General features: G+C 41.6%; 1 protein-coding gene and 1 long non-coding RNA gene across 6 annotated transcripts; one reads left to right on the top strand and one right to left on the bottom strand.

The window, feature by feature from the left end:
• Positions 1-26,406: 26,406 nt before the first annotated feature.
• On the bottom strand, positions 26,407-49,499 carry LOC147642446 (uncharacterized). 4 transcript variants are annotated; one of them, XR_015267139.1, is made up of 4 exons: positions 48,968-49,440; positions 41,708-41,922; positions 41,485-41,622; positions 26,407-26,523 (listed from the first exon to the last, which is right to left on the bottom strand). It is a non-coding gene; the product is annotated as an uncharacterized LOC147642446 (long non-coding RNA). The 4 variants fall into 4 exon arrangements; XR_015267138.1 differs by lacking the exon at positions 26,407-26,523 and adding an exon at positions 49,450-49,499 and having other exon boundaries at positions 39,560-41,622; positions 48,968-49,339; XR_015267140.1 differs by lacking the exon at positions 26,407-26,523 and having other exon boundaries at positions 39,560-41,622; positions 48,968-49,092; positions 49,163-49,440.
• Positions 26,417-48,373, top strand: LOC147642447 (serine/threonine-protein kinase Nek3-like). 2 transcript variants are annotated; one of them, XM_086806605.1, is made up of 14 exons: positions 26,417-26,547; positions 27,030-27,096; positions 27,263-27,328; positions 40,582-40,628; positions 40,733-40,778; positions 40,894-40,974; positions 41,243-41,285; positions 41,442-41,491; positions 41,724-41,805; positions 41,890-41,939; positions 45,770-45,843; positions 45,938-45,989; positions 46,143-46,787; positions 46,892-48,373. In XM_086806605.1, the coding sequence occupies exons 1-14, from the start codon at positions 26,447-26,449 to the stop codon at positions 48,122-48,124; spliced, it is 2,637 nt and encodes an 878-aa protein (XP_086662731.1). In that variant the 5' UTR covers positions 26,417-26,446; the 3' UTR covers positions 48,125-48,373. The 2 variants fall into 2 exon arrangements, with proteins under 2 accessions (XP_086662731.1, XP_086662724.1); XM_086806598.1 differs by having other exon boundaries at positions 41,724-41,939.
• Positions 49,500-72,089: the final 22,590 nt, after the last annotated feature.

A 72,089-nucleotide genomic window follows, 5' to 3' on the forward strand; every position in this document is an offset into this window, starting at 1 on the left:
GAGAAATAAGATGTTTTCCTCTACACCCCTTAAGATCACAAACTCCTCACTTTGCAGTTTTTTATGTGGCAAATGGAAAGGGTTGTTATTTCTATCACAGTGGGATGGTTGCTCAAGATTCACAGGCAACTCTTTCTTTAGCCTTGGAATTTGGTGGTCCCACAACTTCAACCCTCCTTTAGCTTTGTTAGATATCAATGTGGCCAAGAAATTGAAGAACAAAGGGCTAAGAAATCTTGCAGATTGTTGGGACTGGTCCCAAGCAGGCTAGAAAGAACTTGATCAGCTAGTAATAGAATCTGGATTACAGCCTAGAGAAAGACTTCTAGTCAATCAAATTCTGGGGTAATTTTAGAAAGGTTGGGTCTCCACAGCATTTGATGACTCTTGCTAGCTTAGAGACTGGATGTGGTTAATGGGGTTAAGCTGGATAAAGGTTCAGCCAAAGCCTTATACTTAGAATTGAGAAAAATAGTTTTGAATGTGGAATATTGCAACAAAGCTTGGAAAGTAAATTGGAAAGTTGGAACTTGGAGAAAGAGATGGAAGCTCATCTAAGAATCTAACTTGCCCTTGAAATTCCAAGTTTTTCTATGGAGAATGTGCTTGGTTGCTCTACCAGTTGGATCCAAACTTCTTCAAAGAGGAACTTTACTTCAGGTTGTGTGCCCAAGATATAGGTCAACCTTAGAATATGGGAAGTATACATTCTAGGGGTGCCCTGCCATCAAAGGATTTTGGGCTAGGATAGGGAAATGGTTAGTTAGATGTTTAGGAGTACAGGGACTTTGGGGAGACTGGGTCTTGGAAAGAGGGGTGGAATCTGAAGAAGTTACTAACTGGTTATGCAGTATTATAAGATATGGTTGCTTATGGGAGATTTGGATATCTAAGAATAACTTAGTGTTTCATACTGGTGTGGAAAATACCTTGGGTACTAGACCTATGGTGAAGGTTTATTCATGCAAATATGTATTGGAAAAGCTCCCACCCAAAAGTTTTCACCACTGAGAGCCTATGATAATAGCTTGTATGTAGCTACCATGTGTCCTGGATTCAATCTTCTTTTGTTTGCGAGGATGAAAGATGGGACATGTTGTGCAGATTATTGAATTGTAGTAAATATAACTTGGAGTAGGATGGGGAGTTAAGAGCTTTGTAAAAGGACTCTATGATGTAAGTATTTTCAGTGTTAATATTACATATATTTTTCAAAAAAAAAGTATCCATCTCCTTGCAGCACTATCAAACCTCAGCACGAATATTAAAGAAAAATCCCTCCTCCTTGTTGGGATATTTGATTCTGATTTGATAAAGGAGGATTAGATTATACAAATTATTGAATTCGGATAAGACTCTAGACTCTTATAATACCACTTCGTATGAAATTGAGGCGCCACACCTTAGGGGACCAAGTAATCTCACGCGATACTTTCATCGAAATTAAGTCTATTTCAGGTGACTGTTTCATTTCAAAGTCAATTGGAAAATTATTGGATTGACTTCTACTACTACATATTTCTGAACATGAGACTAACCAAAACAATTGATGGTCCTGACTCACTCTGTGTGCCACTAACATTAATTAATTAATGTTAAGGTTAGGCTATGTTATAATTTAGAGAATGAAATAGGCCATGCGCCTATTTCATCCTTTTCGCATCCTTACATCCACTTCCCACTATTGTGGGCATTAATTAATTCATGTTGAGGTTAGGCCATGTTATAATTTAGAGGATAGTAAAATTTTTAATAAGGTTATAGTTAAACTTAAAAATGCACTAAAAATTTGCGAGCTCCAACAAATCAATGTAAACATTGTGTTATTATTTTTTTCAGATACATTTTGGCATACCAAAACGAAATTTTTAGAGCACCTGTGCATAGCGTTGCACATAAGTAAAGAAGGGACGATGCAGTTTACAAATCTCCTATTTGGAGAAAAATGCACAAAAAATAGGTCATTGCCCAACATAAAAGGATTTGTAGAATTCCATATTATTATCAACATAAAAAACCTTTGTAAATGTTGATAGTCATATCCCATGATAATATAAAAACTTTCTATACATTGATAGTTATATTCCATGACACAGAAAGGGGCTGATTGCAGAAACACATTGTAAATGGCTTATTCTAGTAAAACAACAAAGGGTAGTATTGTCAACTCCAAAATGGACAAGAGGTTGATATATTATAAGAATTTAGTCACACAGGAAAGGAAAACAGTGGCCAAGTTTAACAAAGAAACATTCAAACGAGGCATTCATCCTTTGAAGACATACCACACAAGAGCTTCTCAAGTGGAAACAGAGAAACAAAGTCATGACCCTCAATTATAGCCTTCTTGAAATTAGTTGTCTTCTCCCAAATTGAGACATGTTGGAGTCATCTTCATCTTCTAGAATCTCATCATCGGAGAAGAATGTGGGGGAGAGGGTGAGGTTGAGCTCCTTGCAAGCAAACTTCTCCACACACATACACAAGAGTAGACAAGCACACAAGAGAGAGATGGATGGCTGAACTTTCTTCTTTCTTCTTACTTCTTTACAACATAAAGATAAGAATACATACTATAAGGGAAATTACTCTACTACTAAAACATACAAGTTTCATAGTGTGAACCCGACTATATGAGTTGGCGCTATAACTATGCCATAACTCTAGTAATAACTAAAGTGACTATTATATTGCCTATAAACCACTGAGGACATATAAACTATAATCTAACCCACCATACTAGTGGCATAAGTGTGAAGGTGTCATTCATATCCACACTAGTTGAGCTTGATATTTTAACACTACTCAGATGTTGCAGTAAGCAGCCATCAAGTTCTTGGATATACCATTCATATCTGTTTACAGGACTTCATCAAGGATAGAAGATGTCATCTTTGTTGGTCCCCAATTAATAGAATGCACCGCATCCAAAGGTCTTTAACTTAAATGCTTATTATGCATAAATGTATGCTTAGCCTATTAGCCTACTTGCTCAATTGGCACACTTCACATACTATGTGCATTCCATTCACTTTGAACTTTGGCAAACCTATAACAATACTTTGGGTCTGCCCCACCACTGAATATTGACATGTCCAATGTGTTTATGCAAAATATCATTGTCTGAAATCACACATTACCATGTGCAAACATTGCAGCATTCACTTCAGGCATCCAGTGTCAATATTATGCCAACTTTGTTTTTGCAACCAAGTGATACTAGTTATAAAAATCTTATGTAGCATCCATGAGGGTTAAACTCACTTGCATACCCTACTCAATCAATAGCCAACATAAACTAGGCTCTTTGTTACATTCGGCACATAAAGCACATCAGTGAGATACTTGATTTTGCCATCTTGCAAACCAAGAGACTTTACCAACAACAGGTGCAATAAGGTGTGATGTATCATCACATGTTTCTACATAGCCTAGTTTTTCCAAATCGCTTAATTCTTTGAACCACTCACACTACCATGTGGTTAGAAGCACTAGAATCAACATATAATACACCTCTTGAATTCGGTGTATTTGTAGCATGAAACTAAGCATATGTTGCATTATAAAAAGTTACTCACTTCTATCTTCGACCTACTTACTTGTTGATGATGCATATCATTCTGGTTTTTATAGCAGTCCTTTGTCGTATGCCCTAGTTTGCCACAGTAATACACTCTATGATATTCCACTCTGATTTCTTTGCCATGCACTTTGAATCCTCCTTCCTCTAGAGTGGCCTCTTCCACCTGTTTGCGAATTGGAATAATCTTGTTATTGTCGATGATTCCTATTCCCATATCAGTGTGCACCTAAATGAAGATCTATGTGTAGAGAACTTGTAGTCTCACAATAAGCATGTCAATACCAAGGATTACTAACCCATCTAGAGTCATGATAGCGTATTATTCACGGGAATGGAGACCTCAAGGGTTGTCAAGCACTCAAGCTCTACTAATCCAATGCTTTGGACCTCCGCAATAATCCAACCACACAAGAGGGAGAAGCTAGCAAGCTCTCTCTCTCTCTCTCTCTCTCTCTCTCTCTCTCATGGTATTCGTGTGGCGGTGGAGTGCAACATGGTAACTATGCATCATCTATCGCTAGCATGGTTATATATCGTGGAGAAAGATGGGAGAGCATTTTCAAAAAGTACCAAATCTTATCGTATGTTCACACTAATTTGGTAGCTCAACAAGTCCTTTCACGGGTTTGCTTAAAAAATCATATCTTGTGAATGGGAGTGATATTTTATCTCTAAAAGATACACATAAACAAGCCGAAGAGCTTCAACACCAAGAACTCGTATACCAACAGTCATGACATGAGGAGAGAGATGCAGCCTTAAAAGATATAGCTTTGATGCTCCCTGACCTCCTATGTGACAGTGAGAGACCACACAATCGAATGAAACTGATTAGATATAGCTTGGACCTTGCATTCATTTGCCAACAAGGGATGTTGCTCGATGACCTCCTCTCCCAATTAGATACAGCTTGGGCCTCGCATTCATTTGCTAAGGGATGTTGCTTAATGAGCCCCTCTCCTGATTTCATTTTGCTAGGCTATGCAAGTGGCTACCCCAGGCACTAGGGAAGCCCATGTAACCACGATGTTCTTTCAAGGGACCTTGGCTTTGCAGAACTTTGCCGATTTATATTGAGCTGAGACACTCCCATGATAACAAATTTCATTGCATGTGTATTTTTATTTGAAAAGGAACCGATGGATTTAGACAAAGAATGCATTGAGCTTATAGCTGAAGCTTATAGCTGAAGAATACACAGTTGGGGTGTCGATGTATATGGATATGGCTATATGCTAGGAAGATCTAAAATGAGGGCATTCCATCAAGGCCTATCAGAAGTTTATAGAGATGGCATGCCTGGTCTGTGAGCCCACAGACTTTTTGCTACTTTATATTAGAGTCCAAAAATAGCAAAAACTGCAAATAGAGGAAAATGCTTGCTTCTTCAGGACTAAGCACATTGCATACCCAAAAACCATCCCACATAAAGAACTTGGAAATCTTAAAGAACTCCCTGAGGATCTAGAGCATTTAGAAACGCACAAAGGGGACTAAGAACATTTAGATAGAAGGAAAGGGAAGATGAAGAGGACAAAGACAAAAAGGGGGAAGGATGTGGAGAAGAAAGATGACAAAGAGCCCAAAAAGGACAAAGAAAAGGATGGCCAAGGAGGGACCAAAATCTAGATTCAAAGACAGATAAAGACCCAAGGAAAAACAAAAGAAAGAGAAAGACTCTTAGGGCTAGCAAGAAAAGGAACAATGGCCCCAGAAGGGAGCCAAGGCAAGGATAAGCAGTTTGACAAGTTTACAGAGGAAATGCAAAAGCCTAAAGAACACATAGAGAAACCAAAGAAAAGGAAACAACAAGTGCAACTATAAATTATTTGATTATCTACTAACTCCAACAAGCCTGCAAAGCAAGCACCATAAGCCTTGCCCTTACCTAGACCACTGAAAATTCAGGATACCCAAAGTATTTTTTACTGTTGTTTCTAAAGAAGACCCATGGTGATGGAGAGGAGAGTTTGGACAAGAAGTGAGAACAGATTAGGAACTCAAATGTCAACCTTCTCCTCATGTTACAACAACTTTTATGCCATAGTCCGCCCCACAGACTGCAGTCTCCTGCAATTCTCAATATCTACAAAATGGAGCTGTCTCTCCTAAAGGAATACTTGGAGTAAAGATGGCGGCAATGGAACATGGACCACATAGAGCATGAGAGGGTTGGCTACCACAAACCCATCAAAGAAAACTTCTTCACCAAAAACACCATGGAAAACCAGCTAGCGTGGTGGCTCATTTGGTTTGTTAGAGACCCGCTGTACAGGGATACATATCACAAAGCACCGTCCCTACAAAAAATTGATCCGCAATACATGCCAATCAAGAGGATCTACGCATGATGGAAGTACTTCAGCATGCACCCCACGAACTACTCGATAAAATTTCCAAAGCTTCCCTCTCCATTTGTGAAGCCATAATAGAACAATGGATGCTTGAGGTAATGTTTATGTTCATGGGCAAGCACAAGGATTCTAAAGACTTGCATGTCTTAGCCGCCTGCTGCTGCAAGATCTTTCATACATTGACTACCTGCCTTGAAGGATTCAACGAGATGAAGAGCTCTCGGGGTGGGACAACATATTTACCATGAAAGCAAAGTGTGGCAATTGACTAACTTCATCATCGGCCCAACTCTGAGGCATATCTATGGCTACTGCGAAGCGTGTCCGATACTTACCATCATCAAAGGATGTTTGAGGAGTGCTTTATGATAGAATTTTTCTAATGCACATGTCAAAGATTTTCTAACCATACAAATCCTCTACTTTAACATGACACCTTCACTAATGCTTTCAAGGACACAAGCTAGACTAGGCAGGGGGTTGTTACTCCTTTTTTGTGCACACGTTCTAATCCCCACCCTAGCTTAGGTATTTCACATTGTATACAACAAAGGACCCACCTTTGTACTTGAAGCCGGCCATATAAGGCTTGTACATATGAAGAGAACATGTTTTGGGCACGACATAAGTGTGGGTGGGATTGGCAAAGCCCACATGTATATAAGTGACTTATGAGGGTGTGGAAGGTCACTTTTGGCAATATAATGTACAATTGAGCTCAAGCTTCAGAGCTCCTCTATTCTTTCTTGTCTTGTTACCTTCTTGTTTCTTTCATGCTTCCATGTCTATGTATGTTCTTGGCTATGGAGTCTTATAGAGCTTGCTTGCATGTGCGAATGTGCAACTCTTCCTCCAAAGCCTTTACACAGTAATCCTTGACCTTCAATTTGCTACACTATATCTTTTGTATTTTGCTCTAAGGTTCTTTACATTTTATCTACTTTAACCTGCATTGAGCATGCTTTTGCCACATCTGCGCTACATTTGTTAATGATTCGAGTTTTTTTTGTACAAGCTTGTTGGACTTTGATAGGTGTTCTTCTAGTAGGGTTATCTTTTACATGTGCTTAGAAGCCACTTTCTCTTTAATCTCAACCTCTGCTTTTAGCTATTGCATTTGATCTTTAAGGTTTCCATGTGGAGGGATTTAGCCTCTTTTGCATGTCTCTGCATTGCACTTTGTGCTTCTCTTTCATACATCTGCACTTTTGCTGCATGAGACTACAAAAGTTGCATGGTATTGTACACGATAGCTTTGGCACACCCCTCCTCTAACCTTGGGCTTGGCATGACTGCATAGTTAATAATATCTCCTATATCCAACAATTGTACTGTCTGCTTGGCATTTTCAAAAAGACTAGTAAACTACTCGGCTAACTGCATTGATGTGAATAATACTGAGGGGGTGGCTCGATATTGTGATGGTGGCTCGATATTGTGATGGTGGTTGTGCTGGGGGTTGTGGGGTTGGCTATTGTTGCTCAAGTAAAGGGATCCAAATTCACTCTCTCTGTGCAACCGTGCTATTTTCCCCAAAATAAAACTTGGTATGTTTTGATATAAAAGAAGAGCTCAAATGACACATAGACAAGCTAGCTAGACATTTAACTCTATGTAGGCTAAAATGATGGCCATGTCGGTGGACTTAGAGAGCTCTCTGTACAACCAGATGTTTGTGCCAGTAGGGACGCGCATGCATCCACTAAAGCTCTAAGTGAAGTAATCTAGGGTTGGGTCAGCACATGGTTTTGATGATGTGGCAAATCATGGATCAACAATCCTAAAAGCTAGATCGAGCGAGGACACTGGTAGGGTCAGTGATCCAAGAAAGCAATCCCAAACTTCAAGTGATCCAAGAAGTTGGATCATGGCGATTTGAGGGGCAGGATCGTCGATCCGTGATGACAATTCTAGATAGATGTTATATAAGACCTTGGATCATTAGGTGTGAGGGCAATCCCATACTTTGGGTGATTCTAGAAGTTAGCAATCCTAGAGTTGGATTGGGAGCATGAAGTCAGACCGTTTTGCGAGTTGGATCATCGCGATGTAAGAAATTATTTTTAGAATTTTGAAGTGCTAGTGCTTGGTTCTCAACAACTTTTTATGCCTAATGCCACACCATGTAATGTGAGTGCCCTAGTCATGCTTAACATAATTTTGTCATGCTGTGCAAGACGCACTCAGTGAGGGTCTATGGGCTTTCGATGATGTCAAGGTTTCTAGCCTAAGTGTTCAGTGCATGAGTGGATGTGACATCATATAAGTTCTTGGGAGATCAAAAGATAGAAGAATGCCTAATGTTTGTGTTGATTAGGTGTGACATCTAAATGCCTTGAAAAGAATGTTAAGAACAAGTATGTAGTGCGAGCAAAATTGTGAGCAAAGGGCCTTGGGCTTCTGATGGCAAGGTTCACTAAAAGTGTTCTTATGGCACCTCTTATTCATTTAAGGACTTAGCTCCTTCACTCCTCTAGACTACTTCATCTTTTGCATATTGTGGGATACTAAACACAACTGGATGTTGCTTTTGATGTGGAGATTATTGGTATGCCCTCCCACAATTTCTTCAAACTTAAATGGGGAAGATTTACTGGATCTTGCTTTACTTGTGGCAAATTTGGTCATATGCAATCAGAGTTTCCATCTGTGATATTGCAACCACCAATTGCTACAATGTAATCAAACAAGAACACTCCGGTGGGAACAATGCAACCCTAAAAAGGGAAAAAATGTACAACATGCCTCAAATGTTAATATGGACAAAGGCAAAATGAAAGTTGCATCCACTAATTCTCCTATGCCCTAAACCTAAGGAGAAAGGAAAGCAAGATATAAATGCTTGTTATACCCCCAAAAAAACAATAAGACCGAGACATGTTGTCCCGCACAATTAGACGAAGGGACACCTCGACTAGTGGACATCACACTAATGAAATAACTAATGATGTTACAAGGGTTGGTCGAATTTGGTCCAGCAGTTGTGAGAGCTGATCTATTATATGAGCATACCCAATCACTGCTCCTTGTAAATGTTGCAAATAGCCCTAGAAAAGTAAGTGTTTTAGATGCTATAGTTGATGTTGAGCATGGCTATGCCGGGAGCCATGATGCAACCATGTTGGTGGAAACTTAAGAGCTTTTGCTCCCACTACAAAACATGCAAATATGTATATACCACTTAGATATTTGACATATGATGTACAAGGCCTCTATCAATTAAATATATGGAGACTGATTTGGGCTTACATACATAGAACTCAGGCACACATAATTTGCTTACAAGAACACAACCAACATTTTTTTGATGGGAGGGAAGGTTGCTTTGCTGGCTTTTGTATCTCCTATCATGCTTTTTCTAGTGCTACCATTTTGGTTAGGCATGAGCTATGGCCTCATTTGACCTATAATGATCCTTAAGGTAGATGGATGATCATTCAATGTATGGTGAATGGTGAAATATTTGAGTTTGCTACTGTATATGCTTCACAAACATCTGAAATCAGAGGTCAATTGTGGTAGAAATTACAAGCTTATCCATGGGTCACGAATGCTTTCTTGTGTGGTGATTTCGATAATTCACCAGACTATGAAGACAATAGCTCTCACATATCACACATGATTGCTTTTGAGAAAAGGACACGGTAAAATGTACTTCAGAGCATAAGAGCATGTGATTTATGGGAGCACCTACTAATGCCTACCCAAAAAGGATATACCTTCCATCATAATGCACTAAATGACTACTGGGCTAAATTGGATTGATAGTATATGCTAATTAGTTTGATGCCTTTACTTGCACTGTGTCCATAGACTTCTCGATGCAAATTTTGGGTCATTTCCCTTTCTGCATGACTTTGTATTTTGGCATGACTGTGCATTATGTACCTTGCCTTGTAGGAAATTGCTTAGAGTTAATAATAGTTACCTAACACATCAACAATTCAAAGTTTTGGTGGAGGCTAAAATTTAGCCTATAAAGCTTCACATGCAAATATATGTAGATCTGGCATGGTACAGATTTGCGATTAGACTTCAGGATGTCATTCAAAAATATGGGAAATGCTATATAGGCATGGAAAGGCAAAATGTATTGATTACAAAATCTAAAATACAATTATCGATGGAGTATAGGATATAACACTAGATGCTCAGGAGCAGGATGATCTTCTAGAGGCTCAAAAATCTCTCAAGGATAAAGGTTTCTCTTTAAAGGCCTTCTTTAAAAATTTGCATGCTTCCAGGTGGTGTCAGTCCATTCATAGACTGAAAAAGAATAATGGGCAGCCTAGAGACTAAAGTATTGAACCATTTTAGTGCCCTTTTTGGTGCCCCTACATAGCCAGCACAGCAAACCCTGCATGCCTATCATGTTCTTTTGCAGCAGGTTAACCAAATTGTTACACCTCAGAAAGAATTGGAAATGTAAGTGTCTTTTACAGAGGAAGAATTGCATGTTGCCTTATGTGGTTTAGGGAAATGAAAATATCTTGGTTGGGATGGCTTGATAGTAGCTGAGTTCTTTCTTGAATATTAGGATTAACTTAAAAATGAAGTGCTTTATATGATTAATATTTGACAGAAGCTTTTGGGGATTGGATAGTTTCTCAAGATATCATATTTGGAAAATTTGAAGGTCAGATTGTGAGTTGCCCTTATTCCACTAAGCTTATACATGACTGGCAAATGCTTCTTTGTCATCTTTCTTGGTCAGCCAGACCTCTAGATAGAGGCAATTCCTTGTTGCAAAAATAAAGTATTCATTGGAGTAGGGCTTTTCAGTATTCTTTGGCTCCATTATTACAACCCATAAAAGCATACTTCCTCTCCAACTTTGGTGTACACTTAGTTGATCAAGGCAATGTATTCTCCTTTCCATAAGTTGTCAGAAGACATAATATGGGTATGCATCATAGGCATGTATGAAATGAAATAAGCTCTATATTGCTATATTTTTAGCCAGTGCCTCCACTTGAGGGACGAGGAAAGATCAAAAGACTGGAAATTTGACAGGCAACTTCCAGGTTACTCTCCTTTTTCTTTCCATCACCTCACGACAACTAGAGCCTATAAAAATTTTTCTCCCTCCACCTTGGATACAACCACATGCAAATTAGTTGTGGCATGTAAACAAACCTCTTCGATGGTGGAAGCCCTCTCTGACTGTGTTTGGAGAAGCAAATTGCCTCTCAAACATAGACTTTTCTTGTGGAGATGTATTGTGGGTGCATTCCTGGGGCGGTTGGCGCCTTCTTAGCCAAGACAAACATTGCACATGCCTCTTGTAAGATGTGTTCTCATCACCGAGAGAGGGTTATCCATTTATTATGGAGATGCCCCTCTTCTTGTCCTCTCTTTGACAGACTATCAAGGCACTTGAGATTGCGGTTTCCAAACAACTTTGGGAAATTCTTCTGGATGTTCAGCTGCCTTTCTTCACCTCTACCGGATTACACTCTTTTCCTTTATTGGACCATATACTGAGCTTTGTGGATGACCTACCATGCACAAAGTCAACTCATTTTTTGTCTCATGATGAGGAGATTATATGCTTTCCTTTTTTTAGGAGGTCTCTTTACCTTTCACTCTGTCCCAACTTGGGATAGCTATGAATGTACCACACAATCCTTAATGAAGCAGTGGTTTCACAAAAAAAAAAGTGTATGTGTGTATAAACCTCTTCCCTACCCCCTAAGTAGGGAGCTATATATATAAAACCTATTTCCCACATCCTAAGTAGCCAACTCTATACATATATACATATATATATACACACACACACACACACACACACACACACACACACACACATAAACCCCTTCCCCACCCCCTAAGAAGCAAACTCTAGAAGTGAAGTTATTGGTGGGACAAAATCAATGGAGAAGGGATGTTCAAAGAAGGAGACATTTTTTACCAGTGGAATCCAATATTGAGTACTACAAATAGGGACTTAGCATCCGTGTGGGCTACATAACCAAAAATGTAGAAATCATCCTTTGATAGGACCTTAGAAAAAAGATGGAAGTAAAAACAAGTAGAACCATAGTGTTGATTTTACTATTGTACTGTTGAAATTAAAGTAACACAAGCTGCTAGATATTTTTCAAATCATTGCAGATATGATGAGATTTGTGTGACTCCGTTTGTGCATTAATGAATGGGTTTCTTCACACATAGGTTTGCCACTTTGTGAATGGAGGTGTGTCTTTGTATGTGCAAACGAGAGAGAGAGAGAGAGAGAGAGAGGAAAATGAGAGAGGTAGATGGAGAAGAGAGAGAGATAAGAGGGGGATAGAGAGATAAAAACAAGGTGGATATATGTGTGTGTGTGTGGAGAGAGAGGGGGGAGGAGGACATAGAGACAGGATCAGGGGGGAGGGAGATGTTGGGAATAATCAGAGTCTTAGTGGTGTGAACGGTCTTTTAGTCTTGGTCTGAACACTTTACATGTGAACCACATCTTAGTGGTGTGAAAGGTCTTTTAGTCTTGGTGTGAACACTTTACATGTGAACCACCTCTTAGTAAGAGATTAAAGATAAGGGCACCTAGTGCCTATAAAAGCAAGGTCTTAGGTAGTATTTCATTCTTGCTAAAGTAATGAGTATCACTTTAGTTCTTGCAATCTTGCTTTCTCATTTCTATTGCATCTCTTTCTCTCTCTCTCCTTCATATCCATGTCTATGCTTCCACACACCATGGCTTAATCTCTCCACCTCTCCTTCCACTCTTACTTACTCCCTTCTATACCTTGCCATGTTTCCGACATGGTATTAGAGTTAGGCTCCATTTCATTGCCATGCTTCACCTTCTCCCCTTTTGCATTTATAGGCTTTTTTCATTTTTCCAATCATGATGCGCTCCCTTAGCCCACCTATGCAGCCTATACAACATTCATATATGCGTTTTCAACTCTAAATTAGCCGCCTCTTCTGTGCCATGTACCTGTGCTTTGTTGCTAATCCAGTTCTTCATAGCCATCATGGGCTATGTTTTCATGTCTGGAAACAAGCCCACATAGCTACCTCTATGCAGTATATAGCCGCCTTATAGCTATGTTCCTCTCTACTACTATGACCAGTCCATATCAGCCGCCCACATGTGCTGTGGTTCCAGCCATGTTATCAGCTATCTAATCAACATTTTATTCCATGAAATGTCCCATGCTGTAACCAGTATAGAGTCAACATTTTTCATCATGAGGTACCATTATCATGCTACACAAAGATGACATGCACCTACAGTGTAAAAGTCCATTCAAAGGGGTCTTCTATAATTATCCACATCATAAAGGCATACAAGAGAGGGATATCCATGAAGAGGAGGTGCAAATCAACATACGTCTTCATCAACATGAGCAGCAACTTTTAGATGGCTCTCTAGTGCGATGTTCAATGGATCAATCATTCTTTCAGTGTTTTGATACCTTTAAGGAGGAAGCAAGGGATGCACCAATAGGTGCTTCAATCTATGATGCTAAGACTAGCACAAGGTCTATATCCTATGCTTCTTCCATATAGTTATAGAATCTTTTAGCATTGATGCCTGTCTCAAGGCATATGTGTTCTACATCGACATTCACATCTTCATCAAACACATCAATATCTGGGTGCTTTGCCCTAGCCCATGAGCCTAAAAGGATGACCCAAGCATCCATTTCTTAGAAATGTCACTTAAAAAGGATGCCTACTTTTCACCAATATATGTTTGAGGGGGGATGTTAATTTGTCTATAATCATCTATTTTCTATTTATGTTTGAGTCAAGGGTTCTCTGCCTGAGTTGTCCCCCAAAATATAAATCTTTTGGATGTCTTTTTGGAATTGTTGTAAATCCTTGATGCTATAAAATATGTATTCTTATCCTAGTTAGGAGGAGCCGAGGGGGTGACTAAACAATAATCTCAGCATTGATTACAAGCTAATTGAGGGAATAGCATGTCTAGGTCGCCTCTCTATAGTGATGTGATGGCTGCTTCTTTTATGTATGGGTCTCACCACCTTTGCACTGAGGGGGGTGTTGGAATAATTGGAGTCTTAGTGGTGTGAAAGGTCTTTTAGTCTTGGTGTGAATACTTTACATGTGAACCACCTCTTGGTGAGAGATTAAATACAAGGGCACCCTAATGCCTATAAAAGCAAGTTCTTGGGTTAAATTTCATTCTTGCCAAAGTATTGAGTATCACTTGGGTTATTGCAATCTCGATTCCTTGTGTCTGTTCTCTCTCTCTCTCTCTCTCTCTCTCTCTCTCTCTCTCTCTCTCTCTCTCTCTCTCTCTCTCTCTCTCTCTCTCTCTCTCTCTCTCTCTCTCCCCTGTTGGAAACGTGGCTAGGCCCAGGAGAGGGAGGGAGTGAGAGTGCCTAGAGATACATGGCTAGGCCCAGGAGGGAGGGAGTGAGAGTGCCTCTCTAAGCACTCTCACTCCCTCCCTCTCCTGGGCCTAGCCACGTTTCCAACAGGGGGGAGAGAGAGAGAGAGAGAGAGAGAGAGAGAGAGAGAGGACTAGAGGGGGAAGAGAGAGGAGAGGAAAAGAGGTGTGATGGGGTGGGAAGGAGGAGGTGTGGTCAGGTAGAATGTTACATGTTGAGGTGTCTTTTTTACCTTATATGTTGTTGCAAAGATAGTGTTGCTTTCTCTTCTATGTGAAGAGAAGGATTGTGTGTTCTAAGCAGTGATGGCAGTGTAGAGCCATATACTAGTGTTGTGAAGGCTAGGATTGTGAGGAAGTTCACATGGTAAGTCCTAAGACACTGGACTTTGTACATGTGGCCTGAGGTGGTTTTATTTTATTTGATGGAGCGTCATAGTATCCAAATGGTGTGTAGCATGAGGGAGGGTGCATGTGGGTGGTCAAGCTAATTTGAGTGATGACAAGCTATGTATTATGGATGCTTTAACTAAGGGAGGGTGTGAAAATAGCGAGCTTGCATTTGTGTGAATTCGAGTTAATAAAATTGTGTTGGAACCTTAGGTGGTGATAGTTCAAAGGTAGAAAGGGTGTGTAAAACCCTAAAAGTGAAAGTAATTGGGCTAATTACTTGGTAGGAATAGCGTGTCTGGCTTATGTGAGTACAAGAAGAAAGTGGAGAATTTTACAGAATTGGAGAGATTTAAGAACTTTTTGATTATAGGTAGCAATTTGAGGATAAGATTTTGGATCTGGGTGCCCTCTCTAAGGCTATAAATATGTAACCATTTTATGAGGACAAGTAAGCAAGTAAGTACTTATTCACGTAATCTTTTCAGCTTGTTTCACCTGTATTGTTCTAAGTGCTTAGAATGGCTTTAATTTGATTCAAGAGCTCTCACACCTCCACCCACCATGAGATTTATTATTTTGCACCTTTCTTTGGCCACTCCATCACATAAAAGGCATGACAATTTAGTCCTTCCTTTGGGACGCCATTTGTTGTTAAAGGTCAAAAGTGCGTTTGTCATGTTTTCACATATCAAGTGTGTGTTTTCCATGTTTTCACCTATCCAACGTGTGTTTCCATGTTTTCACATATCAAGTCTAGGACTATTCATCAAAGGCGTGATAATTCAATCCTTCCCTCATCTCCTTGGGACATCGTTCATTTTTTAAGGTCAATTGTGTGTTTGTTGTGTTTTCACATATCAAGTCTCCGACTATTCATGAACATCCTCAAGTGTTGTAATGCATTCCATTTTAGGTTAAACTAAACACGTGTTACTCCTATGCATGGATCTTATTATGTGGACATCCCTCTCCACCACCAAACTCTCTTGTCATTATGATTCCACATCGCACCACTAATCAACTTGTATATGTTTGGGCATGTGCACAACTAAGTGGCAAAAAGCATGATGTAGTGCAATGATTATATAGAGAAGGAATGTTGGGAACAAACCATAAGCACAACAAAACAACGTTGGGAATAAACCATAAGCAAGAATATAGAAAGTAATGATAATTGAGTATACTCTAAGCAAAATGATTATATAATAAGAAATGTTGGGAATAAACCATAAGTAAGAAATAGAAAGAAAGGAATGTTCCCTATATATGTACTCTCAGATTAAGCAAGATTTGTTACTATGTCCATATAAAATCTATCATTAGAAGCTTAAACAAACACCTACTATAAGAGAGAAAAAGGAAGTGATTTGTCTATTTCTATTCTAACCCCCATGAATTCTTTTAAATTCTATCCTAGGTCCTTAGAGCTTAAAAGCACTAAAATAACAAGTGTTCATGGTCTAGAATGTTCTTAAAATTTGATTGCTAGATAAGTCTCTACTCTATACTAAGCATAAACACAATCTAAGCGTTTCAAAATAAATTGTTAAAATTAACACTTACAAAAATTGAACATTTTGTGTTAGTTCTTAAGTATAATTTATTGATAGATCAAGGACAAAGTAGCAATGTTTCTTCATGGATCAAGGACAACTAGCAATGTTTCTTGGCTGGTGCTGCCCACCTCACATTGCACATAAGGGTTGTAATGTGTTCATAACTACATATGTTGAGGTATTCCTAGTTGGGCAATATGCCAACCTTGGTCCATAAAAATAGAGCACTACAATGATTGTCTACTTGCTTCCTTAGCAATATCTACCTGAATTTTGCATATTAAATCGGGTGAAGATATTTCTTCAAGATTTCTCTTAACATATGTATGCGGTCTTTTGAGGAAGCATTAACCCATGCTTGCACGATTAAAGATAATTATAAATCTCATACTACCTAATCAAGATCAAGATCTTGCTAAGTTTTTTTTGAATGTCAAGGATCATAGGTAGCTTGAATTAGAGTATCATATGCTCTTGCCACTTGATTTTTTCCACCCAAAAGCTTAATCACCAAAGGTAACAAAATGGAATTGATTATCCTTCTTTTCCTTTATATGTACAAATGTGAATAAAGTATGAGCCATACCATGATTTCAATGGAGAAAGTTTCAATACAAGGAAATCATTAGAAGTAAGTGTGGGACTTTTCAATATTTACTTATAAAAGTTTGTCTATGGTACGTGAATATTTGACTATACTCTGTCCAAGTGAGCCTTATAAACACACACATAATTAAAAATTGAACTCAATAAAGGACTTGATCTTTTCCTAACTCCTAATGAGTTGTTTTTTAGACTTTGATGTTCATGACAAACTTTCGTACACTAGTCGGCTGACAATGGTGTCTTTTAAGGAGATTCTATGATCACTGCTGGCAAATAATTTTGTCCTCCCATATGTTTTCATTCCATAGCGACTGGAGGTCATGGAAACTTGGGAGGAAAACATATCTTTAATAGATCATGTACACATTATTGCTATTATTAGCTCTAATTATGAATGACATTATATCACATAAACTAAAGTCTTAGAGTTGAGTGTTGCTTGTGGGTGAAGCTTTACTATATATATATATATATATATATATATATATATATATATATATATATATATATATATATATATATATATATATATATAAAGAAAAATACAAAATAAAAGACAAAGAGGTTAAAGGAAAAGAGAAGAAAAAAAAAAGAGAGGGTGGGGAGTCACATATATCTTTTACAGGAAGGGTTTAAATGTGCATGGAACTAATCAAAAACTCAACGTCTTGTGATGAGGAAGGGCATAAATGTGCATTCTTATGCATTAGAACTAATCAATGGCACGAGAATGTTTGGCGGTAAATAGTGCACCCAAGAAGCTGAAGAACACACAACAATTGGATTTTTTAGGTAAATGGTGCACAATAATTGTAGGACATGAGAATGTTGGGGGAAAATGGTGCACCCAAGAAGCTTAAGAACACACAACAATTGGAAAATTTTTGTAGTGAAGGTCACTCGATGTCGAAGCTTTCTAGAGCCATGATGTGTTAAGGAGAGGTGTAAAACTTGAAGTGGTTTCTAGAGCCATGATGTGTTGAGTCAAGGAGAGGTGTAAAACTTGACGTGGTTCCTAAGCATTAAGTAATGAAGTGTGTTAAATGTTGAAGGTTAGGATGTAAAGTAGTGTGTTGATCCTAACATTGCCTTTGGAACAATAGAACATAGGTTAAAGGTAAGAAGTGTGGCAACTGTTGAGGGCATAATGCACCTAAGAAGCTTGTCGGGCCAAATGTTATTGGAGTGGGTTTAAGAAAAAGGTAGTTTCATTGTAGTCTAGAGCCACCTGATTTTCCTAGAACTCCTCCTCAATTTGCTACTAGGCAAATACTATACTCGCTAGAATTTTTCAAAAATAGTGATAGCATGTGCAAGGGGACTTCATCTTGTTTACAATCTTTTGGGAGGGGTTAGGTATAGGCGCAAGCTTTTATTAAATATATGAACTATAATATGCAGTGCCAATGAAGGATTTGAGGCTTTTTTAAAGGGGGTATACAATTAAGAGCCCCTTCTCACGTTCAACCCTCTTAAATATGAACTATAATATGCAGTGCCAATGAAGGATTTGAGGCTTTTTTTTTTCAAAAAAAGGCAGATGAATTATGATTAAGGGAGGGGAGAGATTACAAAGACGACACCCACGTGTCAATCATGCGTAGCTACTTACCTAGTGGCTGGCGCGTGGCCAAAGCACGTGGTCATGCTTGAGGAAAAAACAAAAGAAAAACAAATAAAACGGATCCGAGGCAACAAGAGCCACTTGTCGGATTCTAAATCGTGCAGGCCAAGTGTCACACGCGTGATAGCATGTGCTCCACGTGGGCTGGGAGGAGCGGATTAGACTGTTGGCGGGATCATAGCAGGTCGCTTCTTCCAGCCTGGTTCCTGCTCGAGCTACAGCCAAGCTGATGATGATTTTCCTCTCGCCTCTCCTCCTTCGTCCTCCTGAGGATCGAACTCTCTTTTGCTCTGGCTAGCCGCCGACTCCTTCTCTCCCTCTGGTCGCCGGGTGGGGCTTGCGAGGGATCTTCGTCTCGCTTGATTGCTCTTCCTCCTATGCCTCTTCAGCACAGTCGGTTTTGGCTCCCTCGACAGAACTCTGGACGAAAGCCCTTCTGTTCTGCTTCTTTCTTTCTTGAACTTGAATCCAGGAGCTCCTGTCAGCAGAAGGGGGCTACCTCTGGGGGCATGAAGCTTCCTCGCCCTTAAAGGCTGATTGGTTTCTTTTGGGTCCCTTGAACTTTAATTTTTGACAGGTATGATAGATCGGGAATATTTTGTTCTGACTCTTTTCCTTTCTTTGCAGGTACACAAAAAAGGTAGCTGCGGATGGAACCGACCTCTTGTTGGTTTGGGCCTCTGCTATCGAAGACTCTGGCATATCAGAGACCACCACGAGACCTTCATGCGAGGCCTCCTGGCTTTTCTGTGTTGCTTCTCTTTCTTGATCTTGAGTCCAGTTGGTGGGCTCTCCTGGCGGCGGAAGGGGGACTACCGGGGCCCTTGGAAGTACTCTTGAAACACCAGGACGCCTTCCTCTCTTGATGAAGGATAAGATGGCTCGTTCTGCCTCTTTTCCTTCTTTGCAGGTACATAGAGGATGCATCTGGCACATCGGGATCATGAGGTTGTGGACTTACCTGATTTTGCCGAGATGCGTTAGCCTCTCCAGAATTCCTGGTGGACAGGCCAACGGTGACTCCATCTAGTCGAAAGGTCACTTTTCCTTAGCTGCCTTTTGACTTCTCTTGGTTGATTAGTGACTACATGTCTGTTGTTTCCCTCTTCTCCTGTGAGGGGAGGGTTAGGAATGTTTACTGCATCCTTCTGATAGCTTCTATTAATGCTCTGTCTTTTGAGAGGATTAAGAGGATCTTGTCTCTGGTTTTTTCAAGTTGATTCATTGTGAAATCTGATTGCCTCTTTTGTAATTTAATCAACAACCTCTTCTCTAGCTTGAATAGGGCTTGTGTTTGGATGTTCCAGTATCTGATGCATGATGTGATTAAGCATTCTGCTAGGGGAGGGCCCTTAATTTCAGGATTATCAAAAGTGGCAGCTAACCTCTGCAGCCATGCATGCCATATGTACTCGCACCTTACTACATTCCAAAGAGATGTAGAACAACCTATATTTTCTCCAAGAATTGTATTCTTCCAGTTTACTTCTTTCCCCCAGCTTAGAATAACTGCCTGCAACTCTTTGTAAGAATCTGAGATGTGCTTGCAGTGAATAAAAATGTGTAGATCATCCTCGGGCAGGCCACATCTAGAACATTGGTCTGAGGCAATGTTGAACTTGGCTGCCTTACACTGGGTCCAGATGGCTCTGTAAGCAATCAGCCATGCGAGACAAGATTTCTTAGGTTCTATGTGTTGACTCCACAACTCTTTGAGGCAACTGTACCATCTTTTCCTGTCCCAGGCTATATTCCATCTGCGGTTCAGAGTAACCTGGATAGGGGGAGACTTTTCAAGATAAGGAATGGGTAGAATGGGTTTATTTTTTATCCAGCGAAAGGCCAGGAAGTTGAAGTTGGGGGGACTACTGATTCTCCAGATTTCCTGGGTATCCCATTGGGATGTTCTGCTTTGTACTAAATCTAGTTCAGGGGTTCTGCAGTCGTATTTGCCTACCAACTCTGCTCTTGTGAGCCAAGTACCGGTGAGGGGGTTAAATATATCTGACCAAGTAGCCAGTCCTTTCCTGTGCAGATTGAGGGCAATTTTCTCTTCTTCTGGACCTAGAAGAGGCTGAGGGAAAAAAGACCACCAGCAGGAGTCGGCAGCTATTAACCCTTCTAATTTCTTGTCATTGAGATTGATGGACAGTGCTCCTTTAGATCTGAACCAGGCTTTCCAGATTGAAGTAACAAGATGACTCCCTTTGGGGGTAATGGGATGTTTTGAAGCTACTATGGTGGTCATGGGTAGATTTACCCATTTATTGTGTCCGGTGATAGAAAAGGGAGGTCTTTGATCAGAAGCTGAGCCCAGTCTTCAGATGGATTTTCCAAAGCTCTGATTATCCATTTAGCGGCCAATCTGTCTGCGAGCAGACGGATGTCTAGAATCCCCAATCCTCCCTTGAATTTAGGGACCGTGCAGATCTCCCATTTAACTTTAGGTCTGCTTCTGATCCATGGGTCACCTCCCCACAAGTAGTTTCTGCATAGCTTGGTGAATTCGTTGAGATCAGCATCAGGAGGCCTCCAGCAACTGAGGAAGTAAATCGTGGCTGGGATGATGAAGTGGTTGATGACCATAATTCTACCTGCTAGAGACAGTTGCTTCCTTTTCCATCTAAGCAGCTTACTTTCTATTTTTTCCATTACCCATTGCCATCTTTGTTTCATTGACACCCTGAATCCCATGGGGATTCCAAGAAGCCTGAAAATTTCCCCATCTTGGATGCTATGACATCCTGTTTCCAAGAGCCACGAGGGGGGGGGGGTACGATGAGAGTTTTGATGCCTGTTTTACTGTGATTGACTTTGGATCCTGAAGCCTCACAGTAGATTTGAAGACAGCTCCAGAGAACCTTGATATTCTCCTCTTCGTTTGCAATGAGGCTGTTGGTATCGTCCGCGAACATCTGAGTGCACATTTGCTCTCCGTTAGGAAGTTTGATGCCCACTAATTCCCCTTTGTTTATCTTGTCCTTTATCAGCCAATTGAGCCCATCTGCAGCTATAGCATAGAGTAGGGGAGCTAGAGGGCACCCTTGTCTAATGCTTTTTTCAAGAGGGAAAGGGTCTGACAGCTCTCCATTGAGGATGATTTTGGCTTTGGCATTCCCAAAAAGTGTCTGAACCATATGGGTGAACTGAGGTCCCAGCCCCATATCTCTTAGGGATTGGAGGATGTAGTCCCACTGGATTCTGTCGTAAGCTTTCTCAAAGTCTATCTTGATAAAAAGGAAATCCTGGCTGGATTTTTCTGCATAGTCGAGACCTTCCCAAAGGGCGATTATGGAGTCCAGGATGAACCGACCTTTGATGAATCCTTTTTGTTCCCTTGAAATCCAGTGTTTCATGTGATTACTCATTCTAGTGGCTAGAACTTTGGCTAAAATTTTGTAAACACTGTTAAGCATAGTGAGAGGTCTCCAGTTTCCCAAGATCTCCTTGGGGCCTTTTTTATGGATCAACTTGATGAGACCTTTATTAATTTGTGTTGGCAGTGCTCCATATTTCAGCGATTCATGCCAAACTTTGAGGATGGGGCCTGTTAGCACCTCACAAAAGGATTGAAAAAACTCAGCAGGGAGACCATCCTCACCTGGGCTCTTGTTGGGTTTGAGGGAATAGATGACCTCTTTGATTTCCTCCTGAGTGATTTCTTTCTCTAGAGTAGCAGCTATGTTGGCTGGGACTGTTGAAGGTCTGACTTGTTTTATTGTGTCCATTGCGGCTGCCTTGGAGGGGGAGGGGGGTCCTTCTTCCTGCAAAATGTTGCTGTAGTATTCAGTGATCAGCTTTCTGTTCTCAGCTTGGTTCAACGCCAAGGTTCCTTCCTTATTTGTTAACAAGGGGATATGCTCTTGCCTTTGTTTGACCTTGAGTGTTTTAAACATTTCTTGGTTAGGTCTGTCTGCTTTTCCTGTCCACCATTCCCTGGTAAATAGTTTAGTGTGATGCAGAGCTATTTCTTCCTCTCTTTTGATCCTGGCTCTGATCTGGTTGGTATTGGCTGGGATGCCAGAAGCCTCTTGCTGGTGCAGTTGTTCTTGGAGCTTTGTGAGTCTGCTGCATCTATGGGCTGCAACCTCTTTTCTGACTTGCCTGAGAAGGTTTTGGGTTGACTTGACAGCTAGGTTCCAAGCTTTGGCCGGAGAGAGGGTTTTGGTGAAGAAGGATTCCCAGATGAGTTTGACTTCTTCTTGAACTAGAGGCAATTTGAATAGGGCTGGATCTGTATGAAACCAGCACGCTTTGTGTCTGTTCTCCTGGTTATCCATTGTAGTAATGACAGGGTAATGGTCTGAGATGCATGTGGTTGTGTCTACAACACATTCACATCTGTTGAATTTGGAAAAGATTTCACCACTTGCGTATGCTCTGTCCAGCCTGGCTTTTCTGGCCAGGTCTCCTGAGGAGTAATTCTGCCATGAAAAACTTCCTTCCTGGCCTAGATCCTGAAGGTTGAATTTACGTTTTACCTTTTCCCAAGCTTGTTTCTCTGATCCAGCCAGGGCTAGACCTTTGGATTTGAATCTGTCTTTGAGGGTTTCTACCATGTTGAAGTCTCCCATTATCAGCAGTGGTGCTCTAAGACTTAGCAAAGATTTCCAGGTCCTGATTCTCAGCTTCTGAGGGCCGTGGGCATAAACACCTACAAAGGAGAAGTTGTTCATGTGACATACTATCCACTGGTTGTTAAAGTCTATTTGAAAGTCTTTAAGATCCTGCATGCTATCATAATGAATGCCTACTGCCAGTCCCCCGGCTCTGTGAGTATGAAGTGAGTGGACCCAAAAGTGATCGGAGGAGATGGTGTAAAGCCTTCTTTTCAGTTCCTCCCCTGACGTCTTGATCTCCACAAGGGAGATGAAATCCAGATGTCCTTTTGATTTGATCCATTGTTTTACTAGCTGTGCCTTCTTAGAGTCAGTAAGCCCTTTGACGTTGAAGCTTGCAGCTTTCATTATCTTTTATTTGGGGGTTTGTGGGGACCTCCTTTCGCGGTTGACTGAGGGGTGGCTCCCAGTTGTGCTCTGCCTCTCTTGAGTTCCTTGCTTATATCCATGTCGTTGGGGTTACCAGATGGTGGGATGAGGCCCTTTTCAGCGGCTGTTGTGACTGTTGTGTCCATGTCAGCCGCATCCAGATTGTCGATTTCCTTGTCTAACCTCAGCTTGTTGATGGGGGTACTTTCAACAGTGTCATTTTCTTCTTCAGGTTCCCCTAGGTCCGGCACAGCTGCAAGAACAGAGTATCTATTGGGTTTGACAAGAGGGTGAGAGGGCTTGGGCTTGGTGGCTGGTTTCCTTCTATTGACTTGGACAAATTCAGGATCTTTTAAGGCTCCGGAAGACTGAGGGGGGCCGAGAGAAGGGTTGGATTGACTAGGGTTGAGGGGGGGGTCTTTTTCAGCTGCTTGGGGAAGGATGAACTGAGGGTTTTTTAAGGGGCAATTTCTGATGAGATGACCCTGTTTTCCACAATGAAAGCATGAGTTAGGCAAGTGCTTGTAGAGGATAGCCTGCGAATGAGAGAACTCACCACATCCTATTTCTATCTTGTCTGGGAGGGGGAGGGCAAGGTCAAGTTCGACTAGGACTTGGGGGTGCCACGCTGGGTTGTAATCCGAGAAGGCTTTGGTTCCTAGAATTTGACCTAAGGGGGCTAAAATAGCTTTGATCCAGGGGTTTAAGTGGATGGGGAGATTAGGGAGCTCGACCCAAACTGGATATACTGACGACTTGGGACCGTCTGGGTTGAAGTCCTTAGACCACCTCATGAAGCAAAAGGGTATATGTCTAAACATCCATTGGCCCGAGCTGATGACTTTCATTGCCATGCTTGCATCTTTGAATAAAAAGAGGTAGTAACCTTTGGGAAGGGCTTGTGTAAGAGTCACCTCTATTCCAAGAGGGGACCAACTTTCTCTTATCTAGGCTCTCATGGATTCCTTGGATGGTCTAGGTCCAAAGAGGAGGCCCACCAGGCATCTTTCTGAATAATCTTCTACTCTGCTCCTTACCTGATCTATTGGCAGGTTAACGTGAACAGTGGTGGCTGCGTTATTACCTCGGTCAGTGAAGTTGGCTGTCTCTTTCGGCGGGACTGAGTCTGCTACTGCCGGTTCTTTTGCTGTCGGTCTGGAAACCTCTTTGTACTGTTCCTTGTTCTTCATGTTTAAGAGCTGAGCTTTGGCATCTTTTAGTTCCTGCATCAGTCTTGAGTTTTCGTCCATTACTGCTTCCATGATATTCTCTCTACTCCACGTCTTTTCAGGGATGGGGTTCCACGGGTTGGGTGGGGGGGCTAACTGAGAGGTTGAAGGAGATGCTAAGTTAAAGTGACTGCTGAGCATTGGACTTACTTTTGCAGGTGAAGCTGATACGGTCTGAGGTCTAATCAAGGACGGGCTCCTCCTCTCAGTGCCCATGCACTTGGGAGGGCATCCGCCCGCAGAGAAAGAGAGCCTGCGCTGCAGATTGAAAGGGCGGGAAACAGGGGAAGAAACAGAGGTTCAAAACAGAAGACTCTCAAAAGTAACATCTTCCATTTGAGGCTTTTTTTAAAGGGGGTATACAACAACCCTCTTAAATGGGGTCATTAACATGAGATAGTTAAAATTATTGTCGTACGCTTCACAGTAGCTCCCATAAAAATAGCTGCATAACCCATTGATCAGCATCAATTTTTATTGAAATCTTCAATTTCTAAAACAGTTTGATTATTAATGGTGGTGAAAGTACGTGAAATCATCGTATTTGAGCATTTTTCTTCCTGACTGGCAGCGCGTCTAAAGTTTCGCTATTTTTAAGAGTAATTTTTTAAAATTTGCACTCATTTATGCAGAGCTTCAGTAGTCCCCTTGCTGATGCACGTGAGACGGGGCTCTAAGATAATATTGTGGAAAAAAAATAAAAACAAACACGAGAGTGCCAAATCTAGACAATCCTCAGCACTCTGTTGCAACGTCTTTACTAAAAAAACGGGTAAACGGGTGGCGGTTTGGCTTGCCGCCAAGTATTAGCTTTTGGAGAAAGTCGCCGATGGTTCAAAATTAATCGCGCAAAACATTTTAAGGTTTTGGTTAAGCCATGTTTTTTAAATGGATTTGTGTGTATTAATTACTGTGAAGAGCATTTCTATGGTTTTGTCCTGCAGTGCGGAGGACTAGCCAGCCAGTAGTCGTCGCCCTCGTCTATTTCGATCGAGGGCCCATTTTGGGGTGTGGGTTTTGCGGGGGACGGGGGGTCGTGCAGGGAGGATCTTCGCTTTGCTAGCCTAAGCCCCGATCACCCTCGTCACTTCTCTGCACGCCCCCAACAGGAAAGATAACGCCCTCCTTTCCGTGACATTCCTCTACCCATCAGCATCCTCCTCTTCTTCTTTCTCATTCATTCACAGCTGCCTGCTGTGCAGAAATATGTAAGGTGGTTTCAAATCCTCAACCCCCAATGCACGCGCGCACACAATGAGAGAGACAGAGGGATTGATCAGCTTGTTGTGTGTGTGTGTGTGTGCGCGCGCGCGCGTATGTATGTGAGAGAGAGAGAGAGAGAGAGAGGGAGATAGAGAGAGAAAGATATTGATCAGCTTGTTGCGTGCGTGTGTGAGAGAGAGAGAGACTTTACTTGATTGCTTACATTATGTGTCCTCTGTGTGTGTGTGTGTGTGTGAGAGAGAGAGAGAGAGAGAGAGAGAGAGAGAGAGAGAGGATATATGCTCAAACCAACATTTAATGACATTTGCAGTTAATCCAAAAGTCCGTCTTCACAGATTGAGCAAGAGCTATGGAACTAGCGATGATGCGCATCCATTTGTTGTTTGGTGTATACGAGCAGCCACTTGGCTGTTTCACAAAAATCTGCGAGCAGAACAAGAACTAGCTGAAATCACCCTCTCTTTCCATGTAGCTTTCTCTGTTGAAGATAGCCCTCCTCCACTAACAGCAGCCCCCCACTTTCAATGATGGACTCCAAAATGGACAACTACGAGATCATGGAACAGATCGGCAAAGGTGCCTTCGGCTCCGCCATTCTTGTCTACCACAAGCTTGAGAGAATGAAGTAAGCCTCCTAGCTTTATTGCTAATCTTAATTTCAATCTCTAATCAGCTCATTATCATGACAAAAATGATGACTTGAAAGCCTAAGCCTCTAATTAGCTCATCAACATCCTTTTATTATCTAAAAAATATGACTAGGAGGTCTATTTAAGTAGACCTTTAATAAGCTCATTGTCATGTTTTAACTAAAATTAATGGGTAATGAAGCCTTAGTCCATTTTTGAAATATCTGGCTGATGCTGCACCATCAAACAAGCTCATTATTAAATTTTTCTACTAAAAAGGATTGAATGCACCATCAAACTTAGCTCATTATCAGCATTTAAGGTTTTAGAAGTGTGGATCTTTTATATGCCAAAAAAAAATCTCCATAGAGCCTTCAAAGGACATCGGATATTATCACCACATTGGCAGGATGATGCGTACCTCTTAAAAAAGGGAGAATTTCTACGTTTTCTTATTGACCTTTTTGAACGTGCATAGGTATGTGCTCAAAAAAATAAGACTGGCACGCCAGACAGATCGGTGTCGTAGATCAGCACACCAAGAGGTTAACATACATAACCCCCATATACCATTTTGCTTCTGTTTGTCAGCTTATAGATGAAACCAAAATGTGCTTCTTATTAAGCTACACATCAGATTCAAACTGGCTTCTTATCACGCTTTGTAGGTTTGGTTCCATGATCTCATCTCTGCCTGTTGTGGGGTTTCAGATGGCCTTGATTTCAAGAGTACATCATCCTTTCATCATTGGCTATAAAGAGTCGTGGGTAGAGAAGGTGTGTTTCTGTCTCTGCAGCCTTTAAAGAGAGTCTTAGAACTAACATTTGAATGGATACTTTGATGCAGCAATATGACCATTTCAACCCATAATACAATGCATGCCACACACATACATCTGCATGCACCTGCCCCTCCCCCCACATAGAGATAGAGATAGAGAGAGAGAGAGAGAGATTTTATTAACGTCTTCCAAAAGACCGAACTTGGCCTATGAGACAAATCAGTGTACCTGTGTGGGGTATCCTCTGTCATCCCAACAAAATGAAAAAGTACTGAACTAAAAAGCTGAATCTGGGTGTGCAATAAGTACAATGAGTGGGGGAGGGGATGGAGCTCTACTACTAGGAGAATACAAAGCTATATGCATGGCGTATACAATCATGATATGCAACCTAGCTAGCTCCATCCTGGACCATACTGGGGGTATAAAATGGTATACATCAATGAAGGGGGTGTCCACAGCTCCTCCCTGAAGAACATGCTTGGGTCTACTCTCAAGCGAGCCAGTCGCTCCGCACCCTCTCTGTGAAACTGAGCTCTGATCTCTGTCATCTCTCTCTGGTATAGGCGTGGTGTCCGAAAGCCAGGTGTCCTCTGTCTCCTGCGGGCTCAGAGTGTCTCTGCTCTCTGGAGAGTAATTCCTTGCTGTGTAGGGGCTGGGAGGGGGGTGGATCTCTGAAAAAATGTAGTAATCTGTGTCTGTCGTCCCCCCTCTGGAGCTGTCTGAGCCTGTAATGATGTCTCTCTGTGACGCTGTATGTCTAGAATGAATCTCCCCAGTATGCGCTGGTCTGCTGCCTCAAAGAGCTGGCGTAGGGAATGTGGCTCTCTCAATAAAATGGGATCTCTCTCTCTGATGGCTGTATATGCTCTGCATCTGCATACATAATGCTCCTCACTCTCCACCTCCTCTCTGCACAATCTGCATACCCTCTCCTCTCAGGGGATCCGTGCTGCTCTGCTAGTCTCGATCTCCAATCGATGTGATGAGACTCTAAGCTGACCAATAGCTACTCGGGAGCCGTGTGGTAAAAAGCCCTCCATGTATCTAGGCCTCTATAAATCCATCATCAGTGATACTCATGAAGTGATCTCTGTAGTACAGCATCTTCGGTGGAAGAGGCTGTGTAGGTGATATCCATGTCTCTCGTGTATAGAGTTGCCATACGTCCCGTCTCAATACTCTGTTCCTCTCACTATGAGAGAGACGGATATGTGGTGCATCCCTGTCATACTGGAATGGTGGTAGATGATCCATGTCTAGGCCATGCTGTGAGAACCAATGTGTGACCTGTGCATACCATGATCCTCTGTCTCTTGCCTCAGCCAGCTGTCTAGATGCCTCAAAAGCTCTGTATGACAATCTGTCCTGTGGCATCTCTCTGAATCTGTCTAGCAGGCATATAGTCTGGAATATGGCCTCTACCATCATAGGAGGCGCAACAAACTCTGCTCGGACAATGTCATGAGGTACTGACGGTTTGTTGCGTATCATGCGTGCCATCATGAGAGCCTGTGGTGCGCTTGTACCGCTGCTCCATACATTAGTGCCGGTGTGACTAATGTGTCAAATAGCCACCCCTTCGTCTGGGGCTCTTGAAAATGCGCCTGGTGGCACTATCTCTCTAACATAGCCAATGCTGCATATCCCCGTGTCAATCTAGCTCTGGCTGCTGAACCCATGGTGAAGCGCGTGGCTGCTGCATAGAAGGTAACCCCTAGGTACACGTATGATGTCACCACCTCCACCTGGCGTCTTGCGAGAGTGAATGTCAGCTGACTCCTGCCCTGTCTCGATGTATGAAAGACCATAACCTTGGTTTTCCCAAGGTTCACAGTAAGACCCCTCTGTGTGCAGAAATCAAGTGCATGTAGATGCTGCTGTAGACCTCCTGGAGACTCAGACACTAATACAATATCATCAGCATAAAGCATAATATGTACTGAGGTACCTGCTAGATCAACTCCATCTCCGCCTCCCTGTGTAATGAAGTCAGCCACCTCATCAATGTATAACCCAAATAGTGTGGAGGAAAGTGGGCATCTGAAACTGGACTTCAAAAATCTGACGGGCGGTGGAACAAACACTCGCACACAAAACACTTCATCACCCATGAGAACCTGGAAAAGGAAAACAAACAGGGGGAGCTAGAGTGCTCCTGCAAATAGTACAAGGACACCGATTGGTCCCAAAACGCAATGGCGCCCCTTGCGGTATTTCTTTACTTGATCAAATATGAGTATAAAGTACAACTTGTCGAATCCTTTACCAATAGGATCCCTTTTAGCTTTTCACCCAGGACTTTTCAAATAAGAACTCTCGTTACTACAGCAAAGCATTCCATAGAGAAGGCACACCTGTACAACACCTCCCTGCTTGAAAAGGTCTTCTCCATCTCAACCATGGATTGCCACGAACCCTTTCCCAAACAGCAGTAGGGCTGTACCAAACCATATGTCCTTCCCATAGTCACAGCCTGCATGTAACCTCCAGAAATCTAGAACCCGTTCACATGAATCCAGAGGCATGCTTTCCACACGAAACCAAAGACCTGTATCTGATAAACCATAGACCTATATCTATAAACCATAGTCCTGTATCCTCGATACCAAAGTCTTGTTTCTTCTCGAAAGACCAATGTCTTGTTTCCATGACAGATAAATCCACATATACACCATCCAATCACGATGCCAAAAACCCAGAGAGAGAAAGATAGAGGACGTGTCAAGCAATCCCTGAATACACATAGGTCCAAGGCAAAGAGCAACACACATCTCTTCCAAGAACATCATCCTGTGCATCTTAACTTGATCCTCTTCATCCCAATCTCGTAAAACAAAGCCTGCTTGCGAAGAGAGAGAGAGAGAGAGAGAGAGAGAGAGAGAGAGACCCCTTGGCTGTTCGCCCCTTGGTGCCTCCTTCAGCTCACCTTCTTCAAGAGAGAGAGAGAGAGAGACCCACGTTGACTGCTTCCACATATGCAGCCACTTGGCGTAGAGAGCCTCCCATCTGAAACTCGTGTGGTTGCCCAACTATCTACAGAGAAATTCCTGCTTGACGCCTCCCTGTCTACCCATCACTGGTTGCCGTCTGTAGTCCACAACCAGCGGTAGGAGCACACCTGGCGGCAGCAGCGGCACACCTGGCGGCAACATCACTCAGCGGCGGCGGCGGTACCTAGTGGCGGCGGTACTCGACGACAGTGGCCGTACCCAGGCAGCGGTGGCGGTTCTGTACCCGGCGGCAGCGGCGGTACTTGGCGATGCGTGTACCCGGCGGCAGCACCTTTGTACCTACCAGGCAGCGATGGCTGTACCTGGCGACAGCACCCAACAGCGACAGTGCTCTAGGAGATGTGCCCATGAAGACCATCCGGCCACCTTCCCCTTGCTCTTGACTCCAAGGTGATGCGCTTCACCACCACACGGCCTGTTACGAATCTCCGCCACCTTCCTTATATAAAGAAACGATGCGTTTTTCTCAAAAACGCCAAAAGCCAATGTTTTAAAAACGCATGCTTTTCAAAGTAAAATAATATTATTATTTTTTAAGTATCAAAGGTTTAAAAACCTTATAAATAATAAAATTTACCTTTTTGTCCCCTTTCACACTTGGGCTGGCCACCATATATGGGTTTCCTTTTCACATTCAAATTGATGCCTGTCACATTGTGCGTCCCGTGCTCGTGCTCGTGCCCGTATCCACCTGCTTGTTGTCCAGAGGGAAAAACACAGGGTCGTAAGATACTCCCCTCTTGAAAAATAGCAAGCGTCCTCGATTGCACTCAATAACATAGTAAGCATCCAATGAAGAAAGAGTCCCCATATGACCAAAAGCAATGCCCCTCCAGTGCATTTGGGTGATGAAATAATCATCCTGGACAATAAAGGCCACATTGTCACATCAGAGTGACAAACAACTCTTGCTTGTTCCTTCAGAACATGCAGTAAAAGTCTAAAACCAAGTGGAAACACGTAACATGTGTTAGCCAAAAACAAAACCATGCATCATTCTACATATGACAAACATATGCATGACACATATATGCATTTGCAAACAATCTGCTCCTCAAGATGCTCTACCCACTCCACAATAACAGTCTCAGTGTTGCTCGCAAGCCTTACACCCATGGATATCCCTGCAGAACCCACGACTGGAGGTACAACATGAGCATATGAAAGCACTCAATGCATCTAAACTATACATCCACGAAGTACTTCCCACATATGTCCCTCTTGATGCTTTACACACTCTACTTATGGCCATCCCGCAGGAGCCACATTCAGTGATACACCATGAACATGGTAAAGTACTTGATGTATCATACCAACATACATGCATCTCACCCTGACACATCCAGAGTATTACCCATGTATCCCCAAGGGTACCAGGATCCAATGGTACCAGAATACAATAATACCTCAGAAAGTGTATAAATACATGCAGAGATAGAGTTCAATCCATATATGAACCAAACCAACTCTAGGACTGCTCGCAAGACTTATGCCCTTCATAGAGTCTCGAAGTGTTAGCTTAGGTTGCTGCAAACTTTGAGCTCAACCAAACCATGCCATTCCAAAGGAGACCAACTCCACAAATAGTATCATCTCAAAATCCAATTGATCGATCCTGTGGTTAAGAAAAGCCAGAACCATATGACAAAGATCAATCTTCCTCAGTCATACCTTAGTTCCAAAGGCAAAAACCATCCATAGTTGCAGTTATAGTTCATGGTGTGGCCGACTGTGAACCATACCCAACTTTACCATCTCATGTGACTAGTACACAATATCATAGAAGTCCCATAAGCAGATGTACTGTCAGCTTCCAGTACCTTCGGGTGAATACAAAGATGTCACCAAGCGACTTCTAGATGAAAAACTGCGCCTGTGTGTAACAAGGGAGTGGAGGTGCTACCCCCCTCTTGAGCATTAGGCAATGCTCCAGACCCCATGCTCTACTGAACCTAAATGAGCCGTAGCAAGAGTCGGCTCCAACTCAAAAGCATCAAGATAAAGTTGCAATACCTTAGGTGAATCTGCTAAGTCACCCTCCTCCATCCACTTCGCATCCATCGGTGAGCAGTTCTTGAACTTCACAAGATAGCGACGGGAAACTTTACCTTTTTCCTTGTGTGCCAGTATCTGCTCGGGAATAAGAACCTCATCAAGTTCCTCTGCTTCCTTCTGAACCTCATCTGATACATCCACAGGCACCCAAAACTTGCTTGCACTCCATCCAAGTGGTAAGCACAAGTCCCTAATGAAGCATAGTAGATCACCACTGCTAAACATAGAAAGAAGCTGCCTTCCGAACCCCATGAAGCCTCCGTGAAGATACCACTGGTGACAAAATGTCGAAAGTCATAGCCTTCAACCTATCTTTTGCACCATAACACTTCATCTGCTTTCTTGTTCCTGGCCAACTACTTCTTGTCCTTGGTATCTTTTCTCCTGAGCTTCATCCTCAGCTTTTACTCTTCACCTCATATAGGCAAAGACTCATAATCTTGTACTGCCTTTTCACTTTCCTCATGTAGAAGCTTTTGATGTGACAACCACGGGCTCGCCTCCTTGAGAAAGTCGATGATATCCCGGTGATGGAACCATGAGACGGCCTTCAAAAATTTGACGGGCGGTGGAACAAACACTCGCACACAAAACACTTCATCATCCATGAGAACTTGGAAAAGGAAAACAAACAGGGGGAGCTAGAGTGCTCCTGCAAATAGTACAAGGACACTGATTGGCCCCAAAACACAGTGGCGCCCCTTGCGGTATTTCTTTACTTGATCAAATACGAGTACAAAGTACAACTTGTCGAATCCTTTACCAATAGGATCCCTTTTAGCTTTTCACCCAGGACTTTCCAAATAAGAACTCTCGTTACTACAGCAAAGCATTCCATAGAGAAGGCACACCTGTACAACACCTCCTTGCTTGAAAAGGTCTTCTCCATCTCAACCATGGATTCCCACGAACCCTTTCCCAAACAGCAGTAGGGTTGTACCAAACCATATGTCCTTCCTATAGTCACAACCTGCATGTAACCTCGAGAAAACTAGAACCCGTTCACATGAATCCAGAGGCATGCTTTCCACAGGAAACCAAAGACCTGTATCTGATAAACCATAGACTTGTATCTATAAACCATAGTCCTGTATCCTCGATACCAAAGTCCTGTTTCTTCTCGAAAGACCAATGTCCTGTTTCCATGACAGATAAATCCACATATACACCATCCAATCACGATGCCAAAAACCCAGAGACAGAAAGATAGAGGACGTGTCAAGCAATCCCTGAGACAGTCTCAAAAATCCAATATAACTGAAGAATCCATGTCCCAAAGAAATGGGCGAGACTAAATAAGTCTCCATTCTCCATAATACCAATATCAAAATCATGTTCCAAGATAAATGGGTGAGACAAAAACAGTCCCATAAGTCCAGATATCATAATCATGTCCCAAGATAAATGGGCGAGACAAATCAGTCCCATAAGTCCAGATATCATAATCCATGTCCCAAGTAAATGGGCGAGACAAAACAGTCCCATAAGTCCAGATATCATAATCCATGTCCCAAGTAAATGGGCGAGACAAAATAAGTCTCCTGCCAACAAGACATCGGTCCACATGACCCTTGGCATAGACATAAGTCCTGCCATGTCCACTTTACCACTTGCACTTCGTGTTGGTACTCTGACCACACACCTTGGATGAGAGGTGGTAGTAACAAGATAAAACAATCACTCGCAGGCATAGATAACCTGGTGTTCCATAACCATTTTTGCTACACATAGTTTATAGGCATTTCGGCCACCAATAGTTTGTAGGCATTTCGGCCACCAACTCACACTACCCTCTCAAGTGCCCATGTTCCCTTCCATCTGCTCTCTATTGTTCCACCCACACATGGTAGAAACAATCTTCAAGAGAGCACGTAGGACAAGAGAACACTACACAGGGTATGTTGTGCTTGTCACTACCCTTTGAAGTGCCCATGTTCCCTTCCATCTGCTCTCTATTGTTCCACCCTCACATGGTAGAAACAATCTTCAAGAGAGCACGTAGGACAAGAGAACACTACACAAGGTATGTGAACCATGAGTTCCATAAGTCTAATGCATCCCAAATAAAGGGAGCCATAAAGAATAATCCATCCCAGTAAAAGGGAGTCATAAACATAATCCATAAACTTGAGGATGAATTCAAATCCCTAGAAAAGAAGTCCAGGAATCCATAGACTTGTATACCATACCTCTTATCACATACTCCGTGCTAACCACACACCTTGGAGTAGAGGTGGACTTTATCCATAAAAGCATCATATCCATGAGATATCCAAAGATTTCTTCTCTATAAACTCGGACAGATTCGTCCATCGAAATTGCTTGTGAAGCCCAATATCTATATAAATCTCGTCCAAGAAAGAAATCTCCATAGATATAATCCATCCCAATAAAGGGAGCCATGAAAAGAATTCATCCCATTAAAGGGAGCCATAAACAATGTTTCCCTGAAACCATCTCAAGGCAAACAACAACACCTTTCTCCTTGCATAGCTATACAAGGGTTAGTGAACATCAATAACACTTCATAGTAAATAGCCAAAGCACCAACTTTGCAAACTCAAAGTATACTTAGCTGATATCAATGAAACTCGCGGCGGGTGCCTAGGGGACTAGGGCCTTTGACACACTTGTTGATACCATCAATGCATATTAAAACACTTAAACATGGCCACAACGTTAACACATATCCATCATCACTTTGCATAAAACATAAAAGCTGGATAAAACATCCACAGATGCTGAAAATGGAGCTTGCACACGTGACACCACATAGAGGCCGGAATGGGCCGACCCCCCCCTTGGAGTATTTTATTACCCAAGGAGAATAATATCATGTACAAGCTTTGAGGGCCTTACTCTCCCCACGGGAGATGCCGGATTATCCATATACAAATGCCATAACACAGCCCAACACGAGGCAACCAAGCCGGAACATAGGCTGTAGAAATGCCGAGCCAACAATATAATCCATATACCTCCATGTGGGTACTGATTCTTCCCCAAAAACCACGGGTCTTCATGCAATAGAAAGGGTACAGCAAGTACAACTCTCCATTCAGCCGGTATAGTAGGTACAATGGTTGGTACAGCTGGTACAGTGGTTGGTACAGCCGGTACGGTGGTTGGTACAACAAGTACAGCAAGTACAGAAGCTGGTACAGCCAGTACAATGGGTGGTACAGCAAGTACAAAAGTTGGTACAGCCAATACAAGGGCTGGTACAGTAGGCACAGTGGTTGGTACAGTCGGTACGGTGGCTGGTACAGCGGGTACAGCAAGTACAGGAGCTGGTACAACCGGTACAATGGGTGGTACAGCAAGTACAGAAGCTGGTACAGCCAGTACAAGGACTGGTACAGTAAGTACAGCAAGTACAAATGTCGGTACAACAAGTACAATGGCTAGAAATCATAATAAATGATTAAATACCCTTGCCTTCAGTATTTCTTCGCGATGGAAGCCTCCAAAACAGTCCCCAACAGTCGGTATTCTTCATGGGCAGCCTTCAAGAGAGAGAGAGAAAGAGAGTAGCCATCATTAGGGCAGCCTGTAACGGTGGTAGAGGCTAGTGTGCAGCAAGAGAGCCTCTAATAATGAAGAGAGAGGGCTCCAATTTATAGATTTAGGCCTCCCATGAGCTAAAATGGCAAGAGAAGGCTACAATGACAAGTGGAGAGCCACACAATAGCTGAAGTGACAAGTGTGAGGCCACTTGTCTCACTTTGATCCACTTTCTAACAAGTGTCAGGCCACTTGTCTCACTTTGGTCCACTTTCTTGCCACATGTCCCCTCAATTCCAGATGTAATGACGCGAACAGAATTTCCATCGGAGTCGGGCCAAAAAATAGCAACTCTCTTAAATTTTAGGAGTGTGGTCCTTTGTATTCTAGGATAATCTCCCATTCCCAAAGCTTGTACTTTCCAAATATTTAAACATCCTGGAGTCCACCAGACCCCTTTCAGACTGGCGAGACAAAACAGTCCCATAAGTCCAGATATCATAATCCATGTCCCAAGTAAATGGGCGAAACAAAATAAGTCTCCTACCAACAAGACATCGGTCCACATGACCCTTGGCATAGACATAAGTCCTGCCATGTCCACTTTACCACTTGCACTCCGTGTTGGTACTCTGACCACACACCTTGGATGAGAGGTGGTGGGCTCAAGTAACAAGATAAAACAATCACTCGCAGGCATAGATAACCTGGTGTTCCATAACCATTTTTGCTACACATAGTTTATAGGCATTTCGGCCACCAATAGTTTGTAGGCATTTCGGCCACCAACTCACACTACCCTCTCAAGTGCCCATGTTCCCTTCCATTTGCTCTCTATTGTTCCACCCACACATGGTAGAAACAATCTTCAAGAGATCACGTAGGACAAGAGAACACTACACAGGGTATGTTGTGCTTGTCACTACCCTTTGAAGTGCCCATGTTCCCTTCCATCTGCTCTCTATTGTTCCACCCTCACATGGTAGAAACAATCTTCAAGAGAGCACGTAGGACAAGAGAACACTACACAAGGTATGTGAACCATGAGTTCCATAAGTCTAATGCATCCCAAATAAAGGGAGCCATAAAGAATAATCCATCCCAATAAAAGGGAGTCATAAACATAATCCATAAACCTGAGGATGAATTCAAATCCCTAGAAAAGAAGTCCAGGAATGCATAGACTTGTATACCATACCTCTTACCACATACTCCGTGCTAACCACACACCTTGGAGTAGAGGTGGACTTTATCCATAAAAGCATCATATCCATGAGATATCCAAAGATTTCTTCTCTATAAACTCGGATAGATTCGTCCATAGAAATTGCTTGTGAAGCCCAATATCTATATAAATCTCGTCCAAGAAAGAAATCTCCATAGATATAATCCATCCCAATAGAGGGAGCCATGAAAAGAATTCATCCCATTAAAGGGAGCCATAAACAATGTTTCCCTGAAACCATCTCAAGGCAAACAACAACACCTTTCTCCTTGCATAGCTATACAAGGGTTAGTGAACATCAAAAACACTTCATAGTAAATAGCCAAAGCACCAACTTTGCAAACTCAAAGTATACTTAGCTTTTCTTTGCCAGGTTGGTCATGAAGCCAAAAGAAATATCTCGTCACTATATTCTTAAGATATCCTGAGATATATCTCCATATAGCTTGCCTGTAAGCTTGATAATATAATCCACAATATCTATATGGAAAGAGTGCTAAACGTGTGCACATAAAGCCAACTTCACACTTCCACGATAAAATTTTGTGAATTCATAAATCCTTAGATCAACAAGCTGTCTATTGCTCATGCTCTTGCTTCATAAGCTATGAAGCGGCTCGCCATGCTTAACAGCAATGATGGTAAGTGTGGTCCCCACTTGAGATCTTTTCTCTTCCTTATTGATAGAAGGAAGCCTCCGCTTCCACGAAAGCCTATGCTCTGATATCAATGAAACTCGCGGCGGGTGCCTAGGGGACTAGGGCCTTTGACACACTTGTTGATACCATCAATGCATATTAAAACACTTAAACATGGCCACAGCGTTAACACATATCCATCATCACTTTGCATAAAACATAAAAGCTGGACAAAACATCCACAGATGCTGAAAATGGAGCTTGCACACGTGACACCGCATAGAGGCCGGAATGGACCGACCCCCCCCCTTGGAGTATTTTATTACCCAAGGAGAATAATATCATGTACAAGCTTTGAGGGCCTTACTCTCCCCACGGGAGATGCCGGATTATCCATATACAAATGCCATAACACAACCCAACACGAGGCAACCAAGCCGGAACATAGGTTGTAGAAATGCCGAGCCAACAATATAATCCATATACCTCCATGTGGGTACTGATTCTTCCCCAAAAACCACGGGTCTTCATGCAATAGAAAGGGTACAGCAAGTACAACTCTCCATTCAGCCGGTACAGTAGGTACAATGGCTGGTACAACCGGTACAGTGGTTGGTACAGCCGGTACGGTGGCTGGTACAGCAAGTACAGCAAGTACAAAAGCTGGTACAGCCAGTACAATGGGTGGTACAGCAAGTACAGAAGTTGGTACAGCCAGTACAAGGGCTGGTACAGTAGGCACAGTGGCTGGTACAGCCGGTACGACGGCTGGCACAGCAGGTACAGCAAGTACAGAAGCTGGTACAGCCGGTACAATGGGTGGTACAGCAAGTACAAAAGCTAGTACAACCAGTACAAGGGCTGGTACAGCAAGTACAACAAGTACAAATGCTGGTACAACAAGTACAATGGCTAGAAATCATAATAAATGATTAAATACCCTTGCCTTCAATATTTCTTCGCGATGGAAGCCTCCAAAACAGTCCCCAGCAGCCGGTATTCTTCATGGGCAGCCTTCAAGAGAGAGAGAGAAAGAGAGTAGCCATCATTAGGGCAGCCTGTAACGGTGGTAGAGGCTAGTGTGCAGCAAGAGAGCCTCTAATAATGAAGAGAGAGGGCTCCAATTTATAGATTTGGGCCTCCCATGAGCTAAAATGGCAAGAGAAGGCTACAATGACAAGTGGAGAGCCACACAATAGCTGAAGTGACAAGTGTGAGGCCACTTGTCTCACTTTGATCCACTTTCTAACAAGTGTCAGGCCACTTGTCTCACTTTGGTCCACTTTCTTGCCACATGTCCCAATCTAAGAGATGGGTCCTTCCATAAACTTTATCTCTAAAAATATCCCAACTGGTAGACATTCTGTCATAGGCACTTTGCCAACTCTTGGTATCTCCTCAATTCCAGATGTAATGACGCGAACAGAATTTCCATCGGAGTCGGGCCAAAAATAGCAACTCTTAAATTTTAGGATAAATTTTAGGAGTGTGGTCCTTTGTATTCTAGGATAATCCCCCATTCCCAAAGCTTGTACTTTCCAAATATTTAAACATCCTGGAGTCCACCAGACCCCTTTCTTTCAGACTGGGAAATGTCCAGGCTGGTGACACCTATACTGCCCGTCTATAGTCCACAACCGGCGGTAGCAACACACCTGGCGGCAGCAGCGGCACACCTGGCGGTAGGAGCATCAGCACGGCAGCAATAGCACTTAGCGGCGGCGGTTGTGCCTGGCGGCGGTGGCAGTACCCGGCGGTAGCAATGGTACCTGGCGGCGGTGGCAGTACCCGGCGGCAGTTTTGTACCCGACGGTTGCGCCTGTACCCGACGACGGCGGCGGTACCCAGCAGCGGCGACAGCGATACCTGGCGGTGCCTGTACCCGATGGTAGCACCTCTGTACCAAGCGGCGATGGCTGTACCTGGCGACAGCGCCCAATAGCGACAGTGCTCTAGGAGATGTGCTCGTGAAGACCATCCGGCCACCTTCCCCCTGCTCTTGACTCCAAGGTGATGCACCTCACCACCACACGGCCTGTTATGAATCTCCGCCACCTTCCTTATATAAAGAAAGGATGCGTTTTTCTCAAAAACGCCAAAAGCCAATGTTTTAAAAACGCATGCTTTTCCAAGTAAAATAATATTATTATTTTTTAAGCATCAAAGGTTTAAAAACCTTATAAACAATAAAATTTTCCTTTTTGTCCCCTTTCACACTTGGGCTGGCCACCATATATGGGTTTCCTTTTCACATTCAAACTAATGCTTGTCACACTGTGCGTCCCGTGCCCGTGCCCGTGCCCGTGCCCGTACCCACCTGCTTGTTGTCCAGAGGGAAAAACACAAGGTCGTAACAGCATCCTTGCTTCACACCAATGGTACTAGCAATAGTCTCGGACATACCTCTTGGGCATCTGACTCGCCCAAAAACCTGCTCATATAATGCATAGATGCCCCATGTCATATTTGCTGGTATGCCAAGGCCCAAGAGACTGCAGGCGTTGAAAGAGCCTCTCTCGTGGTACTGTGTCAAATGCCTTGCAGAAATCCACAAAGCAGCAAAATAGAGCTTTCTCTTCCTCACTCTGGCTTGATCAATCATACATCTCAAAGTGAATACAAAGTCAGTGGTAGAGAAAGCTCTCTTGAAGCCTACCTGCCCTGATGAGCGTAAACCTGCTCGCTCAGCATATAAGCTAAGCTCTTGCTCCAACACTGCACCATAGAGTTTGGCCAACAACTGGAGAGAGAGAGAGAGAAAGAGAGAGAGACAGAGAGAGAGAGAGACTTATATATCTCTATGCTTTTACAGGGATGCTACGTATGCATTGTCACGACCTACTGTGAAGGTGGTGATATGTGAGTTTGACATATTCGTCGTGGTAGCGACCATTGTAAGTCCCAGTGCAGGTTATGCCATGCCAATTTATCTGGATCTGACCATGTTTGCATGGATGGTGCAGGGCGGAGGTCATCAGGAAAGCCAACGGAGTCTACTTCTCCGAGGAGGTGAGTGAAATTCTTGTCTGTATGTTGCCGGTTTTGGGGGTTCCTAACAGTCTCCTGGTTTGGTCGAAGGTGTATGAGTTCTTAAGTACTAATAGAAGGGTCTTCTACTCTTCAGAGACTGTGTAGGTGGTTCTCGCAAATTCTGTTGGCTGTTGATTATCTTCATTCAAATCACATCCTTCACCGCGATCTGAAGGTGCACAACAAGTAATCTGTTAATTTGGTTTGGCTTTGGTACATCTTCATAACAGTTTGAAGTGGGCCCTTTTGCCTGAGTGCCCATGGAAGGGGGTGCGAGTTTGAACTCTAACACCTAAATATACAATACATATAACCCATGGCAAAAAGGAAGAGGAAACTTTGCTTAATTTGTCACAAGCAACATCTCTGGTTGGTCTTTCCTTCCAAAGCAAAGGAAAAGGCCATGCATTTCGTTAACTTTTTTTGGTGATTTTTGTGAGCAGTGCTCAAACATCTTCATGACAAAGGACCAGGACATCAGGCTTGGTACGTCTAGTATTTGCATATGGGTTTATTACTTTCCATATGCCATGTTTGATTTAGCCTAACAGGGCAAAGCCACCTTCATGTTTCAGACTTCTTCAATCAACAGTGCTTTTTTTCTATTACCGTCAATAATGCAATGTTCTTACCTGGCTACAGGAGATTTTGGGCTTGCAAAGTTGCTCAACGCAGACGATCTTACCTCATCAGTAAGTGTGTATGGTTAACAAACAAGTTCGCTTTGACCTTTTCCAGCATGCTTTGGATTTTCAATATACAGCACCAAGGCCACATAGAAAGTCAGTGGGTTCTTGCCCAAGTGGTTGCCTCAGTTTACTCCCTATCAAAGGTCCAAAACAAGTCACGAGTTCAAACTCCTGCAGATCCTTGAAAAAACAAAAGGAAGGTCACGTACAAGGTCTCACCACATTTTCTTGCCAGGTGGTGGGCACCCCAAATTACATGTGTCCAGAGCTACTTGCAGACATTCCCTATGGGTTCAAATCTGACATATGGTCCCTAGGTGCAATGATATCCATTCTCTTTTCTCATATGTATTCGTCTTTTGAAATACGTTTCTTTAATGGAGATGACTTGTTTTTTGCAGGATGCTGTATGTATGAAATGACTGCACACAGACCTGCATTCAAAGCCTTTGTAAGTACTTGGATCTCATCAGTAAATTCTAGCTATGATCGCAAATTTGTTTCCCCAGAAAAGAGACTTCTATTAAGTAAAATAAAATCGTACAAAGGGAGATCTCAAACCAAAAGGTAGGTAGATCTCAACCATAAAAGCCCTGTAGGAGTGGAGGAGAAGAAAATCATGGTTCCACTCTCATAAATCTGATGTGTTTTGTCTGCGCAGCTCTAGAAGGTCCTAGCAAGCATATAGTTACATTAGGTGCTTATGGGACAGCCAAGGCCATCCCTTGAACATGGGAGTTCACCAAAGGCAACATCTAGGCCATGAAGGGGACTGGGCAGCCAGTCGGCTACCTACCTATGCCCCTACATGCAGTCGCCCGGCATTAGAGCCTCCCAACAGGCTGTCGGCCCCAGCACTACTTGCCTATAGGCAGTAGTTGGCCAGCATGGCAATGGGCAAACAGCAGGCGTTGTGTCGGCCAGCAGATTAGAAGCAAGTCATGGGCAGTACCCAAGTCGGCCAGCATTTAAATGCATTAAAAGGTAATAATTGTCCACATGGAGCAGGCCGACAGTACTTCCATGGACCGACCAAGGCGGCCAAAAGAGTGTGAATGATGTCACTCTATATACTGCAGATACACTGGGTGTCATAAACCTGAATACCCTCAAAGGCTTCTGAGCATGTAGTCTTCCAGATATGCCACGCTGTGATACTAGCAATAATCTCCCACATGGTGTCAATATTCAACGAATGTGGTGTGTATCGTAATTGGGGCTATCCTGAAGCAGACATCTCTGAGTTATGCCCCTACAGACAAGTATAACAGGATCTGCTCTCCTGCCCTAATAAAGAAGCTGTGGGCCAGACTGAGTCAACCATGCAATAGCACCCCAAGTAATATAGATAGGATCACTCCCCTATCTACCTAAGAATTGTGCTATAGATACCCAGATCCTCTATGTTCCTCTGCACTCTCATAAGCAATGACACATTGTCTTGGATGAAGCTGGCATCTAGGACAAGAGGGGTCCATGCCAAAAATAGATCTCCACTAGTTGGTGGGCGACCCACCATATAAAAACAGCCAAAAGTAGTAGGATATCTGGGTCCTCATGTACGATTGTCAGAGTCTCTGCTAGAATCTCCTCTGAATGGGGGGTGTATGTCATATGCCTCCAAATGAGGCCTAAGAGTGGGAACTCTCTGGGTCTATCCAAGCATAAGCAACTTGGCATTACGCACAGTGTAGCTGAAGAAAGGTATGCTTCTCATGGGGTTGTCGAAGCTGAAGCATGGTCGATGACGAAGGCTCGCGTCGATGTGAGGCAAAGCACTCCGAGATGATAGTGGCAACGGAAAAAGGTAACGTCGATGACGATGATGGTGGTGCAGTCTCTGATGACACGGGTGCTGCGTACCTGAAGTAGAGAGGGTTGCCGTCCCGAGTGGTGCAAGCTCTGGTGACACAGGTGCTGCGTACTTGAAGCAAAGAGGGCTGCCGTCCTGATGTGTAGCAGATCGGGCTGCTGTCCTCCCAATGTAGCAAAGAGGGCTGCTGTCCCAAGGGCTGTGCCAAAATGCACAAGATATGCTGGATGTGAGCCCTGATGTATGCACTGAAGAAGGCTGAGATAAACGCTGATATAAACCCTGACGTAAGCCTGATGTAAGCGCAGAGGTGGGCTGATGTATGCTGCAGCAAAAGCAGATATCTGCTGAAGCAAAATGCTGATGTAAGCTGATGTATAAACGCTGATGTAGGTGCTGACAAGTGCTGAAGTAAAACGCAGATGTAGGTGCTGACAAGTGCTGAAGTAAAACGCAGATGTGAGCAAAAGAAGGCCTGATGTAAGCGCCAAGAAAATAGCCAGATGTTGGCTGATGTGAGCCCTGCAGAAGGCGGCCTGGACCAGCAGAGGAAAACACAGATATGAGCCTCTCCTTGTAGGCGGCCAGGTCCTAATATGGCGATGAAGTGGTACACTGATGATGAGGTATGGGCAATGCTATATATAGTAAAGGGGGGTGCTGGTCGGTCACCATAAAGGTGTAGGCCAGCAGCCAAGACAAAAACCCCAAAAAATAAAATATAAAATAACTAGAAACTCCCTTTTTAGGGCTGGAAAAGTGCTGTTTCTTCACCCCCCCTCTCAGGCCAAAAAGGGGACCATGAGAGAAGATGAAGAATGCTAGGGTCCCACACAGACACAATGGTAGAAGGAATGTATCCCCCTCTGGAAACAAGATCTGATAAAGTCGGAGAGGGCGATCGTGATAGCAAAGGTGGTGTGGATGAGGTGATGTGCATGGGTTGATCGTCTCCCAAAGTATGATCTTGAACAGGATTCTCCACTGAGTAAGAAATCCCATTCCCTATGTGGTCCAGATCAGAGTTTGGAGAAGCATCTTCTGGTGAGAAGAATCGGTCCTCTGGGAGTGCAGGTAGACGATCCATGCTGGGTGCTCTCGAGGTGTTCAATCCCTTTGCTCACGATAGCTCTGATACCATGTGAGGGCAAAAGGACGTAAGGACCAGATATATGAGAGATCAGAGTAAAACCACACAACATGAATAATGTGAGTGAATATATATAAAAAGGTGAGTCCAGATATGTACAAGAGCCCTCGTATGAGAGGTCCCTTTGAGCAAAAAGAAGACTAGTGCTGAGGTAGAGAAGGATGTCGGAGCTGAAGCACGGTCGATGACAAAGGCTCGCGTCGATGTGAGGCAAAGCACTCCGAGGTGATAGTGGCAGCGGAAAAAGGTGACGTCAATGACGATGATGGTGGTGCAGTCTTTGATGACACCGGTGTTGCATACCTGAAGCAGAGAGGGTTGCCGTCCCGAGTGCTGCAAGCTCTGGTGACACGGGTGCTGTGTACTTCAAGCAGAGAGGGTTGCCGTCCTGATATAGCAGCGAGGGCTGCTGTCCCGATAAACGCTGATATAAACCCTGACGTAAGTCTGATGTAAGCGCAGAGGTGGGCTGATGTATGCTGCAGCAAAACGCAGATATCTGCTGAAGTAAAATGCTGATGTAAGCTGATGTATAAACGCTGATGTATGCTCTGATGTAGGCGCTGACAAGTGCTGAAGTAAAACGCAGATGTAAGCAGAAGAAGGCCTGATGTAAGCGCCAAGAAAACAGCCTGATGTTGGCTGATTGAGCCCTGCAGAAGGCGGCCTGGACCAGCAGAGGAAAACGCAGATGTAAGCAGAAGAAGGCCTGATGTAAGCGCCAAGAAAACAGCCTGATGTTGGCTGATTGAGCCCTGCAGAAGGCGGCCTGGACCAGCAGAGGAAAACGCAGATATGAGCCTCTGCTTGTAGGCGGCCAGGTGGTACCTGATATGGCGATGAAGTGGTACACTGATGATGAGGTATGGGCAATGCTAATACATCTACAGTCATAAGACCAACAAGAAGTGACATACCAAGCTGTGGCAGACAACACCTGGCTTACCACCAGGGCTCTAGATGCCAGATCAACCTTCTTGGAGCTCCAATGAAGGAGATTTTTCTTTATGCTCATGAGCACAAGGGAAAACTTATCCCGACCTGTCTATCTTGACCTGGCATCATCCAAGATATCTAGCAGTGTGCCCTCTCTCCATCCATGTGAAGCCAACATCTGTGCCCCAATCAATCCTCTCGGAGTCACTGACCCAAAATCGATAGACTCATGCCAAGTTATAAAGGCCCATATTGCTAGACAAAACTCTTCCAAGGCAGTGTGAAATGAAGAATGGGCGGGTTGTATGTGAAGTTTCTATTTGGATTTGTTGGTCTAGAGGCTAGATAACAACTTAACCTTGGAATTTCAATTTTCTGTCAGGATATGCAAGGCTTAGTGAGCAAAATCAACAAGTCTATGATTGGACCTTTGCCAAGCATGTACTCTAGCCCCTTGTAAGTCTACCCTTGGTTTGTTTCATCCTATATCAACGCTTCTGATCATATGGTACAGTTTTGACCAGATATGTTTGTGATTGCATTTTTGCAGTAAGAATTTGATAAAAAGCATGCTCCGGAAGAATCCAGAACATCGACCTAGTGTGAGTTTACAAACTTGATGAATGCAGGGCACGTTCAACCGCTTCTGTGTGTTGTAATGTGTTAGTTTAACTCATTATAGCCTTTAATTAATTTGCTTTTCACACTTTCTGAGTTGATAGGCCATACTTTATTTGAATTGACTTGGTTTTCAGGCTTCTGAACTACTCAAAAACCCTCATCTGAAACCCTTTGTGGCTCAATGCCGGCTGCAAAGTGGCCTTATCTTGGCCGGAACTGCAGTACGAACTCTACACAACTTTCATCTCAATGATGAGATCATAGATAAAAGCCAAGATACTAGTCACCTCAGCAGTGACAGGGAGAGCTGCAGTATAAGTGCGAAGGCCAGCCCTAAGAAAGCACATGATTATGGAGATGCCAAAGTTACTGTCCTTCACAGAGGTAACTTAGTGGTCAATGGTGTGGGTGGCGTTGAAGTGTGTGACTGGCCCATGTTTGACAATGAGAAAGACATACTGGGTGCTTCGAACAGAGGATATCTGCCAACCAAACATTCTTCTAATGAGGCTAACACGGCAGCATGGACTAATGAAGTTGAGAACTACTATGCAGCCGGCATTCGTCAGAAAAATCAAGAAGACTTAGATGGTGCCAGAGGAGCTGGTCCTGGGAAGATTCAAGTGAAGCCTCTTCAAACAACTGGTAGCAGGGTGAGTAAAGGACTTCCTCCAGTGACTACCCCTCGGACGCCTGAAAAAGCAGGTGCTTTTCGCTTCAGGACTGAATCCACAAAGAAGGTCACACAAGAGCTTACTCCAAAGCATGCATCAAACTACGTAAGTGCGGTTCACTCATCCTGGCTCGAGTGTGAAATACTCTTCTTAGATAATAGGTGAGTGCTGGTGCCATTTGACAGTGCAATTATATTCTTTTTGTACAGCCAATGACAGGCAATTCCCCAAGGATAAGAATCCGAGCAGAAGCCTTGCAAGAGGACACGGAGGTGAGGGCTGCATCAGTAAAACACAAGTCAAGTACACCGACTACCCCCGTGTCAAGGAGAGCTTCTTTGCCTCTTCCCAGCAAGCCCATCGTTGCTACCCACAGGAGCACTTCACCGGTAAATTCTCGCCAGATGCCTGCTGCTGGTAGCCCGAGAAATCTCACCCCAAGGAAGGCTAATGCACTTCTCTATGAAGGTGAAACTGCCATGTACGAAGCTGCAAGAAGCTCTACACATAACAGAATGACAGTAGGCTTGTCCAGAGGCCAAACCATGCACAACAAGCATCATGCTATTACAGAAGACATGCCCTTGGAGTCTCCCCGACTTCCAAGAATATCCGACTCCATCAAAAAGGCTGTACAACTTGTTGGATTGAAGAACAATCATTCTCCTGATATCTCTGTCAACGCTCCAAGGCTGGATTTGATCCCAGAATTCAGCCTCTCCACACAAGACACGCTTGGCTCAGAGAGAGCTGGAAGCAGTGAGGAACAGTACAAGGGTGCTACAGCTCAGAGTAAGCATGCCGGAGAAGTTTCAGACTCTTCCACACCTACGAGTGGGAGAAAATTTAAGTCATACATGCCATCATATGAGATCGCTACCTCATCGAATTTTGCTGCTCGCTTTGATGATGAATATGAGCATGGTGATAAGACCCAGGAGAAAGGCACAATCAACATCAATGAGAAGGCACCCGCTGTGCGGCCGGCATACAATGATGTCATACATGTGATCCGGCATAGCACTTTCCACCTTGGTGGGGAGCAACAAGAGCAAGAGAGTGAGTCTTACCACAAGATGGATATCAGCAGCCTTCTGGATCTGCCAAAATCTGATGTGGATGTGCTGTCTGTACCCACGGGCACCACCATCACCAGCCAGCACATGTCTGAGCAGCATGCGAGTGTTTCCAACCGTGACATTGACTTCCATCGGACGAAGAGCTTTGATGTGAAGTCTTACCGACAGAGGGCAGATGCACTTGAGGGTTTACTGGAGCTGAGCGCCCAGCTACTTCAACAGCAGAGGTTGGAGGAGTTGGCCATTGTGCTGAAGCCATTTGGTAGAGGAAAAGTCTCACCAAGGGAGACAGCTATGTGGCTGACAAAGAGCTTAAAGGGGATGCTCGGGGATAATCATTATGGTTTGAAACTTGATAGTTAAAAAGAAGAATATGCTGCAAGGGTGTCTAGAACCCTCTAGAAGAATCTAGAAGCTTCTAGATCCTTTGAAAAACAGGCAACCTGGGTTTGTTTGCTTGAGTGCAAATAGCTCTTGAGTCTTATGTGATGTTTATGTCTTAATAACTGCTGGACATGTGCTGCACTTTCCATCAGCCAGTCACTTCACTAGATCAGTGCCGTTGCAAAACATTTTTTGAACTTCTTGTCTCTGTAATTAATGGTTTTTTGAGCTGTCTCTTACCCCATTTTGAGGTTCTTGTCTCTCTAATGAGTGCTTTATCTCATTTTCTCCCAATTGTCTTCAACTATAATGACAACCTAAGGAAGCTTTGTCGTAGATACATATTCACCTAAAGATGTAGATACATTATATATATATATATATATATATATATATATATATATATATATATATATATATATATATGCTTAGTGCAGCCGATTGGATTAAAAGTACCTTATTGAACCTTAGGTGAATATGTACCTTAGTGGTACAAAGATTCCATAAAAGGAATTGCAATTCACAAGGGAGTGCCCTATCCCTGCATCCCAAGTTTATGCTGGGATGGCCACCACCTAGAGAATCATTCAATGTTCTATGCTATGCGTGGCTCGAGATTCCTCACCAAAAGACCTACTTTAAAATCTCATCACCGTATGAAACAAGGCCTTCAATTATGATTAGAAGAGAAAAACCAAGACAGTTGACAGTTGGAGGCTGTAGCCAAATTTGCATTAACATATACTGAGCATGAAGAATATGAGAAATCATCGTTGATTGAGCGGCTAGTTTCATGAGCAGTTTCTGGCTAAAAGTTATCACCTGTCTGTCACCTTTCGATTCCACAAGGAGCAATGGGTCCAAAAGGGCCAATCTCAGCCAATCCTCCATCTACCGTCTTTTCTCTGTCCTTCACTACATGGGTAGTATGGCATCGTAGCATTGGCCTAAGGCTTGACAAAAATTAGGGTTAGAGAGAGGAAAAAAAAACAATTTGCTTTTGACACAGAAAGTCACCTCACAATTGCGCTTGTACATAGCTCTCTTTTGTCGGCAATTGGTTTCAGTTCCCCTGCTTATCAGTGCAAGGTCAGGCGTGCAAGAAACAGCTCCTGATGGCCATTGCCAAGGGGCTTATTACTGCGCTTCCCTCTTCTCAACATCCTCACAGACTCCCGCCTCCCCCCGGCTCCGCTGTTTTCGTTGTACACAGACCAGAGAGAGAGAGAGAGAGAGAGAGAGAGAGAGAGGGTTAATGCAGAGGTGAAGGACAAAGCTTGATATGTAGAGAGCGTGCGGACAACCCCGAGTGCGGCAGAGGGTGCCTTTGGTGCCAAGTCAAAGTCGTGTGATCTTAATTAGAATTTATCTAGTGACGCTTTTGCACGCCACAACCAAATGTGTGTTGGTTGTTGTTTGGTCCGAGCATGAGGTCATGCATAAGGAATTGTTGTAGAGTCGTCTCATCTCGATTTACTTTACCATGAGTTTTTTTTTGTGTGTGTGCAGATCCATGCATTAGGTTTTGTAGTTAAAAGTCTTGCATGTGCAATGTTCTAGGCCTAGGTAGTAGACATCAAGAGTCTCAATTTTCTTCATGGTAGACATGAACCCTATGGTAGATTGGTACTTACAAGAATGGATGATCCAAGACGAGCATTAACGTTGAGATCTGTTGGAAATACAAGTGATGAAGGGTGTAATAATTTAGCACTAAGGGGAGGCATGCAACCTTAGGATACAGTGGAGGTGGATTTGATGGAGCTTGTATTCCTTAAAAGGAGTGCAATGTGAACAAGAATCATCCGTCCCAAACTAACTCAAACCTAGGCGTCTCCTTCAAGCAAACTAGTGGATGAGTTAATGCACCTGAAAGTGGGGGGAGGTGGCCCTTGACTAGTGTGAGCTTGATTACGCATGATTATGGAGCCAAATCAGTGGCTAATGATGAATCAACTTGCAAGCATTCATGCATCGACATTCGTGGGATGAATTGGAAAATCTCTTTGAGGCTAAAGGGAAAAACTCTAAGATAAACCTTAAAGATTCAAATTTTTAGCCTCAAAAAGGAAGGGGGTTCATTTCCCGCACAAGTTAACAAAATAAAAGGCATAATAAATCAACTTGCACGCATCACTGCATCGGTGGAAAGGGAGGATGTAATAGCAATCCCTCTCAAAAGCATGACATTAGAAGAGTATGGGCAATGCATTGGTGGCTACTCTTAAGAACCTTTCGGACCTAACATTTGCAAGAATCGTATGGGCAATGCATTGGAGGCTACTCTCAAGGACCTTTCGAACCCAACATTTGTAGGAATAGTATGGGCAATGCATTGGTGGCTACTCTCAAGAACCTTTTGGACCCGACATTTGCAGGAATAGAAGCGGCTCTTATGGAGGAAGAGCAATCCTTCTCAAAAGCATGACATTAAAAGAGTATGGGCAATGCATTGGTGGCTACTCTCAACAACCTTTCAGACACTTTTGCACCTCTTAAGTTGCCTAGAGAAGCCCACAACCAAATGTGTTTGGTTGTTGTTAGGTCTGAGCATGAGGTCATGCATTAGGAATTGTTGTAGAGTCATCTCCATCTCAATTTGCTTCAGCATGAGTTTTTTTTTTTGTTTTTTTTGGAGAAGATCCATGCTTTAGGTTTTGTAGGTAAAAGTCTCGCATGTGGAATGTTCTAGGCCTAGGTAGTAGACATCAAGAGTAGCAATTTTCTTCATGGTAGACATGGACCCTATGGTAGAATGGTACTTACAAGAATGGATGATCCAAGACGAGCATTAACGTTGAGATCTGTTGGAAATACAAGTGATGAAATGTGTAATAATTTAGCACTAAGGGGAGGCATGCAACCTTAGGATACATTAGATGTGGATTTGATGTAGCTTGCATTCCTTAAAAGGAGTGCAATGTGAGCAAGAATCATCCATCCCAAAACTAAATCAAACAAAGGCGTCTCCTTCAAGCAGACTAGTGGATGAGTTAATGCACCTAAAAGTGGGGGAGGTGGCCCTTGACTAGTGTGGGCTTGATTAAGCATGATTATGAATCAACAGGCAAGCATTCATGAATCGACATTCCTGACTTAAAAACATCAAAAGAAGCTTAGGATGAATTGGAAAAGCTCCTTGAGGCTAAAGGGAAAAACTAATATAACCTTAAAGATTCAAATTTTTAGCCTAAAAGAAGAAGGGGGTTCATTTCCCGCACAAGTTAACAAAATGAAAGGCATAATAAATCAACTTGCACACATCATGCATCGGTGGAAAGGGAGGATGCAATAGCAATCCTTCTCAAAAGCATGACATTGGAAGAGTACGGGCAATGCATTGGTGGCTACTCTTAAGAACCTTTCGGACCCAACATTTGCAAGAATAGTATGGGCAATGCATTGGTGGCGGCTCTCAAGAACCTTTCGGACCCAACATAGGAGGAAAGTCATGTGCCACTACTACAGGAAGTAGGGCATATGGCTAAGGACAGCTTCCCATGTAGGAAGTAGTCTTAAAGCAACTCTTCTAGATGTAAAAGGGCATGACCCTCACCTTGCATTTCACCCCCATGAAGGAATGATTCTCGAGCAACTCTTCTAGATGTAATAGGGCCATGAGGAAGCACTTCTGAGCATCTCTTCTAGATGTAAAAGAGTCAAAGGAAGTAGTCATGAGCAACTCTTCTAGATGTACAAGGGCCATGAAGGAAGGAGTCTCGAGAAACCCTTCTAGATGTAAAAGAACTCGACCCCCACCTTGTAATTACAACCCTAATCCCTACCCTTGTGTAATATTCCAAGTCATATCTACATGGTGTGCATATTGTATAAAGGTAACTAAAGTGGTCCCTTCATGGCATGTATTAGCACATGATAAACATAGGAATTCATCACTTGAGGGGGGGGGGGGGTTCTAGAAATACAAGTGATAAAGGGTGCATAATAATTGGCACTAAGGCCATGCAACCTTATGATATATTGGAGGAAGATTTGACATAGATTGTATACATGAAAAGGAGTGCAATATGTGAACCAGAATAAGCCCAAAACTAGCTCAAAAGTAGGCGCTTTGGGTCAGTGGTGGATGAGTTGTAGTCACAATCAAGATTTAATGCAATTTAAATGAAGGGACCTAGGGGATTGCACCCATTAGCATGGAGTACAATGTCCCACTTATCATAGGGAGTAGTACCTAGACATGGAAAGTATGCCATGAGTGATTTGTTTCTATCAGTGTGGTTGTAATCTGTGCGATTTCTTCTTGTGCCATCTTTACCTTCTCATCCATGTTGCTTGTCCTTGTCATGTTTTCTTGAAGTGCTTGCCACTACCTCAACTATCGTTACCACCTAAGGTCACATGATCCCTAGGGTCAAATGGAAAGGATAACAGACTCTCATCGATGATGAAGCTAATCATGCAATCGCTTGGATCATGCAACCGCATGGACCAAAGGGAAATCTGAACCATCCAAACTCCAAAAGAATGGCCCTCAAACCACCTGGGTCAAATGGTAAATATGGAAGACTAATGTTGATGATGAGGCTAGCCCCAAATCCTCCTAGGTTGAAGGGAAGACTAACACTAGCCCATCCTCACAGTCATAATGTGAATCGAGGCTGGAATGTCGAATTGTCCTGGTACAAAAGAACAATCGTGCAGGCCAAGACTAGGATGTGCCATAGGTGCATATGATTGTTGAGTTACATAATCAAAAACCATACACCACAAATGGCAAATGATGCACCTAAGATAAATACTGCGGCTCTGTAAAACATAGGGTCATGTTGATAATCACAAGAACCACACGCGCATAGCTCGTAGTAACATCATGCAAAGTCAAATGGGAATCAATGCCGTTGCCCGATGTAGTACAACTCGAAACATCCTAGGCATGATCCACTATATCCATGTGTGTATGTGCATGACCTAAACTATGCACCACATCCTCATGTGCAAATACCTTTATGTGTGTATGATCCTTCAAGGTAAAAATATGATTCAACAGGATCATCATAAACGTCATCATCACTAAAGACTGACAATGTATCCACACATAAACGTCATCATCACTAAAGACTGACAATGTATCCACACATAAGAGATAAGTGGAATCATCATCACTAAAGACTGACAATGTATCCACACATAAGAGATAAGTGGAATCACCATCCCAAAAATCACTAACCTTGGAGTCTCCAAGGTCACTAAAGTAATCATCATAGGTAGGGTCTATCTCCATCAATAATACACACATAATCAAAAACCATACACTGCAAATGGCAAATGATGCACCCAAAGGTAAATACTGCGGCTTTGTAAAACATAGGGTCATGTTGACAATCACAGGAACCACACGCACATAGCTTGTAGTAACATCATGCAAAGTCAAATGGGAATCTACGCTGTTGTCCGATGTAGTACAGCTTGAAACATCCTAGGCATGACTAGGATGTGCCATAAGTGCATATGATTGTCGAGCTACATAATAAAAAACCATACACATAAGAGATAAGTGGAATCATCATCCCAAAAATCACTAACCCTAGAATCTCCAAGGTCACTGAAGTAATCCTCATAGGTAGGGTCTATCCCCACATCAATAATGGATCTAAGATCATGTGTCTCCTATGAGATCTCACCTTAGTAAAATCAACACTACCCTCATGCTCAATGCCTGACTGCTCAATTATATGCACTATATCCAAATAAACGTTGCTAGGTAAACTATGAGTAGTGGTATGGTGAATGCCTCCACATGTGAAAGCCCTAGAAGAATAGCTTGATACATCTAACACAAGAAATTCAGGCTTATGCTCATGTGCATCTCATGACTTCATATGCAAAGTAACACTAACCTCATGTGTGCTAATGTGTTACGACTCTTACACGTGGGATACGTACACACTAACACGTGGGATTTACACTCCAATAATGCATCTCACGACTTCATATGCAAAGTAACACTAACCTCATGTGTGCTAATGTGTTACGACTCTTACACGTGGGATACGTACACACTAACACGTGGGATTTACACTCCAATAATGCATGGGACACACAGACGTTGTTGTGTGCGAAAACCAATGGCTGCATACTATTGCACATTATCCCTTATAATAATAAGTGTGAACGGGTAACATTTGTGGGTGACGATTGTAGGGTAAAGACCTAGTGATGGGTAGCATGGGGGTACCAGCGGCGGCGGGGACATAGGGGGGCGTGAGTATGGTGTGTGGTTGGTAAGGTACAAATTGGATGCCCGGGGTCACTGGTTGCGTGGTTAAACATGGTATGCCAAGCTAGGTTTATTTTAGCTATGCTCGAGTTCTTCTTCTCTCTCATGTTTTTTTGCATGAGGCTAGATTCACAGAGCTAGGGGGCAGCTTGCATGAAGGCCTGTCATAATGGATGCATCACTAATCAAATGCTGACCCACGAGTTCATCTAATAACAGACTATTATCCCTAGGAAGGTAGGTAGGCCTAGGTGTATGAACACTCATAATGCTCGATGCCATCCCTGCCCTCCACATGATCTAGCCTACATATATCACTATTATGTATATCATGTTGTGGGAGAGTGACATGAATACAAATTAGTGATTGTAACAATATAACAGTTTTAGGAATAAATAGAATAAAGAAATACTCAAGACACAATATTGGGTTCAAATTTCCCCCACACAAGAGTGATCCCACTCTTCCTCTTGGTATACTTAAATATATTTCTTGGGATAGATTTTGGGACTCAAAAATAGTGTGCTTTACAAATATGTCGACTTCTTCAAGAATAGCTTGCTTTAAAAATAGCTTTCTTGAGCATGCAAGGTCGACTTCTTGAAAAATAGAGGTGAGTCTTGAACCATATAAAAGTGTACATATCCTGAAAAATAAAATATGCACAAAGGAGATTTCACATGTCTCAAATAATATATACATTGCTAATAAATATGAATGGAGACCAAGATAAATTAATGGCGCTTGTTGTCACAAAATGGAGTATTATTCGTCAACATTCAAAATGGGTCATCTCAAGATATTCCTGAGCAACATCAGATCACCTCCATTATCTGGCCCAATGATCTATATTTGCATCAACTAAGCTAATCAATTAATAAACTAATTGATTAAAAATAAACAACCATATAAAACTTCATATCATTAGACGATGCAACCAATACCCCACGCATGTACGGATTCACCCGTTTATGCGTAAAGTAAGCTATGATCGCTCGGATTTAGAAAGGCATCCCAATTTAAACCCACCTAGGAGAATTCATAAAAGTGAGAAATGTAGAAATATATATTCCAAGGATTAACTCCAATCCATAAATAATAAAAAACATGGGAATATATATTCCATGAATTAACTGCTCTCATAACATGCCCCGAGGGTGACAAGCAACTGTCCTTTGTTATCACAAAATCATCAATAATCTCATCATGGGTTAGTATCCCTGTAAGATGAAATCAAATATGGATAGGGGGCAAGGGCATGATTAGGTAGCAAGAATCTTCGATGGGGTGTCCTTTATACGTGACTAAATATTTAGTTGTTTGCTCATGGTCCAAAATAATGTTTGGTTCTATGATTTCAAAATAATTTTTGGTTCTATGTTTAATGAAAATATGTACAGTTTGTGAAGTAGTCAATGTCTTTTTGTATGCAATAAAATATTCTTGCTTACTAAATCTATCAACAATAGTCCAAAGCATATCATTTTGTATAGAAGTAATAGGTAAACCAATAATAAAATCCATCGATATTTCTTGCTAAGGACCTTCAAGAATAGGCAAAGGCATTAGTAAGCCATATTGTTTTCCATGATATCGCTTGAATCGTTAGCAAACAAGACATTCAGAAACAAAGTTAGAAACATCATTCTTTACGTTAGGTAAATAAAAATCATCTAGTACATCTTTGAGAGAGTAGTAGTGATTCATCTATGACCAATGTAAGGGAGATTATGCAGAAGCAGTTGTCTAAATGGAAGAGTAATGCATAAATGCTTTTCAAATAAAAGGAAACCATCATGATATGAATAATTATCAATAGGCAAATAATTGTTATAGTGTAGTTTCAACCATGCGTTCTCTTTTACAGATATTTGTGTGTCTTTTCCACCTTGGTAATTTTACATTATTGTTGTTTTTAGAAAAGAGCTAGTAAGGTTCATGTAATATCTTTTTTGGAATAAAATTATCTTTATCTATAATTGTGTATTCTTCTTCTCTCTCATGTTTTTTGCATGAGGCTAAATTCATAGAGCTAGGGTAGCTTGCATGAAGGCGTGACATAATGGATGCATTACTAATCCAATGCTGACCCACGAGATCATCTAATGACAGACTATGATCCCTAGGAAGGTAGGTAGTTCTAGGTGTATGTACACTCATAATGCTCGATGCCAGCCCTACCCTTGAGACACAAGATCTGGCCCACACATATCACTATTACATATATCATGCTATGGGAGATTGACATGAACCCAAATTAGTGATTGCAACAATATAATTTTTTTGAGAACAAATAGAATAAAAAAATACTCATGACACAATATTGGGTCTAATTTTCCCCCACACAAGAGTGAGCCCACACTTCCCCTTGGTGTACTTAAATATATTTCTTGGGAGAGCTTTTGGGGCTTAAAAATAGCGTGCTTTACAAATATGTCGACTTCTTTAAGAATAGCTTGCTTCAAAAGTAGCTTGCTTTAAAAATAGTTTTCTTGAGCATGCAAGGTCAACTTTTTTAAAAATAGAGGTGAGTCTTGAACCATATAAAAGTGTACATATCTTGAAAAATAAAATATGCACAAGGGAGCTTTCACATATCTCAAATAATATATACATTTCTAATAAATATGAATGGTAACCAAGGTAAGTTAATGGAGCTTGTCACAAAATCGAATATTATCCGTCAACATTCAAAATGGCTCATCTCAAGATATTCTTGAGCAACCCCAGCTTGCCTCCACTATCCGGTCCAATGATCTGCACTTGTATCAACTAATCCAATCAATCAATAAATTAATTGATTAAAAATAGACAACCATATGAAAATTCATATCATTAAGACAACGCAACTAATACTCCCTCGCATTACAGATTCACCCACATATACGTAAAGTAAGCTACGATCTCCCGGATTTAGAAAGGCATCCCAATCTAAATCTATCTAGGAGAATTCATAAAAGTGGGAAATATGGAAATATATATTCCATGGATTAACTCCAATCCATAAATAATAGAAAACATGGAAATGTATATTCCATGAATTAATTCCTCATAACATGCCTTGGGGGTGATAAGAAACTATCCTTAGTTGTCACAAAATCATTAATAATCATCATGGGCTAGTATCCTTGTAAGATGCAATTAAGGATGGATAGGTGGTGAAAGCATGATCATGTAACCATTGAGAATCTTTGATGGGGTGTCCTTTGTACTTGACTAAATATCGATGGTAAAACATTACCTTTTCTTGTGGTTGTTTGGTTCAATGAAAGATTTACAGTTTGTGAAGTAATCAATGCCTTTTTATATGCAATGAAATATGCTTGCTAACTAAATCTATCAAGAATAGTCAAAATCATATCATTTTGTGTAGAAGTAACAAGTAAACCAGTAATAAAATCCATAGATATTTCTTGCCAAGGACCTTCAAGAATAGGTAAAGGCATTAGTCCCACATTAGTAAGCCATACTATTTTCCATGATGTTGCTTAACTTGTTGGCAAACAAGACATTCAGAAACAAAGTTGGAAACATTATTTTTTAAGTTAGACCAATAAAAATCACTTAATATAGCTTTGAGAGTAGTAATGATTCCTCTATGACCAATGTAAGGGGGATTATGCAATTCTTCTAGAAGCAGTTGTCTAAATGGAAGAGTTATGCAATTGTCTAAATGGAAGAGTTATGCATAAACAATTTTCAAAGAAAAGGAAACCATCATGATATGAATAATTATCAATAGACAAATAATTGTTAGAGTGCAATTTCAACCATGTATTATGAAAGTCATGATTGTTGTCATAAGTATCACGCATAGTATCAAAATAATGCATATTAAGAATAGAAATATTTGTAATTCAAGGACGTCTACTTAGTGCATCAGCTATAACATTTTCTTTTCCTGGTTGATATTGAATGAGAGGATAAAAAATTTGAATAAATGAGCCCCATGTAATGTGATAGTCAGATATAAACAGCAATTGGGTAAGCAGATGTTGTATGCTTTGTTGGTCTGTTTTAATGAGGAATTCAAAACCCATTTGTAAGGTCCTTCCCAAGCCATGTATGTATGTGCCTCTTTTAATATAATTTCAATAAGGAAAGAGAGTGTACTTAGAGAAGAGTGAGACAATAAGGCTAGAAACATTAGAAAAGTGTTAGAATAAAAATATTAGCTCCAAAAATCCTAAAAGAAATAAGAACATAAGAATAGTTCTATTAAGAGATAAGTATCCCCAAAAATAGAATTTCGATTTTAGGTGATAAGAGGTTATATTTAGAGTACTTTTACACATTTAGACTCCATGCATACTAAAAATATGAAAAAATAACGCGTTTCTAAAGATGGTGCGTTTGTGGCTATATACGAACGTTTTTGCCTATTCTGCCCGCGTTGGCTTGTAGACCAGATGCCTTCCCGTTCTTTTGATTAGTTATATGACTATATTCTGAGTTTTTATCAGAGAGTTATGGTCGAAACAATTTGATGTTTCTGTCAGGGTCTCTACACAGAGAAAACTGTGAGAAGGCAGCAAGTAGCCTCAAGGTAATCCTAGAGTTTGAGATGCTTATATCCCTTCATTCTTATCTAATATCTCAGAAAAGAAGCTTAGATTGCTATAGTCTTTCGGAGGAAGACCAAAACTCCATAGCTTTTCTTTTAGAGAAAGAATAGTATGCCGTAGCCCTGTAAGAGAAGGCTATCTTGCCATAGATCTTAGAGAGAAGAGTCACAGTATGAGTAAGAGGAGATAAAGCTTGGAGATGATTGGATGATTTCAATCATAAGAGAAGGTATTATAAGACTCTATATTCTAAAGCTCTTGTTAATAACGAGCAGGCAAAGGCAACGATAAACGACAAATTTCTATGAGGTATATACATATTTTATTTTTCAATTATATATCATTCTTAGGGGTTGAGGTATGGCCCCGGCTTCTCTATTGATTGTTACAAGTGATCTATTTGATTGATTTACCATTTAAAGTTTGTATTCTTTTAAGCAATAACATATGCCTTAATAAAGAATGACTTATCACAATCTCAAGTTGAAATGCTAAAATCTTTGTGAAAAAGATTGTTTTCTTAAAGAAGGTGACATGGATCCTAGTCATATGGTTTAGTGAGTAAATGGATTGTTATCTTTGTTAAATTAAGGTACAGGTACAACTTCTCCCTGCCTTGACGCTGCCCCGTTCTTGTGCTTGTATAGCCGGACGGCGGAGACGTTAGTAAGGCCCGGAGTTGGCCCATGGTATCCCTCATACCATTGGGATAATGAGGTTTGCTGATTGAGGCAAGTGATTATGATGCTGCCTAGTTCTGAGGGCCCAGGCTAGTGCGGTGAATTAGCCCACCCTAGTGCGTAGACATCCCTCTGAGGGACGGGAGGATCGAGCGATGGAGCCTGAGAGGGCGACAGGCCGGCTTGAGTCCTTGCCAGCAGCGGCCGACGATGAGGTGTATGGTCCCGTAGGGTTTTGCCCAGCATGTGGAGGCTGGAAGGCCGAATTCTAGATCATTGGCGGTATAAAGGAAAAGAATAAGAGAGCCAGTTTGGCTTGTATGAAATTGATTCATGTTTAAACTTTGTCTTTGGCATTATTGTATTGTGAAAATGGCTGTTTTAACAAACCTTGTGAAAAGGGCCTTAATTAAGGAACATGTTTATTTATGTCAAACAGTGTGATAGGATTAATTAGAAAACAAATTGACGTGTGAGTAGGGTGGAAAGTGGGAGGATGGAATGCCCTGATGGCACCATCCTACGGACGGGTGGACCCGATTAGTCGGGTAGCTTTCCAACAGAGTAAGTGAAAGCCCTACGCTAGATAATTAGGTTCTTGGGCAATTCTATTTTAGAAGACTAGGCCAGCGGCTGTGCCTTGCATGGATGAGGAAAAAAGCGTTGTCTCTAGGAATCAAGACTAGTAGTTGCCCAAATTATGATCAATTACCCTATGGGTGATTTGATTTTAGAAGACCACGCTCCTCCTGCGGGATAGAACTAGGTCTTACCTATGAATCGTATCCTTGAATCTCTGTATGGTCAAGGTGTCGATGAGTAGGAAATTTTCTCTAAGATAAGACTTAGCGGACTATCTTAAGCGTTTCCCCTATTTGTGGAAGGGGGGAACCTTACACCATTAAATAATGTTTCCATATCTAAATTACGTGAACATCATCAAGAAGTTATTTGTCATAAGTTCTATGTTTAGTTTTGGATGGTTTAAGTTTATGACTGTCATATATGCAAGAGGGTGAGGATCCTGCATGAGGACTGTACCAATACCGGATCCACTGGCATCGGTGACAATAAGGAAGAAAGGTAAAGAAAAATGAAGTAATTGAAGTATGGGGGTATGTGTTAGAATATGCTTAAGTATGTCGAAGGATTTTTGTTAGTGTTCTCCCCAACGAAAAATAGTCTACTTACAAAGAAGCATAGTTAAAGGTAATGAAATCAAAGAGAAGTTATTACGAACAAATTTTCTGTAATAACTGCATAAACCTAGAAAAGAACGAGTCTCAGTAACATTCTTTGGAGTAGGCCAAGTCTTAATAGTGTGGATCTTTTTGGGATCTACTCTAATTTGTTTAGCTGAGACAATATGACCTAAATACTCAATTTCCTTTTGAAAGAAAGGACTTTTCTCTGGATTAGCATATGATTGATTTTCTTTCAAAAGTTTGAAGACAAAGGCAAGATGTTGTTTATGCTCTTCTTTATTTTGACTAAAAATAAGAATGCCATCAAAGAAAACAATGACAAAGCATTGGTGTTTTAAGAAAATACTATTCATCATTAGACTAAACATTGCTGGTGCATTAGTAAGGCCAAAATGCATAACAAGAAATTCATAATGTTCGGATAGAGTGCGACAAGCAATCTTATATATGTCAAATGTATGCGTACGAACTTAATGATAATTGGATTTCAAATCTATCTTACTAAATACAAATGCACCACGAAGTTTATCTAGCAAGTTATCATCAGGAGGAATAGGATATCTATTTTTAAGAGTTATCTTATTCAAATCTCTATAGTCAGTACACATGCGGTAGGTTTTGTTCTTTTTCTGAACTACGAGTACTAGGGTACCAAATGTATAACTACTAGGTCATATGATTCACGATCTAAAAGTTCTTCTATTTGTCGTTGAAGCTCTTTTTGTTGAATTTGATTTTCTCTATAAGGAGCCTTAGGAAGAATCTCGATTGTGTGGTCTTTTGGATGAGATGTAGGTAGTCCTAGAGGTGGGTCATTGGCAAAAGAGTCTTTGAATTAAATAAGAAAAAGTTGTGACTAGGTGATAAACTATCGTCATGTGATTGTTTCTGGCCTTGTAGAGATCGAAAATGTTCAAATCATCCATTGCAATGTGGCATCTCCGTGTTCTGTCCCCGTTCTTGTCTGGATTATGGTTGTTGACGCCTATACACTCGCATACATTGATAATTGTCCTACTGAATGCATCGCTATCTAGTTAGCCAGTCATTAGGGCATTGTTGATCGCATTGAATTCAAAACCATTCAATTTTCTAATGGGCTGTGTTATTATTGCCATCAATTCTTACACAACATTTCCAGATCCATGTGGTTTGACGATTTTTGTCCGTTTTTTCCATTGCTGAGTGGCATGCTTATAAGTGTTCTGAAAACTCTCTATGATGAGCATGGGTATGATTCCTGAAAGCTACGGACCGCATGATTGACTGTGAGCAACGTTACGCTGCTCGCGCCAGGAGCAATTTTGCTTTACTGGGCTGGCTAACAAAAATCCTTTGGACGATGTTAGTCAATATAATTCAGATCCTGGAGATACATGGGAGGATAAATCCATTGACAACAGATCTGGCAGTGATTCCAGAAATCTAGATGGACTGGTTCGTGCACGGAACTTGTTAGTTGTTGGTCTCCTTCTTGTAGGTATTGGCGCCACCGCTCCACCTTTGGTTTTGTTGGGCCTTGGTATTGCAGCATTGCCCCCTACCAGAATGGCTCATTGGGTTTCCTTAAAGTATTCGAACTTCAATGGAAAGAAAAAGGAGGGTTCAGATACTCATGTTGCCAATCATTAGGCAAAATATGGACTCTCAAGTTTTTTCCCCTTAAGGATTTCCATAGCTCCTCTCTCTAGAAGAACGGGCTCATGGTGAAATTTTTACAAATCAACTCAAAAAGTGAGCGGAGTTTGGACATTTGGAGTCTACTCTTCAAGACCTTTCCAATGATATATAGCATGATAAGCAATTTTGAATATTCAAGAAGTCTCCAAATCGGTGATGATGTAACATGCCACATCATCACCAATTTGGGGCATGTAACATGCCACATTATCACCAATTTGGGGACTTCTTGAATAATCAAAATTTTCCATCAACCTATACATCATTGGAAAGGTCTCGATGAGTAGCTTCCAAATGTGTAATCTCGGCCAACTTTTGATTTGATTTGCAAAAATTTCACCATGAGCCCATTTCTCTAGAGAGAGGAGGTGTGGAAATCCTTAAGTTGCAAAAATGAGAGTCCATATTTCACCTACTGTATGAGAATATTTGGCACGCTAATGGTATGCCACACCCACTGTTACCGCAGTTACTAAGCAGAATGCTTTCACAGTTACTGTTTCCACAGTTACTCATGTTGAGGATATTTGGCACACTAATGGTATGCCACCCACTGTTCCCATAGTTACCAAGAAGAATGCTTTTAGCGGCACTTTTGATAGTGAGGCAACAAATTGGCATGCTTAGAATGGCCCCAATCATTTTCTTACCTTTAAGGATTACATGATTCTTTCCTTCATTGTTTTTGAAAAGACAAGACCTCTTCCCAAGTGTTGGATAAGCTTCGTCGGTTGTTGGCATAGAAGTGGCTGCCAGTGGAAGATTATGCAGCACATTTCCATACTCTTTGGAGTCAGGTGGATCCTGCGGATCGGCTAACTGAAGCTTTGATGGGGGAATGGTTTGTTCATGGATTGCACAAAAAGCTAAAGCTAGTAGTTGCATTAGTCGATCTTATGGTGGGGGGCTTTGATGCATTGGTGGAAGCCGCCCGCCGTGCTAAGTGCAGCTTAACAAGTCACACTCCTAAGAAGGGAAAGCATAAGCATGATTCGGATTCCTTGGATGATGACCAAGAAGTGGAGGACACTTCGGATGCGGACACAAATTGAGAGTCAGATTCAGATTCCAAACACTAGATACGGAAGAAGTGGAGCCAAAAAGATGGGTAAGGAAGTCGATGAATGACTGTTGGTAGTATTGGCAAAGTTAACCGGAGGAAATGCGGGAGGGACTGGATCCGGATTTTGTTGTGGAGTTTATCAGTCTGAATGCAAATTTATTTCAGATTGTACTGACTCCAGATTGGTATGACAAAATGCTAATGTTCTGATAGAAGGAAATTTTTTAGAAGACATGTTCAGAGATTATCAAAAGCTTTTAGCTCTCCGTAGTAAAACCTTTTTGGTAATTCCGAGCCAATTGTATAAAATGGGCATTGATCAAATAATTTGCCAATGTGTACAGTCACATGAGCAATAAGCTGTTTTATCGAAGCTCATCAAGGTGTAAGTGGTGGCCATTAATCTGGAGAAGTAGGAGGCATGAAAATATTTCAAGCTGGATTATGGTGGCCTACAGTGATAAAAGATGCATGGAAATTTTCTCGAGCGTGTGATGCTTGTCAGTGAATTGCCTAACCGAGTGCAGTGGAGTGGATGCCACACAATCCAGTGCTACCAATGGAAGCTTTTTAGAAATGGGGTTCTCAGACTTTGTTGGACCATTTAAGCCTCTAGCTTAGCAAACATGCAATAAATATATTTTGGTGGCTATAGATGATTGTACCAAATCAGTGGAAGCTAAAGATAATAAACTTCAGTAAACTTTCTTTATTATGAAATGATCATGACCAGATTTCGTTGTCCAATTGAATTAGGGTGGACATTTTTTGAATGAAGTAATTAAGAAAGTATCTCAATAGCATATAATCATTCATAAAGAAATCTATATTATATTATCCACAAGCCAATGGTTAGGCCAAATCCTCTAATACAAAGAATTTTGAAAAAAGTGGTTAATGAGAATTAATAGATTGGGATCAAAAGCTGTATTCCACATTATGGGCGTTTCAAACAACTTACAAGTCAGCAAATAGGGCAATCACCATTTTCCATGGTCTACAGACTGGAAGCTGTAGTTCCAATGGAATTTGTGGTGCCCAATTTAAGAGTGGTAGCGGTGACTGCTTGATTATCTTCCCAAAGATTCTGAAGCAAACCGACTAGAACAGTTATTGGCTATGGAGGAGAAACGGTTGTAGAGCATCCGATGTCATCCAGCGTCAAAAGAAGTTGTGGATTGATCAAAACATAAACTTTTGATTTTTTGATGTTAAGAATGGGTCCACATTCGGGTAAACTTAAGTTGCAGGGTGGACGGGCCTATACCCGATATTTTTCAAACTCAGCATTGGCACATTCGAATTAGTGACACTAGATGGTTTGAAATTGTCGAAGCCCAATGGTTTTTGATTAAAGCCTTATTATGGACAGTTACCAAAATCGTTGTTTATTCCAGTGTACACTCTTTCTATCATACACATATCCACCACGTGTCCCAGTCCACGTTGTAATCATGCATTGGTTCGTTCATTTCCAAATTGGGCTATTATTACCATAAAATGGGGTGGCCTTTCTTTAACTTCCCTTCACTCACGTTCCCACCATGTTCTTTCGAATGTTATACATCTTCATTATTATCGTCATCATGAAATCATGTGAAGATATATTGGTCGTTTGGAATATCATTATCGCATTTTAACATTCTCATTACCTGCTTTTTATCTTTCATTTATACTCTTCTATCATAGTTTATTTTATTGTTCTCATTTTCACTGCTTTTGCCGCCTCCTTCCTTTCACTGTTTTCATCGCTTTTTTAGACTTCATTAGTAACAACCATGGTTGAGTTTGAGAGACTTGATGCCATTCTTGATGTCAATCCAACTCTCAACTGAGGCTGGCTGGAGAAGGTGGGTCTCCTACAGTTTGCTTTGCTGCCATGGAATCAACAGGTGCATGGACTTACCATTTTGGAGTAGATGCTGGAGGTGCATAAAAGCAATATTATCAAAATAGCATAGGGAAGCATACCATTCACGACTAAATATGTTTCTCACATATTCGGGTTACCATTGGAAGGGGCAGTGGAGGTTCCACTAGCAAACTGAAGAAGATATGGATTTCTACTTCAGCTCCAAGGGCATAGGCAAAGAATGCAAACTCAACAATCACAAAGAGGCGCATAACAGATACATTTCAGGTTCATTATTGAAATGATAATTTTAATTCATAAAGTCACATATATGTCAAGAAGGGCCATGGGCCTATATTTATATGCAACTGTTTAGGAAAACCAGTTGCTTGGGCAAGAATTATATGCAACTGCAGAACTTAAGAATATTGCACCCAATTCAAAGACCAAGATTGGTCTATATATACAATTTATGCATCAGGAAGTTTAGCAAGTCATGTAGAGTTCCAATATAGCTACTAGAAACTGCTGCTACTATTAGAAGGAGCTCAAGAAGAGGAGCAACAAAGAAAAGAATTTGGCGATGATGGAACTGTTCTTCCGAATCTATCTGCAACACACGAGCTCCAGCCCGAATTTGCTTTTTGGATACTATTGAAGACATTAATCCAGAAATGATGTAAGTTGCATGGTAGATACATCTCGTAGTGTGCAGAAAAGATAATAGCTCTTCAGCATGGAGTAGAATTAATAAAGGCAGAGCTACGTTAAGTAAAAGAAGACCTGCAAAACATGTCTGTGATTCAACGAAGACTTTAGACACTGGAGACAGAGAAGACACATTTTTGAAATATAATTGAGCTTCAAGCTAAGGAATTAACACATGCAAAGCAAGAAAAGATACAGATGCAGCAAATTAGAGATGCACACCAAAAACATACAAATGTTGAGCTACAAAGCCGACATTTGTTAAGCTAGCATATGTTTGTGATGTAGCAACATGAAGCTCAGGCAAAAGCAGATCAAGAAAATTTATAGGAGCTCCAGAGCACAGTCAGCACTCTCGAGGCAGATGATGATGCAGAAGTATATGAATTGTCGGCAAGTGAAGTGGACACATATAAATCTTGAATCAGGGAGCTTATGGACAACATGTATGCCAGATACATTCAAGAATTTCAAAAGATTAATGACATGCAACCCAGATGAGCTTCGACAATGATAAAATAATGATGAATCTGGCATAGGTGGTTCTGACAAAAGAGGTGGACCATCTGGACATATTGGTCCTATTCATCAGCCAGCCAAATAGAATACACAAAAATATCAAGGCCAATCTACAACAAGTGATCCAAAAGGCAAAGGTGATTCGGCAGGTTCATCTGAAGATCCGGCTTTTAGTCACAGCTCTGCGCGAATGCACTATTTTGATTCAGGAGCAATCTTGTGCATTTCACCACAATGCATAGCAGTTCAAAAATGAGGAAGCTTTGAAACTGGCAAATCAGCATAGGGAGTGTAATGCTCAACTGGAAGATGAAAAAGTACATGATTTAGCCAAAATAAATAAACTACGGGAAAAAACTACTGCTTCTAATAGAGCTTACTCGGGGGTTCACATAAAAATATGTAAGGGTAGCAGGTGAGTTCATTAGGAGGGCTATATTAATTCAAAAAAGTTACAGAATTACATTTACAGGAGGAGGGGTTTTTTAAACTAATTTTGAAAAAAACCCGTAAGTTTATGAAGCAAAAGGGGTCATTTTATTTCATAAAAGAGTTTTTGGGTTAAAAAGAGTATTTTTGGATAAATAAATGAGCTATGGGAGGATAAAGATAATTTTTTAGAATTATAAATTTTTTTAAGAATTGGAAAAAATTATGCAAAATTTTCCCTAAGGGCTGAGAGTAGAGATTAAAAAAAGAGTGGATTTGAAGGGTTTTGAAAGATATAAATGAAAGCTTTTAAAGCTTTAATAGCTTACTTTTTTTAAAAAGCTCTAAGTTATAAAGCTTTATTAACTAAAGCTTAAGAAATCTTTAAGCACCCGAATCACACAGTGCGCACATGAATGAAAAAAAGTAATTGAGCATGAACTTTTGTCGTGCACCGTTGAGGAGGGTGAAGATGAATTGAAGCTGGAGAACAAGATAAGAGTGGTTTTGAAGCCTCCAAGATAGGAGAAATACATCTGCAGTGGCCGATTAAGGGGGGATTGAAAATAGAAAAATCATTTTGAGATTTTGGGTGGTTTTGAAATTGGACAAGTGGTTTTCCACCTTGAAAGAACTTTTGGGTAAAAGAATTGTGGGTTTTTGTTACAGAATGGAAAAAAGTATGCCTTTCTTGTAAACTAATTAATGCCTTGTAATTGAAAATTTAATGCCTTTCTTGTAAACCATAGACATTTAATGCCTTGTAATTGAAAATTTACATTTGCCCAAGCTCTTCCACTTCTTTGTCCACTAGCTCTTCACCACTTTCAATTAATTACAATCACTCTTGGCTCCGATACCACAGTTGTGGGAGGTTGACATGAATCCAAATTAGTGATTGCAATAATATAAAAATATTGAGAATAAATAGAACAAAGAAATACTTAGGTACAATATTGGGTCCAATTTTCCCCCACACAAGAGTGAGCCCATGCTTCCTGTTAGTAGTACTTAATATATTCCTTGGGATAGCTTTTGGGGCTCAAAAATAGTGTGCTTTACAAATGTGTCAACTTCTTCAAGAATAGATTGCTTTAAAAATAGGTTTCTTGAGCATGCAAGCTCGACTTCTTAAAAAATAGATGTGAGTCTTGAATCATATAAAAGTGTACATATCTTAAAAAATCAAATATGCACAAGGGAGATTTCATATGTCCCAAATAATATATACATTGCTAATAAATATGAATAGTGCCCAAGATAGGTTAATGGTGCTTGTTGTCATAAAATTAAATACTATTAGTCAATATTCAAAATGGGTCATCTCAAGATATTCTTGACCACCAACACTAGCTCGCCTTCATTATCCGGTCCAATGATCTACACTTGCATCAACTAAGCCAATCAATTAATTGATTAAAAATAAACAACAATGTGAAAATTCATATAATCAAGACGATGCAACCAATACTCCCACACATGTACAGATTCACCCGCATACGCATAAAGTAAGTTACGATCGCTTAAATTTAGAAAGGCATTCCAATCTAAACCTATCTAGGAGAATTCATAAAAGTATATCAACACCATGTGCATATGTGTCCATGTCATCATATACACAAATATCACTATTATCATGTGCACGTGTGTGTGATATATCAATATCATTATGTGTGTGTGTGTGTGTGTGTGTGTGTGTGTGTGTGATACATGTGTATGAGTATCACATACATCATCATCATCTAGATCCATGTCGATATAATTTTCACCATTAGGAACATAATCATGGTGGCTCAAGAGTGTGGGACACTTGTACAAGTCACCAAAAGAGGACTCGTCCATGCAAAACATGCCGAACCATTTGTGTTGAGGTAGCCAAGTAATGAATCAATGAAGTTTCCCTATGCAGACCACTAGACCATATCATCAAAATAATGCCTCATATGACTTGGTAACAAACCTGCAAGCTCAAACATCCAATAGTGACATGAGAATGCCACCTCATCATAGCATGAAATTTGCAAATGAGGGTATAGGGGTCTACTTCTCAAAGTACCAAATTATGTGTGAAATCGGTGAAAGGTATATGAACCATGAAACAAAATAGAAATTCAAAATATCTATGGTATAACCATGAAGTCAATGCATGAGCAACACTCCTAAGATATGAATTTGAGATGGTAATATAGTGACATCCATGAGCAACACTCCTAAGATATGAATTTGAGATGGTAATATAGTGACATCCATGACGATGTGAACTTGCACCATGGCGATCAACTGAAGGGTAAAAGTAGTAGAAATAACCCATGGTCATGTGTAAACCCCAAGTGCATACCCAAAAACACGATGCACAATGCATAATACGAACAAAAACTAACAATGCATAGGGGACTCACACCATGTGTAAACAAGCCCAACAATGCGCCAATGCATGTGAACAAGGTCAATAATGCTCCAATGAGCATGAACAAATGTAGATGGGTAATGTAGTGTGAATAGCACCATGAGCTGGACAAAGAGGATTGATGGCTAGAAAAATGGGTTGGAAAGGAGGTGTGAAATGGCAAAGAGTGTGAAAAGGGGGAAAAGAAACCCCAATGTGTTAATGCAAATGAATGCCCATCTTTTAGTTCATATCACTCTTCCTCCTTCACATTACTGCTCCTGCTTTGGTGACCAATAAGGTTGCTTCCTTCTTTGGGTAACACACAAGTCTGTGATGCCTAGAGCTTTTCAAGCTTGATGATGGCTAGGATTGATGATAGTTGAGTTGAACGTTGTTTGGTTGAAAAGAAAGCTCATGTTAACATGTTGCACTTAGTGACCTTCCCTCTCAAGGTGTTGCTGAAGTCCACATGTTGTCTACTGATGCTTGCCCCTATGCATTTTTTGCATCTTGTATGTTTGGCACATGGTAGAGCCCAAAGTTGAGTTCTCCTTGCCTAAAACATGCAGCAATAATAGTAGTCCCTCTTCTCCTTCTTCCAAAACAGTGCAAAAACTTTAGATTCAAGGCAGAAGGAGCTTTCTAGACATGGTGAAGAGGAGGTCCTACTTCACGCTCAGATGATGTTGTAGCACAAGGAGAATTTCTAGAGCAACTTTGAAGCATTGGAAAACAAGATTTTTTTAAAAGGTTTATGCTACGTTGCTTGCATGTGTGTTGCTAAGCTTGGAATGAAAAAAGCAATGAAGCTCAAGGAAGGAGAGAAACTAAGTTGCAAGGTTTTTGTTTGACTGCCCTTTTTTTTGGTGAAGCATTGAAGCCAAGTGCTTTGGGAGTGCTAAATCATGTCGTGGAGGACCAAAACTAATGTCCCCAGGGATATGTTAGAAAAGTTGGGAAAACCTGCATTCTCCTCTACATTGCGAATGCCCTAGTATAGATTGACCTAAGATGTGATGGTATAAGAAATTGGAGAGATTTCAGTTAAGAAGTGGGAGAGAGATTGAGAGCTCTCTTTTTGGAATTCTAATGCATGAATTGTTATCTAATTTGTTGAAAGAGCCTTGAAGCACACATGTTTGTATTGAATGTACTCTAGTTTAGCGGAGGGACATATGCACGAATCGATTATAAAGATCATCCCAACTTTCTTGTTGCTTATGGCTCAAGCTCTGTGCAGCCTACATTCTCAGCAGTACAATGGCGAGGATCCGTGTGAAAATGGTGATGTCGTAGTTGAATGGTGATGTAGAACTTGCACGGTCTTGTCTCTATTTAGATCCTCGGTGAGGGCACGAATGGGTGGGCCGATTGGAGGTGAACAAGAAGGCTCTGCTTGGTGTGTGTGTGCAACGAGCTGGCTGCCTGGAGGTGAACGAACAGGTTCTGCTGCTTTTGTTTCAAGTTCCACCAATTCCTTCAAGCACTTGAACTTTTTAGCATTGCAAGATGTACTACACATCCCATACATGGCTTGGCTGATAAAACTCTGTCTGTCTTGGGATCCTTATTTGGGGCATGATAGGTCTGTTATCTATTGAGGTCTCTACACTGCTCTAAATAGGCCACTCTCCACTATTACTAACACCTTGTATATAATTGCATATGCATCTTGCATCCTCAATTTAATTTCCTTCCCAACAATGTTAGTGACATTGTTTGTAGGCTGGGAACCTTGTGATGCATGGTGCACACTGGTTAATACTAGTGGACTGGGTTTGATCCCCAGCAATGTTAGTGACACTTGTTGTTTGGAGGTTAAGAACCTTGTGATATATGGTGCGTATTGGTTGATACCAGTGGACTAGTTTCGATTCCCAGCAAGGTTAACTTGTAAATATAGTTGTTAGGGTTAGCCTTCAAGAAAATCAAGAAACGTAGAAAATTAAGAAACACTAATCGAGAAGATGGTCAAGAAATTGTGTAAATTAGGGTTTTTAAATATGGTGATTAGCATAAACTTAAAAATAATTAAGTATTAATGTCACTCTACCAATCCTTTCAAAATGATGAAAATCAAATTTAAAAACTATGTAAAAGCACTAATCCAAAAATGGATTAAGCACTAATCACTCCCTAATCAAACATCAAGATCTAAGAAAAGATCTCTGATACCAATGCAATGAAGGGACCTAGGGGAGATTGCACTCATTAGCATAAAGTACACACATGTCCCATTTACCATAGCGAGCAGCACCTAGACATGGAAAGCCTGCCATGAAAGCTTAGGCATAAGCTCCAAGAAATTACATAATAGTTAAAAGATCATAATGATAAAAAAGGTATAATAGTTGTCTACTAAGTGGCTTATATAGACACTTACCCCAAAATATGTGCACACTAGCTCATGTCCAAAGCCTATGTGCCTTAACTATGCTAATGGAAAATACTTTTGTTACAAAAACTAAAAGTTGGGGAGCTTAATTTAGCACGATTATGGAGCCAAATTAGTGTGGATAATGATGGTGTATTCTTAGCCTATTTAAGAGGCACCTATCTAATGCAATGTGTATGTGTTCATCTTATCTATAAGTCATATTGGGGTAATCAAA

Source organism: Cibotium barometz, chromosome 1 (genome assembly GCF_041138505.1).
Source record: "Cibotium barometz isolate CiBa-2024 chromosome 1, ASM4113850v1, whole genome shotgun sequence".
NCBI lineage: Eukaryota > Viridiplantae > Streptophyta > Polypodiopsida > Cyatheales > Cibotiaceae > Cibotium > Cibotium barometz.

Excerpts from the sequence above, each read along its gene's own strand:
- LOC147642447 (XM_086806598.1), top strand. The coding sequence starts at position 26,447 with ATGATGGACTCCAAAATGGACAACTACGAGATCATGGAACAGATCGGC. Across the intron at positions 27,329-40,581 it reads AAGAGTCGTGGGTAGAGAAG|GGATGCTACGTATGCATTGT; the intron begins GTGTGTTTCTGT and ends ATGCTTTTACAG. Across the intron at positions 41,940-45,769 it reads GACCTGCATTCAAAGCCTTT|GATATGCAAGGCTTAGTGAG; the intron begins GTAAGTACTTGG and ends ATTTTCTGTCAG.